Source organism: Chenopodium album, chromosome 3, assembly GCF_948465745.1.
Source record: "Chenopodium album chromosome 3, dcCheAlbu1.1, whole genome shotgun sequence".
In the NCBI taxonomy this organism is placed as follows: domain Eukaryota; kingdom Viridiplantae; phylum Streptophyta; class Magnoliopsida; order Caryophyllales; family Amaranthaceae; genus Chenopodium; species Chenopodium album.
The window spans coordinates 82,973,670-83,044,323 of NC_137836.1; the positions used below are offsets into that span (position 1 = coordinate 82,973,670).

At 37.4% G+C, this 70,654-nt stretch overlaps 7 protein-coding genes across 10 annotated transcripts; 3 read left to right on the forward strand and 4 right to left on the reverse strand.

Moving 5' to 3' along the window:
- Positions 1-10,271: 10,271 nt before the first annotated feature.
- Positions 10,272-14,990, reverse strand: LOC145620300 (serine/threonine-protein kinase PCRK1-like). Its single transcript, XM_081674945.1, has 4 exons — positions 14,136-14,990; positions 13,129-13,389; positions 12,017-12,139; positions 10,272-11,198 (listed from the first exon to the last, which is right to left on the reverse strand). Exons 1-4 carry the CDS (start codon positions 14,577-14,579, stop codon positions 10,635-10,637), a joined length of 1,392 nt encoding a protein of 463 aa, XP_081531071.1. The 5' UTR covers positions 14,580-14,990; the 3' UTR covers positions 10,272-10,634.
- Positions 14,991-17,664: 2,674 nt separating this feature from the next.
- Positions 17,665-20,904, forward strand: LOC145620309 (protein INVOLVED IN DE NOVO 2-like). The gene is made up of 7 exons (XM_081674956.1): positions 17,665-17,940; positions 18,121-18,757; positions 18,910-19,091; positions 19,316-19,384; positions 19,464-19,745; positions 19,831-20,043; positions 20,577-20,904. The coding sequence occupies exons 1-7, from the start codon at positions 17,665-17,667 to the stop codon at positions 20,802-20,804; spliced, it is 1,887 nt and encodes a 628-aa protein (XP_081531082.1). The 3' UTR covers positions 20,805-20,904.
- Positions 20,905-22,915: 2,011 nt separating this feature from the next.
- On the reverse strand, positions 22,916-26,275 carry LOC145624559 (expansin-A6-like). The gene is made up of 3 exons (XM_081677611.1): positions 25,992-26,275; positions 25,466-25,784; positions 22,916-23,813 (listed from the first exon to the last, which is right to left on the reverse strand). Exons 1-3 carry the CDS (start codon positions 26,149-26,151, stop codon positions 23,504-23,506), a joined length of 789 nt encoding a protein of 262 aa, XP_081533737.1. The 5' UTR covers positions 26,152-26,275; the 3' UTR covers positions 22,916-23,503.
- Positions 26,276-39,772: 13,497 nt separating this feature from the next.
- LOC145624560 (uncharacterized) lies at positions 39,773-46,548 on the reverse strand. Of its 3 annotated transcripts, none has more exons than XM_081677613.1 (4): positions 46,446-46,548; positions 42,108-43,931; positions 40,972-41,088; positions 39,773-40,847 (listed from the first exon to the last, which is right to left on the reverse strand). In XM_081677613.1, the coding sequence occupies exons 2-4, from the start codon at positions 43,923-43,925 to the stop codon at positions 40,059-40,061; spliced, it is 2,724 nt and encodes a 907-aa protein (XP_081533739.1). In that variant the 5' UTR covers positions 43,926-43,931; positions 46,446-46,548; the 3' UTR covers positions 39,773-40,058. The 3 variants fall into 3 exon arrangements, with proteins under 3 accessions (XP_081533739.1, XP_081533740.1, XP_081533738.1); XM_081677614.1 differs by lacking the exon at positions 46,446-46,548 and adding an exon at positions 46,077-46,418; XM_081677612.1 differs by lacking the exon at positions 46,446-46,548 and having other exon boundaries at positions 42,108-46,418.
- An 832-nt stretch (positions 46,549-47,380) lies between these two features.
- Positions 47,381-50,556, reverse strand: LOC145620320 (RHOMBOID-like protein 1). 2 transcript variants are annotated; one of them, XM_081674977.1, is made up of 7 exons: positions 50,141-50,556; positions 49,967-50,032; positions 49,157-49,320; positions 48,643-48,806; positions 48,297-48,556; positions 47,961-48,087; positions 47,381-47,625 (listed from the first exon to the last, which is right to left on the reverse strand). In XM_081674977.1, exons 1-7 carry the CDS (start codon positions 50,179-50,181, stop codon positions 47,503-47,505), a joined length of 945 nt encoding a protein of 314 aa, XP_081531103.1. In that variant the 5' UTR covers positions 50,182-50,556; the 3' UTR covers positions 47,381-47,502. The 2 variants fall into 2 exon arrangements, with proteins under 2 accessions (XP_081531103.1, XP_081531094.1); XM_081674968.1 differs by having other exon boundaries at positions 49,967-50,555.
- Positions 50,557-65,314: 14,758 nt separating this feature from the next.
- Positions 65,315-66,862, forward strand: LOC145625529 (putative xyloglucan galactosyltransferase GT11). The gene has a single exon (XM_081678545.1). The coding sequence runs from the start codon at positions 65,315-65,317 to the stop codon at positions 66,860-66,862; it is 1,548 nt and encodes a 515-aa protein (XP_081534671.1).
- A 928-nt stretch (positions 66,863-67,790) lies between these two features.
- Positions 67,791-70,012, forward strand: LOC145620332 (xyloglucan galactosyltransferase KATAMARI1 homolog). The gene has a single exon (XM_081674990.1). It carries the CDS (start codon positions 67,862-67,864, stop codon positions 70,010-70,012), a length of 2,151 nt encoding a protein of 716 aa, XP_081531116.1. The 5' UTR covers positions 67,791-67,861.
- Positions 70,013-70,654: the final 642 nt, after the last annotated feature.

Sequence of the window (70,654 nt, forward strand, 5' to 3'; positions counted from 1 at the left end):
CCGACCTATTGTTCACCCGACCCGAATGTAACCCGACTTGTTATTAACCCAATCCAAACCCGATAAGACTAAAGCGTGACCAAACCCAAACCCGACCCGCACAGGTTATGGAATTAATCCGAATTACCCCAACCCACTCTTATCGACCCAAACCCAACCCATTTACCCGAATTGACAGCTCTACCTGAAACCTCCAAAATTTCTCAAAAAGTGTGGATATTAGTCTTCAATTTTGGAATTTTTTTGACTTTTTTCGCCCGAATTTAAAAATTGACGAAATGTTTACCATGGCCCCTAATACCCTCCGAGAGTCCAATTGGGTGGGTGGAACTATCCAATTTGCCTTTAAACGACCAATTTACCAGTTTACAACTTGCACTGATTCTATTAACTTAAGCATACCACGAACATTTATATCGACAAATAATGATCATGTATCGTTCCAAACGGCATTATATAGCCCCGATATATATCCTCTAGAATTTCAAGACTTTTTGACACCAGACCCTTAAACCTACAAAATTTCTCAAAAAGCGTGGATATTAACCTTCAATTTTTGATTTTTTAGAATTTTTTCCGCCCGAAAATAAAAATGGCTGAAATGTTTACCGTTGTCCCTAATGTCCTCCATGAGTCCAATTGGGTGGGTGGAACCATCCTATTTGCCTTTAAACGGCCAATTGACCGATTTACAACTTGCACCGATTTCATTAATTCAAACTTACCACGAACATTTATGATAACATATAATGATTATATATGGTTTCAAACGACATTATATGACCCCGAGATGTATCTTCTAAAATCTCAAGTCTTTAAGTCAACGAGCCCTGAAACCTCCAAAATTTTTCAAAAAACGTGGATATTAAACTTCAATTTTGGAATTTTTTGACTTTTTTTCACCCGGAAATAAAATTGACGAAATGTTTACCACGGTCCCTAATATCCTCTGGGAGTCCAATTAGGTGGATAGAACCATCCAATTTGCCTTTAAACGGCCAATTAACCGATATACAACTTGCACCGATTTTATTGACTCAAGCCTACCACGAACATTTATGACAACATGTAATGATTATATATGAATCCAAACGGCATTATATGACCCCGAGATGTATCCCTTAAATTTTCGAGGCTTTTCGACACCGGGCCTCGAAATCTCCCAAATTTCTCAAAAAGCATGGATATTAGTCTTCAATTTTGGAATTTTTCGACTTTTTTTCGCCCGGAAATAAAAATAGCCGAAATGTTTACCATGGTCACTAATACCCTCCGGAAGTCAAATTGGGAGGGTGGAACCATCCAATTTGCCTTTAAACAACCAATTTACCGATTTAACACTTGCACCGGTTACATTAACTCAAGTTTATCACGAACATTTATGACAACATATAATGATCATATATCGTTCTAAATGTCATTATATGACCCCGAAATGTATTCCCTAAAATCTCAAGTTTTTTCGACACCGTGACCAAAAAACCTCTGAAATTTCTCAAAAAGCGTGGATATAAGCTTTCAATTTTTGAATTTTTTGACTTTTTTCCATCTGCAAATAAAAATTGCCGAAATTTTTAACATGGTTCCTAATAACCTCTAGGAGTCCAATTGGGTGGGTTGAACTATTCAATTTGTCTTTAAACGGCCAATTTACCGGTTTACAACTTGCACCAATTTGATTAAATCTTGCCTACCATGAACATTTATGACAACACATAATGATCATAAATGGTTCCAAACGACATTATATGACCCCCGAGATGTATACTCTAAAATTTAAAGTCTTTTCGACATCGAGCCTTGAAACCTGCAAAATTTCTCAATTTCGCGGTAGCCTTCAATTTTGGAATTTTTTGACTTTTTTTCGCCCGAAAAGAAAAATTCCCGAAATGTTTACCATGATCTCTAATAGCGTCCGGGAGTCCCATTGGGTTGGTGGAAACATTCAATTTGCCTTTAAACGACCAATTTATCGGTTTACAACTTGCACCGATTTCATTAACTAAAGCCTACCGCGAACATTTATGACAACTATTGATTATCATATATGGTTCCAAACGACATTATATGACCCCGAGATGTATCCCCTAAATTTTCAAGACTTTTCTACACCAGGCCCTGAAACCTCCAAAATTTCTCAAAAAACGTGGATATTAGTCTTCGATTTTGGAATTTCTTGACTTTTTTCGTCCGGAAATAAAAATTGCCGAAATGTTTACCCTGGTTCTTAATACTCTCCGAGAGTCCATTTGGGTTGGTGGAACCATCCAATTTGCCTTTAAACGACCAACTTACCGGTTTACAACTTGCACGGATTTCATTAATTCAAGCATACTACGAACATTTATGATAACATATAATGATCATATATGCTTCCAAACGACATTATATGACCCCGAGATGTATCCCCTAATATATCAAGACTTTTCTACACTGGGCCCCGAAACCTCCAATTTTTTTCGAAAAACGTGGATATTAGCCTTCAATTTTGGAATTTTTTTACTTTTTTTTCGCCCGAAAATAAAAATTGCCGAAATGTATAACATGGTCCCTAATACATTCTGGGAGTCCTATTGGGTGTATGGAACCATCCAATTTGCTGTTAAACGGCTAATTTACCGGTTTACAACTTGCACCAATTTCAATAATTCAAGCCTACCACGAACAATTATGACAACAAATCATGATCATATATGGTTTCAAACAGCATTATATGACCCTGAGATGTATTCCGTAGAATTTCAAGACTTTTCAACACCGGGCCCCGAAAAAGCGTGGATATTAGCCTATAATTTTGGATTTTTTTTTTTTGCCCGGAAATAAAAACTGCCGAAATACCATGGTCCTTAATAACCTACGGGAATCCAATTGGGTGTTTGAAACCATCCAATTTGCTGTTAAACGACCAATTTATCGGTTTATAACTTGCACCGATATGCTGGTTTACAACGCCCACTTTAATTAACTTGCACCGAACCTGACTTGAACAGATATTGACCTTAATCTGTTTTAACCTGTCCAAACCTGAATTTAATCCGACTTGTTAATAACATGACCTGAATTCAGCCTGACCCGTTCCTAACCTGACCCGAATTTAACCCAACTTGTTACAAACCCGGCCTGAAATCAACCCGACTTGTTATTAACCTGACCCAAATTCAACTAAACTTGTTATTGACCTGACCCGAATTTACTAGACGTATTACTTATCCGTCCCAAAAATTCAACCCGATTTATTACTAACCTGACTCGAAATTAACACGACTTGTTATTGACCCGACCTAAATTCAAATCAAATTGTTCTTAACCCGATTTCAAATCACCTTAAATGCTATTTTGACCACCTTATTATTGTTAATCAAAGCATTTTGTCTAGGGAGATCAAGTCAGTCCAAGCCAGCAAAAGAAAAGAGCATCATCTTCAAATTTAAGAGTTAAATATAGTATATATTTGTTGTATGGTCAAAGGAGATAATTATCTTCCTAAATTATAGACTATAATTCCCTAGTATATTGTCATATATATTATAGTCAAAGGAAATAATTAGCTTGATAAAAATGATAATTATCTATTTATAGTTAGTTCAACCCGAAAATGACATGACTTGGAAATGACCAGACCTGATTGTAACCTGCAAATTATTGACTTGAACATAACCCGACTTGAACCCGAGAATGACCCAACTTGGAAATGACCCAACCTGATTATAACCCGCAATTTATTGACTTGAACCGACCCGACTTGAACCCGAAAATGACCCGACCTGATTATAATCCGCAAATTATTGACTTGAATCGAACCCGACTCAAACCCGAGAATGACCCGACCCGATTCTAACCCGTAAATTATTGACTTGAACCGAACTCAACTTGAACCCGAGAATTACCCTAGCCCGTTTTAACTCGTGAAAACCCGAATTAAACTCGACCTATTGTTCACCCGACCCGAATATAACCCGACCTAAACCCGATAAGAAGTATGACCCGACGTGACCCGACTCAAGCATGACTCAACCCAAACCCGACCTGCATAGGTTATGGAATTAATTCTAATTGACCCGACCCGAGTTGACTCGACCCACTCTTACCCGATCCAAACTCGATCCGTTTACCCAAATTGACAGCTCTAGTTCATACTGCATAAAGATTTTAAACCAATTAAGACCAATTTCTCTTATATGTTTATAGTTGAAAATAAGAATCATTAGACTCTCTCTAATGATGAGACTCAAATGAGTTTCTTTAAGAGAGAGAGAGAGAGTATTTTTTGCAATGTATACCAATAAGTTGGTATCTAAACTTAGCAACTCCAAAAGAAAGTTGCTAATTTTAGATACTCAACTTTGAGTCTCATTTGACAAAAAGTGTGGGCCCCATATCAATATTCTAATTATTTTGTAATTTATTTAAGTTTTACCTTTTTTTTAATCTTACAATATTTGATATTAAAAATAAATGGATTTGGTGAGCCAAATTGAAAGTGACATTTGTATATTTTGGAGGGTCTCACCATTGGGAAATTAGGCTTCATATGAGTTGCTAAATTGAGAAGTGAGTATGGTATCACAATTGAAGGTAAAAAAACAACTCATTTTGTATTTCAATACTCAAATTTGAGTCTCACCATTGAAGATGATCTTATACCTATATTGGGTATTAAAAAATTAAAATTAGATACTCTACTTTGTATGTTTTAAATCAATTAAAAAAATATTTTAATATTTACACATTTGAGTCAAATGCAGTGGATACATGGTACGGAGTACAACGTACAATTGTAGAAATGTATGATGCTATTGAGGCAAGTTTTTTTTGTTGGAACTTGAATTTCACTTATTTCAATGCAATTAGCTTTTGATCACCCAAGATCCTCATAAATTGATTATATTTCCCTTTTCTTCCTCTTTATTTAACCAAATTAAGGGTCTGTTCTCATTGATTGTACTCAGCTGAACTGAACTGAATTGAGTTGAACTGAATTGAACTGAACTGAACTGAGCTGAATAGAATTTATACGAGAAGGAAATTAGGAGCTGAGCTGAACTGAACTAAACTGAACTGAGCTGAGCTGAGCTGAACTGAACTGAATTTCAACGTAAGAGAACAGACCCTAAGTATTCCTTAGTTCTAATGTTCCATATGATAGTACTCCGTACCTTTTTCAGTTTTTGTACACTATACAACATTCTATATCAGGGTAAGTTTTAATCAATTTTAGAGTTTACTGTAATTTTACTATGTAGTATCCAATGTCTTTAACGGGGATGAAAAGAAGGTAAATATCTAAGTTGATCCATACTTGTATTATAGAGACCCCAAGGCTCTTTGACTGCTCCATTACAGATTTATGCAGAATCATCACAAAACAAACTGACCAGAAGGCCCAGGCCCATGCATGCCCCTTTATTTTTATCCAACTCTCCATAAAATTAATGATACTTTTGCTGTGAAAACAAATGACATTACACTTAAAACATTTTACCAAGAATAGTGTTAGGAAAGATAGACTAGTATCTTTTATCATATCTTTGTGATTTACTTTGATATATTTTCCTAGATATATTTCCTATCTTATCTTAGGAAATAATACTTAGTTTCCTAGTTTTGATAGAATTAGGAAAAGATATTCCTTGTGCCTCAAGGAGTACAGCTTGTATAAATATACATTGTGGTGGAATAATAAAGGGCAAGCAATTGAGTTATCATATTATCATGGTATCGGAGCCTTTACTGCTTTCATAAATTTTTCTTTTCCACCATGCCTGGCGATGACAGCCCACCGCCACCACCTCCACCACCTAAAATCGAATCAAATTCCCCTTTCTACCTTGGACCTCAAGACCGTCCTGGTGATTTCATAACCTCGCAACGCCTAAAATTAAATAACTTTAATGATTGGTCTCATGCGATCTTCATAGCATTGTCATCTAGGAGGAAATTCGGATTCCTTGATGGCACTATTACTAGCTATTCTTCCCCTTGCACGAAGGATGATTGGGTGACAATCCACTGTATGCTTGTGTCATGGCTTATGAACACAATCGAACCGGAGGTACGATCTATGCTATCAAACTATGACAATGCAAAGAAGCTCTGGGATGATTTACATGAACGGTTTGGACTTGTTAATGGCCCACGCATACAACAAATCAAGTCTGAAATTAGTCGTTGCGAGCAAACAAAATCCATGCCTGTCGCGGTGTACTTTAGTAAACTCTCGGTGCTTTGGGATGAGCTTGATAAACACGAGCCATTGATTGGATGCAAGTGTGGTAAGTGCACTTGTGATGTTGGGAAACAACACGCAAATAGACGAGAAGGGGATCGTCTTCAACAATTTCTCCTTGGGCTATACTCGGATTATTATGCGGCTCTTCGTTCTACGCTCTTGTCTCAAGACCCTCTCCCAATCTTGAATAGAGCTTTCCAAACAATAGCACAAGAAGAACGTGTACGGGGAATTGCAGCTATAAAAGAAGACCCACCCGAGGTAGCGGGGTTTGCTGTTAGGATGGAGACTAACCCCAAACCGCGCCTCTCACGTGCCGGAAGAGCTGCGTTGGTTTGCACATACTGTAACAAAAAGGGCCATGATGCAACTACATGCTTTGATAAACACGGTGTTCCTCTATGGTACATCGAAAAGTACGGCTCAAAGGAAGAAAATAAGGGGGCTGGCCGTGGGAAAAATGCCCCTGTCAAAGCCAATGCCACCCCCGCAAATCAGCCACCTCCTTCGACTTCTGCTGCCGCAACCACTGCTCACCAATTTCCGCACCTTACTACCGAACAATGGCAAGCGGTAATGGCTGTGACGGGTAATGCTACGCCTCCTTCACACCGTATCAATGGTAAGTGGATAATAGACACCGGTTGCTCGCATCATGTAACCGGCGATCTATCACACTTATTAGAATTGCGTGATGTTCCTTCTTGCAAAGTAGGACTCCCGGATGGCCAAAACGTAGTCGCCATGAAAGAAGGGGTCGTTAAATTAACGGACAAAATTACTCTTTACAATGTTCTTTTTGTTCCAAAATTAAATTGTAACTTAATTTCGGTTTCGCAATTGTGTTCAAAAAATAATTGTTAAGTCATAACTAACTCTACAATATGTACTATACAGGACCAACGCACGAGGGAGGTGATTGGCACGGGTGATCTCAAGGATGGACTATACTACCTCCGGGAAGAAGCTTCTCTTGCAACAATATCGGTTGAAGACACCTTGAGACTTTGGCATAAAAGATTGGGTCATCCCTCCGAGAAAGTTGTAAAACTACTCCCTTTTCTTAGTAATTCTAGTGGTCATTTAAATAAAGATTGTGAAGTGTGTCATCGTTCTAAGCACACTAGAGACAAATTTTCTTTAAGTGAAAATAAAGCTTCCCGTATTTTTGAGATTGTGCATTGTGATTTGTGGGGTCCCTATGATAAACCATCGTCTTGTGGTGCTCATTATTTTTTTACCTTAGTTGATGATTACTCCCGTGCAGTTTGGATATATTTATTGATTGATAAAACGGAAGTGTTTAAAATATTTATGTCCTTTATTGCCATGATTGATAGGCAATTTTCTCAGAAAATAAAAATTGTACGGAGTGATAATGGCACTGAATTTTTTTGTTTGAAGAATTATTTTCTTGCCCAAGGAATTTTGTTTCAAACCTCTTGTGTACGGACCCCTCAACAAAATGGTAGGGTTGAGAGAAAACACCAACACATTCTTAATGTTGCTCGTGCCCTTCGATTTCAGGGGGGGTTACCAATTTATTTTTGGGGGGAGTGTGCTCTAGCGGCAGCCCATATAATTAATCGTACCCCATCTGTTCTTTTAGGCAACAAAACTCCCTATGAAATGTTGTTTGGCTCTCCCCCTTTATTTAGTGAATTACGTGTGTTTGGTTCCTTGTGTTTTGCTCATAACCAAAAGGCCAAAGGTGATAAGTTTGCAAGTCGTAGCAGAAAATGTGTCTTTGTTGGCTATCCCTTTGGGAAGAAGGGGTGGTATTTGTTTGACTTAGACAAAAAGGTTTTTTTTGTGTCTCGAGATGTCCGTTTTTTTGAGGATATATATCCATATTTAGATGTCGAAACCACTGATGATATACATGCCACAATCAATTTGGGGGACAATATGGATAATTATCCTATTTTTGAGGACAATGATGATGGGCAGCAGCCTGGGTTTGTCGAATGTCCACCCCCGACACCTGCTGCCCCTAATCCCACAGCCACGGCAGCAGCTCGGGAAGGAGAGGAGGAGGGGGCTACGACACCTACTTTGTTAGGGCGTGGTCACCGCACAAAAATACCCTCTAGCAAATACAAAGATGACTATGTCACTCATACCCACGTTGCTCGTAATAGTCCATCCGGAGCATCACTCAATCCAATTACTCCACCTTCCTCAGGTATGCCGTATCCTATAGCACATTATGTTAGTTGTGATAAATTTTCTGCGAAACATCGAAATTTTGTTGCAGCTATAACAGGAGGCAAAGAACCACGATCATTCAAAGAGGCAATGCAAGATGATGGGTGGAAATTGGCCATGAAAGAAGAAATGCGTGCTCTAGAAAATAATGACACGTGGACCATGGAGAAACTCCCTCCTGGTAAAAAGGCCCTTGGAAGTCAGTGGTTGTACAAAATAAAATACAATTCTGATGGAAGTATTGAACGATTGAAGGCACGATTAGTCGTCTTTGGTAATCATCAAACCGAAGGCATTGATTACGATGAGACTTTTGCTCTAGTTGTCAAGATGACAACAGTTCGTGCTTTTCTTGCCATTGCCGCCTCTAAAAATTGGGAGCTTCATCAAATGGATGTCCATAACGCGTTTCTTCATGGTGACTTAAATGAGGAAGTGTACATGAAACTTCCCCCAGGCTTCACTACTGATGAACCAGATCTTGTTTGTCGTCTTCGAAAATCTTTATATGGCCTCAAACAAGCTCCTAGGTGTTGGTTTGCCAAGCTTACAACGGCATTGAAGGACTATGGCTTTGTTCAATCCTACCCGGATTACTCACTCTTTACTTTTACAAAGGGGTCGGTTCAACTTAATGTTCTTGTTTATGTGGACGATCTAATTGTTGCAGGAAACAATTCAGCGGCTTTGAAATTGTTCAAAAATTATTTGAGCACTTGTTTTCATATGAAGGACTTGGGTGTTCTAAAATACTTTCTTGGAATTGAAGTTGCAAGAAGTAGTACAGGTTTATTCTTATCTCAACGCAAATATGCGTTAGATATAATCTCAGAAGCGGGTCTCTTGGGATCGAAACCGGCCTTGACTCCGATGGAACAAAACCACCGATTGGCACGCAGTGATAGTCCCCTGCTGGCAGACCCGGAACCATACCGTAGGCTGGTTGGACGGTTGGTGTATTTGGCCGTCACTCGGCCTGACCTTACTTACTCCGTGCATGTACTATCACAATTTTTGAAAGCACCGCAGCAAGCTCATTGGGAGGCTGCAACCCGAGTGGTACGATACTTGAAGAGCACTCCGGGTCAGGGCATATTACTACGGTCTGACAGCGATCTAACTCTCAATGGTTGGTGCGACTCCGATTGGGCAGCTTGCCCCATTACACGTCGGTCATTATCTGGGTGGTTGGTTTTTTTGGGACACTCACCGATAGCTTGGAAGTCTAAGAAGCAACCCACGGTAGCAACTTCTTCCGGGGAAGCTGAGTATCGTTCAATGTCGGCTCTAACGATGGAAATGAAGTGGTTAAAGGGCCTACTCTTGAGTTTGGGTGTGCAACATCCTCAAGCTATCCCGATTTTCTGTGATAGTCAAGCAGCGATACACATAGCTCAAAATCCGGTGTTTCACGAGCGTACAAAACATATCGAGGTTTATTGTCACTTTGTACGGGATGCCATTCAAGAAGGTCTAATTATTCCACATCATGTTCGCACAAATGAGCAATTAGCTGACATTTTTACGAAGGCCTTAGGAAAGCCATAATTTGATTACCTCCTTAGCAAGTTGGGCATCTTTGATCCGAGTGCTCCAACTTGAGGGGGGGTGTTAGGAAAGATAGACTAGTATCTTTTATCATATCTTTGTGATTTACTTTGATATATTTTCCTAGATATATTTCCTATCTTATCTTAGGAAATAATACTTAGTTTCCTAGTTTTGATAGAATTAGGAAAAGATATTCCTTGTGCCTCAAGGAGTACAGCTTGTATAAATATACATTGTGGTGGAATAATAAAGGGCAAGCAATTGAGTTATCATATTATCAAATAGAGAATGGTGAACCGAATGCAGGGAAAAAAAAAGGCCTTAAAATTACACATTCAACTGCAGTATTCATGCAGAAAAAAGAGACCAAATAACATCTTAGTCGTCAACTAAAATGCAAAGCAAGCCTCAACGTTGAAGCTTTCCTAGGCACCAAGTTACACCTAATATCTACATATACAGTCACCCTCACTTTCCCATCTAGGCAATCAAGGAAGGAGGATTTTGATACAAATTAAATAAATCATAAAAACAAAATTTGCATCTAACCTAGTAATGAAAATAATTTTGATACACTTTTTAACATCAGCTAGCACCCAAAACTCGAAAAGGGGGACTTTTCCTCTTCTCCAAGGGTGATTTCATATCACAAAGTTTTGACTAAACCAGGAGTCCAGTTTTTCCAATCTAGTTTCCCAATAGATTTGTTCTTCAAATTGACCTTTTCTTTTATTTCCCGCACCTTTCTCAGGTACTTTTTCCCTGGTTTGGTGGGTTCAGTATCTGCATCCTGTTCTTCACTCTCATCTTCAGCTGCTTGGACAACAGGCTTGGACTCAGTTTCTTCCTCTGAAGATGCTTCATCCATTATACTACCTAGTACCTCTACAACTTCGCTCATTTTAGGGCGGGTTTTGGGTTGCTTAGCAAGACACTTGTTTGCTAATGATGCTAATCTTTGAGCTGATTTTTTGCAGTACTGCCCCTCTAGCCGTGAATCAACAATCAAGTGGAACTTCTTTGAATCTGATATAAAGGGTCTAACCCACTCCAAGAGCTTCTGCTCTCCTCGTGGAAGGTTTTTCTCAACTGCCCGTCTTCCTGTTATAAGCTCATAGAGAACCACACCAAAACTCCATACATCACTCTTGATTGTTAATTTTCCAGTAAGGACATATTCAGGTGCTGCATAACCCACTGTTCCTACAACCTATATATGACACAGTTGATTGCGTTAGAAGGCTTTACAGTTGAAACATCCTAATCCCAATAAATTAAAGTTAGGTAACTCAAGCTCCATGACTTAGGTCTCTGAGCTGGATAGTTTATAATGATTAATTCCAGTTTCCAGGCCATCAAAATCATTACTACGTAAACTACTAGCAAACACCCCTTATAGTAAGACATTTCAGAAATAAACACCTATAGGTTTTCAACCATGCAACTACTAGAGAGGTAGATGGCTATATTGACAGTTTAAGCTCTTCTATTCATATATCTGAGTCTAAAAATCAACAGATTAAAAAAAATAGGCTCGGTCACTTACAGAACGAGACTAGGAAAAGGATTCAATGATATGTTCCACTAGTTCCAGAATCTCAATTTCATAAACAATGCATAATAAGCCCTTGAAACATGATATATTTCAGAAATAAGCAACGGAAGGCTTCCAAATAATGTAATATGTTCAGCTAAAGATGTAGAATTGGTCATTTGTTAAGTGGGAAGGGAATAAGTTAGTGCATTATTTAGCTCACTTTCAACCTTGGGAAGTGGGGCAATGTTTGTGGTTGGACGGTATCCCGTCTCATATCCTTGATTTAGCTTTTGCTGATTTATCTAATTAGTCCCCGTTGTGGGTTTCTTCAAAAAAAAAAAATGTAGAATTGGTGATGCCTTGAGCAAACTAGCATTTATATTTGACCAAGCATTAAAATATATCCTCTTAGCTAACATCCAATAATACAAAACTTGTCAAATTATGTAGGCCCCAGAGCATAGGCTTACAAAATTAGTTAATGGACTTACCGCAGTTGAAATATGACTATATCCCTCTGCCGGCCCCAGCCTAGCAAGTCCAAAATCTGAGAGCTTGGCATTAAAGTCTTCATCCAACAAAACATTTGATGTTTTAAAATCTCGAAATATTAGCTGCATGAAGCCGATTACCAAACATAATCAACATCAGATTCTTAACGAATAATTGTGATGAACGTGAAGGCATATATTAATTTTTTCTAAGAATATGAAGCTGCAAAGTACCAACCATGTCATACTCATCACCAAACATGAAGAAATAAAATATTCCATCAGTCACCATTGGTAACTTGGGTGAACAATTTTCTCAAACCAATGAAAGCAATATCTGTGATTGTAAAGAATTTTCCATATAATAACCCATCTAGTCAAGTAGATCTAAGATTTCTAGGATGGGAATATAAAAGAAAATTGCGACTTAAGAGCATACACTTCCACCATATTTATTTTTTATTTTTTTCTAATAAATGTTTTAATCTTGTCATAATTTGGAGGGATAAGGCCTTACCCCGACTCCCTGAGTACCAAGCTAGATCCCCAAATGTGCCACAACTCTAGTAATCTAGTTAGCCTATGTACCCTATCGTATCAATAACAACTGATTCTAGCTTTAAACTTCTTTTTCCCCACCATGATCATACCCTTAGGACTATAAAAAGTTGAAATCTCTCACATGTTCTTGAAGAGCAAAACATAGTTGTTAAAGAATATAAAATTAAAAGGCAAATTCAGTTTAGTTATGAGCATTTCTACACATCTAATAGATACAGGTCAGCAACATCTTCGTCAAGCACACGGAAGCAGAACAGTTAGAGAAGTATTCTAAACAGCTTTGTCAAGGAAATTGAACTTTTAAAAGTCAACCAACTCAGCCATATTAAACTCTATCAAGTATTACCATTAATCTGCAGGCAGCATCTAAACAAGAGCAGAGAGGAGAGCCTGCCTTTTGTCTATTACAGACATTACAGTTAATAATTGTGTGAGATTTTATAAGCCATCACTAACAGCCAAAAAGCATTAAGCCGCCTAGATGCTGGACTCTATTAAGATATTCCAATGATAAAAACAAAATTCATGGGTATAGAACTAAGATTTGGTACCTGAAAATCCATTTCCTCATGCAAATACGCCAATCCACGAGCTGCATCCTGCACAATTTTCAGTCTCGTCATCCATGGCAAGGGTGATGACACCCGACCCAACAGATGATCCTCCAGGCTTTTGTTCTTCATGAGTTCATACACCAAAAGCCTTTGCATTCCCCTTTCATCATCTTCAGCACAATATCCAACTAATTTGACAAGATTCGGGTGCTTAATTACGCCTAACCAATTCACTTCATTGATCCACTCTTTATGCCCCTGCTAACTAGAATGGTAAATCAAAAACCCCATAAAGGCACACCATGTTAGACATCACATATACAAAGGAATCAAATCTCAAGTCACAAGGAAAAATAATCGCAATTAAACACTGAAAATCGAAATGTGAACCAACATTCAGCTTACTCCTCCAACACACAATTATTCTATATGAAAGATACAAATTTTGGTGTAACAAGTTATTTTATCACAAATTAACCGGTCAATAATCCACCTAGAACAATACCCAAATAAACAAAAAAAACTACAAAAAACAATGAATAAGTCCAAGTCCCAAATTCATACATTTCCTCTTGGGCTTCCAACTGAGCCAACATCTGCATTTTCTTCTCCCTAGACAAACAAAATACCTTTATTCCCACTCCTAACCCCCATAAAACCAAATTAATCAAATGATTTCTCTTCTTGTTGAGTGTATTCTAAGTTAAGACAGAATAATAGCAATAATAATGTTCCCAAATCAACATAATCACTCAAAAATTTACACATTAATATAAAACCTACTCCGTAAACAAAAAAAAAAAAACGCTACAAGTGGACTCCGTAACATTAATTACACCGATGGACACATGATTTTACAAATTCAATAAACAACACCAAAGCACATTTTGCAATCAAACTTTCCAAAACACTAAGATAACATATGTACTGTATAAATTAACAATGCATTTCAAAATAAATTGAAATTAATAAATCAAAATAAGAAAGGAGATGAGATAACATGCCTGGGAACCATAACGATTAAGCTGCTTAACAGCAACATCAATCTTGCAATTCACAGAATCATCAAACTCAAAATCATCGCAATCAAAAACCCTAACATTATCAACAACACCTCTATAAACACACCCAAATCCTCCTTCACCAATCAACAAGCCTCGACTAAACCCACGAGTTGCCGATTTCAACTCAGCAAAAGTAAACGCTTTCAGATCGTTACAAACTCGGCGATTCTGAGCTAGGAGAGAGAAAAACCCAGCTGACTCGCCGGAAAACTCCGAGTCTCCGGCGAACTCCGACCGCCGTACTTCGGTGGTACTTGAGCTAGTAGTACTACTAGCTATACTCAAAGAACGAGCCCATGAAACTCTTGCTCTTACTGATGAAACGACATCGTCTTCTCCTTCTTCGGATCTTCTTTCACCATTTGTGAAATGGAAGCACTTCATTGTTAAAAGTTTTAATCTTTTTTAATTTATTTGATTAATTTTGTTGAACTGAAAAATGGGGAAGAAGAAGAAGGAAAAGAGGAGAGAGAAAAGGGAAGAGAGAGGGTGGTTGAAGAGTGGAGGTGAGGGGATCAACTAACATTGGATGTTTTAATGGAGAGATTAATAAAATAGTGATTCATAATTAATTGGAATAATAATAATTAACAAACCTTAATAATTAAGGAAATATGAGTAGTGTATTAATAATGTCAGATGATTTTTAGTTTAAAAGAATATAATGCAGAATTTGAGTAAAAAAAGATGGGATTTTTGAATTTATAAAAAAAGAAAAGAAAGAAAGGAATTGAAAAGATCACGAGGGTGCAGAGAGAAAGAGGAGGAGGGAAGAAGAAGGCAAACAATGTCAGATGTTACCGAACGGTTCCTTGTGGTAGGACCTATCTTGTGCCCCGGCAGTTATATTGGGTTTTGGGTATATTATCGATATTCTTTTTCGACTTGCTTTCTCCGTTCCTATTTGTTTGTCCTACGTAATTTTTATTTTTGAGCGGTTATTTAAAAACCGTCGAGTGATACTTTAATATAACTCTATTAGTAATAAGTTGATAACACATCTCCGGTCTCCATCGTTTATCTCATTAATGTACGTTCATAAAAGCTGAAAAGAACCGGATAATATCAATACATTTTGCCGGAGTAAATAAATAGAGATGGAGGGAGATTTTTTTTTTTTTAATACATGTAATCATTTTGAAATTTTCTACTTTGGTGTCTTTAGACATGGCAATTTGGCAAAATGATGTAGTACTTTGGTGACTCGGCCATAAAAACTAAAGAAATATACTTTTACTTATTAATTTGGTGAGTAGTGTTTGTCATTCATTAATATTAAGAACTTGAGATTACAATTATTAAATGCAACGTTAATGTAGCGTTGCTTACACATACGTTATAAGTTGATGATGATGTGACATGCCTTAAAATCAAACTTAACCTTTATTCAAATTTATTATCTTGTCACAACTTAATCCAGTATTGATTTGTGAGTCATGACGCCTTGAAACAATATCCATACAATTGTTCATAAGACAAACAATACAAGTACGATATTCAAGCTGTCCTAATAATTATCATATTATCCTTCAAATTGATGTGTCACAATGGATTTTTGCAATAAAAACATTTAACTTGTAAGATTATCATTCAAGTAAACCATTAAAGTTAAGCATTACCAAACGTACATAGAAAAGGCGAAGTCCATGGCACAAACATAACAAGTTGGCAATCCTGGCATGTCAAATTGGGAGAAGTTGAGCCATTGACATTGGGTTGCCCTTCAATTTAAAAGACTGGCAACATTGGTTTTGGGCTAGATTAATCATCAACACCAACTTCAATATTTAGCCCAAATTGACTTGACCAATTGACCATTTTACAATTTAAAGAGTTCATTGATTAGACTCCAATAACACGTGTCAAATGAACATTTGTTAAAAAACTTTCCATTTTCTGCAACAAAACACACACCTCCCGCTCAAAAACAGACTCTGTTCCGTTTCCACTTCTGATCACACTACACACCCCGCCTCGTCACCTTGCTCACACACTCTGTACTATATTCCTCCATTTTCTCTCTCCTCTCTCTACAAAATACACTACTCATTTTTCTTCTCTATTCATACAAAAAATCTGGGTTATTTTGATACCAAGTTCATAACTTTATCAACCTCCATTAAAATCACTAAAAACCTTTCTTCAAAAGTTTATTAGGGTTTTTCTCCGCTCTCCATTTATCCTAAAATCACATTGGTAAGTTTCAAAAAATCTGAACTTTTGCTCGTTTTCTTACATGGGTTTTGTTGGGGGTTTTTGTTTTTTCTATGATTTTACAATTTTTTCTCCATTTAATCGGTTTTTTTTTAATGTTTTTTTTTTCTTCTTAGTTTTCTGGTTTGAAGGCCGAAGCTCCGCCGCCGGAACCGTTGCAACTCCCCAGAAGCCGTCCAAAGCAGTGCAACCACAGTCAAAAGAGGTCGAACCCCTCTTATCAGTCATCACTATCTCTCCTCCCTCACATTTTATTTAATAAGTCCGCCAAATAAGGAAATTTTCTTTGTATTTTTAGTTATATTACATTTCATTGCTAGAAGTTTGTGGGTTTATGCAATTTAAGCTAGAAGTTTGTGTTTCTTGCAATTTGATTAATTATTTCAGATTATGTATGAATTTTGTTTATTTCTGTAAAATAAGATAAAAAATATGTCATGTTGGGCGAGATTAATTATGTTCCGCAGAAATGTTTGTGTGCGCTGAAATAAGTAAAAAGTACTGTATCTTTTTAACAAAAAAAATTAATTTTAGCATTTGTAAGTAAATTTTCATGTTTGATGAACTTCAAATTCTTATATCATTGTTTGTGGGTTGTTTTTGTGCTTCTAGTTCAAGCATTTACTGCGGATAGACCATCATTTGAATGCGAAAATGTCACGAAAGGTATCTTCTGTCTTACTATTCTGCAATTTTCATGCATTTGAATAAGTTAGACATTATATCCTTGTGGTTTTTGTATATGATGTTTAATGGTTTTTGTTCATGATAAAACTGATACTCGTAGCGGTGATTGTTTAGTACTCCTAGTTGGTATTACATGTCAACATACTTGTGTTTGAGTAAGTTTAACTGAGGGTGTAAATTATAAAGTTTGTGTGCTACAGTTGCTGGGAACTCTAGTGAACTTTTCTTTTACTGAATAATTATTGTTTAGTTTAAGGGGGTTTTCTCTTCTTGTTCTACCTTCACTTGGATATCAATGCTTTACTATCATGTATGTGCTGCATATTAGGCTGAATTTGTTGTTTTGCTCTACTGTTGTCATAACTTATAGTCTGTATAAAACTTGTGAACATCATGCATTTGAAATTTTGGTACTTGGAAAGTTCTTAACCTTGATTGCTTCAAGCAGCTCCTTGTACTATTTCTTCTTACCTAGAGTAAGGAGTAGATTTTGTGGTTCTATGGTGCTAACTGAATGTTTTTATTTTGTTTCTCCTGGTTTTTGGTATTGTAACATTTTCATCTGAAGATGAAGCACTCAAATTCTGATATAAGTGAATCAGAACTGGATGATTATATAGATGATGTCTATTATCGATTGAAGAAAGATAGATACAAAGTTAAGTTATCAAAGGATACATTCAGGTGTCCATTTTGTGATGAAAAGGAGAAAAAGGACTACTATTTTTATGATCTTTTGGATCATGCTAGAGCTTTAGGAAAAGGCCCTACTAGGGATGGTGTTAAGCTTAAGGGGAAGCATAAAGCCCTTGGTTACTACCTGGATAAGTATCATCGTCCTAGAGTATCATCTTCTGGTAAAGGCATTTCACAGGTGAAGCATGATGACAAGGACAGTCCAAGAGTATCATCAATGTCTTCTGGAAAAGGCACTTCACTGGTGAAGAATGATGACAAGTACAGTCCAAGAGTATCATCAATGTCTTCTGGAAAAGGCACTGCACTGGTGAAGCATGATGACAAGTACAGTCCTAGAGTATCATCAAGACCCTCTGAAAGAAGCATTTCACAGCTCAATGAACGTGATGACACTGAAAAATATGTCTGGCCATGGAAAGGCATTGTGGCTAATCTCCCTGTTGAACTCAAAAATGGAAGGTATGTTGGGGATAGTGGAAGCAAGTTACGAGATGAACTTGCTAAAAAAGGTTTTAACCCGTTGAAGGTGATACCCTTGTGGAGTGTTCAAGGCCATTCTGGATTTGCCATTGTGAATTTCAGCAAGGATTATCAGGGATTTGAAAATGCTATATTTTTTGACAAGGACTTTGAGGTAAATCACCAAGGCAGGCGAGAATGGTATTCAAGAAGGGCAGATGCTCGTGGGAATAAACTTTATGGATGGATAGCAAAGGAGAAAGACTATCTCTTGAATGATCTGGTTGGGAAGCATCTGCGTGACAATGGAGATGTCAAAACTTTGGCTGACCTTATCGCCGAAGAAAAAAGGAAGGGAAACTGCCTAGTTTCAAACCTCAGTCAGACCAAGGAAGTGAAGGATAAGCAGGAAAAAGAAATAAAGAAAAAGCTCAATGAGACATGTGCTGCTTTAGAGAAGGTAATTGAGGAAACAGATAAAATGACCCACGCTTACAATGAAGGTATGTATATGAACATCTATGCATAATCTGTTTCAATTGTAATTTTGATTTCTGTTCTTTTAGTTTTGCAATTGCAGTGTAATGTATTCTTTTCCATGTTTTTGTGTTGAAAGTTTAAAAGCAATCTCATGTTTCTTTCTTTTCCTGGGCAGAGATGGAGAGGATGAGAAACCGGACAGTTAAGGATAAGGAGAAGATACTGCATGACCATGAGAACTTTAAGCACAACCTAAAATTTCAGAAGGATAAGCTGGAGAAACATGAAATATTGTTGGAGAAACGTGAAGCTGATTATGACAACAAGATAATCAAGCTTCGACGCCAGAGGAAAATGGTACAGTCTAATCTTTTGAGCTTTAAGCTGGTTATTACATCAGTATAAGCTGGTTATTACATCAGTATTAGTTATAGCAATTAAATTCTGAACCTGTTTACTGAGCACTGAGCTCTAATATATAATTATTGAATATTTAAATGTGGTTTCATCCTGAATTACTACCTTTGAAGCATGTTTTTAACTTTCTGTTGCTGTAAGAGATTAGTTTTCCTTGGTTTCAGAATGATTTAGCAACACAGGAACAACATCGGTCAGAACAGAAAGTACTAAAGCTTGTTGAGGAACATGAGGTAAATTCAGAATAAATACATCAATCTTGTGATGAATACATACTGTGCTGATCTGCCTTATACATACACTGATTTCCAGAGGGAAAAGGAGGCGCTCCACAAGAAAATCATTGATCTGGAAAAACAGACTGATCAGAGGCAAGCATTAGAGTTGGAGATAGAACAATTGAAAGGAGCTGCTCAAGTTATGGAACATATGGGAAGGGATTCTGAAACCAAGAAAAAAATGGAAGAAATCAATGAAGACCTGAAAGACAAGGAAGAAGAACTGGAGTGTTTAGACGCTCTATATCAGACCCTGATAGTCAAGGAGAGGAACTGCAATGATGAGTTGCAGGATGCACGCAAGGAATTGATAACTGTAAGTGTATAATTCTTTTGACTATCATATAGTGAGTCTGTGCTTGTGTTAGTGCTTAAAGCTTGAAATTCTATATTTATTGTAGGGGTTGAAGGAGAGGAAAGCTGTCCGTGCTAACATTGGTGTGAAAGCAATGGGTTGTCTTGATAAAAAAGTTTTCGAAAGTGTGGCCAAAGAGAAGTACTCCAAAGAAGAAGCACCAGCCAAAGCCAACGAACTTTATGATTTGTGCCTAGAGTATATTGGAGATCATGACTGGCAGCCTTTCAAATCTATTACTGAGTGTGGACAACCCAAGGTATATCTGTTGTATACTTTTGTCTAATATTGGTCTTTTTGCATTAGTCCATGGATTATTTTTTAAGATTGGGGTGGAAATTTCACATGCTTCAATGGTTGGGTTTTTGCTACTGGTATAATATTTTGTGGTCGGAAGTAACTTACAACCATGAAGTGCAGTCTTGTGTCTACATCTTTTGTTGATGTGTCCTTAAAGAAACAGAAAGGGCAATGGAAGATCGAGATTGATTTCAGGTTCTGGAGTGACTGTCCTAAGCATTATTGAACATATATTACATTAGTTAGTATCAGCAAATCTATTAGTTCCTTGAAAAACTAGTAGCTCTCAATTTAGCAAAATTCAAGTTGTATGAATATATATAACTGAAGTCCGTCCCCTAATGGTAGCCATAACATATCAAAATGATAGTAATAATGGCTATTTGTATTATAATACAGTGGTTTATCTAAGCTTAATTACATGCTTTTCAATTTTTAATGCTTCCTGTTATTACCTTTTACTAAGTACATGTCCTTTGTCTGCCTACTTAGGAGGTTATAAATGAAGAAGATGAGAGATTAATTATGCTGAGGAATGAACACGGAGAGAAGGTTTGTCAGGCTGTTGCCACTGCAATGAGCGAGCTTAATGAATACAATGCTAGTGGTCGATATCAAGTACCTGAACTTTGGAACATGAAGGATAACAGAAAGGCAACTTTGGGAGAAGCTACAGAGTACGTGGTGAACCTTTGGAGATCACACAAGAAGAAAAAATAGCTGAATCTTCTGTATGTCAACTTGTCAAGGATAACTTTTTTTGCGCTAACTTAACCACATTACCAAAGCTGTGCATAAACTAAAACACATGAAACTCTAATCTAAGGTGGTAGTATCTGTTTAATAACATACATTTACTCTGAAAATCTGAAGTTGATATTATTGTGAAAAGGCGTTATGCTTATGTAATTAAGCCTTTACTCCTCTGTTTTGCAAATTCTAAATTTCTAATTAGCATTACAGATTTTTAGTTGTGATCTCTGGCAGGGGGCAATTTGCCTTGAGCCCAACCGGCCCATGGTTTTTGGCCCAATAACATCTTAACTCCTTCCTGGGCCGGAAGGACAAGCCTTGGTCTCATCTAGATAGGCCCAATGGGCCCAATCTTGCTTAGACAAAGACTAAGAGAGGTTTTGACATTAACTTTAACTTTAACTTTGGTGGTGAAATGAACAGCAAAAGAAGTTGATTATTGGTAAGATAAGAGGTAGAAGATTGTTGAGGGCATCCAATGTGTTCATAGCCTTTTCTTTTTATTTTCATCAATTTTATTGGTTTGTAGAATCCAAAGAATTGAAGCTACCTAAAGAGTGTGGGAAACAGCTTCTCATAACCAAACACCATGGTCACAAAATTATTGCTTTGAACCCCACCTCCCATGTGCTTGTTTTGGGTAACAGACATTTCTCCAATTCAATTTTCCTTTGGACTTGACATTACTTACCAACTCATCATGTTCATATAAAAATATTTCAAACCCTGGTCTAGTAAATCTCCGTTACTCTCTTCATTCGTTAATAGAGTTTTCCTTAATTGATTTCTATATTCTTTTAACTTTTACTTAAATAAGGCCTGTACAAACTTGTATATACGCGGTCTGACAAAATCGTGAATATGGGTGAAGAGAAAAATAGAAAGCATTTAGATACCGATCAATCTATATGGGAAAGAGGGAGTAACTTTTTTCACTAATGATATCGACTTTTTTGTTGCTTAAAACTCAAACAAGCTACTCCTATAATCCTACATTTTATCAACTCCTTTTCATGGCTTGCAAATGCATCAATTGCCATATTTGTTGAAGGAGAAAATATTATCTAACTACCAAATTGAGGAACGAGTCTTGTGCTATATAGTTTATATTTCTAAAAAGGTTAGATTGGAATATCTTTGTAACTGTTCAATCTTCCTTTGCAAATTGATGATAAGTTTCCCATTTTCTGAACAAAAGAAAGTGCAAGTGATTGAGCTTTCTCCGTCGGCCAAATAAGTGCTGCCTATCTATACTTTCTACATGTTTCATTTTCATCTTTTTGCTATTTGGAAATTTCATAACCGACTCTTTACTATTTATTAAGTGTTCACTTTCTTCATGTGAAATTAATGATCAATCAGAAAATGTCTTAAAAGGTTGTTATGATTTCTTTTATAAATACAAAGTAGTGGTTTAAAATTTATTTTCCATAATGTTAATAAGTTTACAACAATGTGGTCTTACAATGTCCATCTCACTAATATGAGATTACATATTTACACTTTTTTGTAAAATTAGTTAACACGACATAATTACATATCTTTATAAATAATTTTACACAAGTGGTCTTACACTATATATAAAATAACCGATGTAGTATAAAACATATTTCTAAACCTCAACCATCGGCTAAGAGTCTAAAACTTCTGATTGAGATGAACCTTTAACAATAATTTCTCTTATTTTAAGATAAATTTTAAATGTCTCTTACACGGTCTTTATAAATAAGTTTAATTGATCGAGTAAAATATGTAATGTGTAATTCATGCTCATGCTATTCTCATATTATTCTTACACCCAAATTATATTCTAATCTTATGTAATAAACACGAAGATTGTCCATTTTGACCATTTAGTATGATTCCAATTGCAACCAATATTCCCACGATTCTAACATAAATGACACACTCACGAAGTTAACTTCTCAATACTATAATTCGACGAAGTTTCTCAAAATTAATGTTGTCTTGTCAAATTATATTACCAACTAGAGCCAAAATTTGCTATTGGCCTTTCATCAACATAAAAAAATCTAGCATTTCATCAAAGTTAAAAGAAGGAATAAAGAAGAAGAATATAAAGGCAAACAAAGTTCATTCCATTGAACCAAAAGCCCAAGAGTTACAATAACATACGGTTTAGAAACCATATTACACTCCACTAAAACTATATATTATCATAAGTAATATTCATATACCATTTTTCTTCCATCTTAATAATATAATTAGAAACATCATTAAGCTGCGGGCTACACCTTTCTGCAGTCGCTTCAGCCTTTTTTCTTTCACCTTTCCCTCTATACCCTCTTCCCTTTTTTCAAAATTACACTTTCCCACACTTTTCATTTCCCTCCAAACCCAAAACTTTAAACCAAAAAAAAATAGAAAAAAAAAAAAAAAAAAAACTTCAAATTGACAAATTCACCCCCCTCCCTCCAAAACCTACATTGAGAAAAGTCTTTTTAAAAACCCAAATTTTCTCATTCTTCTCTTTTTACCCCCACTTACCCCGTTTCGAGGTCGGGATTAAAAAAAAGAAAAAAACCATTAAAATAAGGTTTTTTTAAAAACGAAAGGACAAAGTAAAATGAAATAAAATCTAAACTATGCCGAAAATTCGATTTTTTTTTTTTTTCTTCTTTAGTGGTTAAAAGGGGTAAATTTTTTTAAACCCTGAAATTTTTGCCGGTAAAAGTCTGTCCAAATTGCCAATGAGCGGGAGCAATGTTCCAAGAAGTGGAAGACCTCCTGTCACTGGCTACAACCCTAAAGGAGAGTGCTTGTCCAACCAAAACCGAGTTGGATTGCCAGTTTTGACCCCAGTTACGGCTCATTGGCATCCAGTTAGTCCTTGATCCTTTCACATAAGTCCTCACAATATCCCCTGCACCCGCAACATTGGTGATCAAAACCAAGTTGAAGTAACGGAACCCGTTGATTGTGAACCTGATTCCTCCACGCTTACGGCATGGCACCCTGCAATATTAAATAATACACAACAATCGTCGTTAGAAGGGTATATCAGATATTTTAGGTACGGGAAAACGGTGTGTGAATGTGATGAGATCATGGCCGTTGATTTGGTGGGAGTATTGAAGACTGTGCATGGGAACATGCGAGTGGAAGACCGCACCCTAATAAATTTCTCCTGGTATTGTGGACAAAATGGTGTGGGTATTTGGTTTTGTTTTCACATTGGATCCGGATTTTAATCTGGTTAAAGTTTTGGCCCATTAGTCTTGAATTTGGGTATAGTAGTACTAGTACTAACTTTAATTTGACTTTTTAGTCTTCTAGGAAATCATAAAGCTGCTAAATTGTCACATACTTTTCACATACTTATTCAACAATTCTAGCTCAGCAATTTGACACTAGTGAATTTCATCGAGATTCCACTCATGCAATTGTTGTAAACATTTCCAAGAACAAAATTATGCCAAATTTTTGAAAGCGGTTAGAATTCCACTTTTAATTAGACATTTCATTTGTTGTTGAAAGAATTTACGACACTAGTAGTGTAGAGATTATAATGAAAAATGCGGAAAAGACCAACGTTGCATATGCTCTTAGGTATAAATTATACTTGTACAAGTCATGTTTCATAATCATACAATCAAATGAAGGTAATTAAGAGTTAAGTGATTGAGTAATTTCTTAAGCTCCTAAAGGTTGACCAATCTTATTAGTACTAAAAGTTTGTTCTCTTCAGCTTAATTTCAATTCAGTGCATGTCTAATAAGTTCAGTTTACTTCATTTCCTAATTTCCTTCTCATAAATAATTCATTTTAGCAAATCATAAGAGGCTCTAAATCTACTAACCCACTCATCTGAACAATATACAGTACTGTAGTATACTCTGCTTCTGAAATTATAAAATGTTCCTTTGAAGATATTTTTCACGCACAAAACCTAACCCTTTTAAGTTTAAACTACAGTACAAATAATGAGACATTTCTAGTCCCACCTTTTTTTAATTTTCTTTATTTAAGAACTCTACTTAATAAGTCTAAACCAATGAACACTTGTTATAAATCATACTAGTCACTACCCACTATACTCAACTTTATACACTCTGTCAACCTTTTTAAAATTATCATATCTTCCTAATTAATTTTTAATCAAAGTAATTAGGACTAAAACAACTACGTTCCAAACCAAAAAGTCACAATTCCGTACTCTGTTGTTTACTTGACAACACAAGATAAAGTCATAAAACTAACACTCCACGAAGGTTAGACGTAGACCATTATTACTAGGATTAATTACGAAAATGACCCGTAACTGTCTAAGAGCATCCACGATGGTGGTATTTCCTCGCATTTATTTTCATTCCTCTTAAAAAATCTAACTCAACCGTCAAACTGTTCCTTAATTTCTTGTAAATCAACAACAAATTAGCCATTCAATATTTAAAGCCTTATTAATTCTTAAAAATAAAAACAAAATCACCCCCTCCAATGAATAAAAATAAGAGTACCAAGCATTAAATACATTCTCTAAAACTGAACAAGTTTAGAAATGCACGACAAAATCACACGTTAATACGGAGTAAGTAATATGAAGGACTACATTTATCATTTTCCGCAAATAAAAAAAGCAGGGGAAGAGAGAGAAAAAGAAGGCAAACCTGCGGTAAGAGACAGGAACAATGCCGGCGCGGTATTGAGCCAGCTTAAGGAACATGGGCATAGCAAGGTCAAAGTGAGGGCGAGGAGGGTTGCACCACCCACCATTGTCACTAGCTTGGGCGAAGTTAGGCGGGCAGAAATTAGTAGCCGTAACGAGTATAGACGGGCTTCCTGGGTGGCACCAGCTAGGGTCATCAGCGCACTTGATTTCAAAGCAAGCACCGCAACTAAGACCGTTGTTGAACAACGCTGTGCTTAGTGCTGCTGTGTTCACACCATAACCTTGACTGTACAAGTTCCCATAACCACATGCTCCACCTATTGAACATCGGAAACAAAATTGATCAGAAGAGGGCATTTTTGGTATTTTTAAAAATGACTGAAATGCCCTTGAGGGTACCCACATTTTGGATTAGAAAAAGTGAGTAATAATTAAGGAGGTACATTATGGTTAAGTTTGTTAGTAATCACATTGTTAATGTATAATTAGAAAGGGGAGAGGGGGAGAGGAAAAGACGAACATACCCATGGTGCCAGAAGCATCCGCACCACCGTAGAAAGTAGCATGGGCAGTTTGCCATGAACCACCTTGGTAATTTCCAGGAATTCTAGCATCAACCAATGTTAATGAAACCCATAATGTAATTAATGAAATTATGTTAATAATACTACTAAACATTGCCATTTTTCTTTCTTTCTTTCTCCCACTCTTTTTGTTTTTCTTTTTTAGAGAGAGAAAGTTGGAGAGAGGAGAGAGAAAGAGGTTTTGTGTTGTTTAGTGAGGAGTGAGGGAGTTGTGGAGAGGAAAGAGGGCAGGAAGGTCAGGTACTTATGGAGGGAAGGGGTTCAGGGTACCAGGGGTAGTTTCGACTTTTCAGGTGTATTAAAAAAAAAGGAAAATAGAGGTGAAATGAGTATAATGTGGAAGGGAGGTAGGGATTGTGTGCACTCGCATTGAATGCGCGTTTAAAAGAGAGTCGAATTAGGACAGATTGAAATTAATTACCCAATCTTGGTGGGGTTGTATTGTTTGATACTTCTCTTTCATTTTTTCATACGACATATTTCATGCTCTATCTTACTTCCATTGCGGTCCCATGTGATCGTATTATGTCATTTATTCACCACATAAATTGTGAAATAGGTTTAACTTAATTTACTGCACAAATCATCAAATGTACATTTGGATAATTGGATATTGTGGTACTAGCTACTAAACCAAGCTTTATTTAGAATATGTTCGTAAGCTGTAAAGATGGTATTGGGTTAGGTCGGTGGAAGATTATTATACTTTTAGGTTGTGTCTGTGCTTTATTAGCTACCTTATTTAAATTAAAAAAAACAAGTTACATGACATAAGAACATCGGCATGTAAAGAATGGAATGCAAAATGAGCGGAAATGGGACACGATGTACATCATGGACCCGCAAGTCGGTTTGGAGTATGCATGTTTAGGTTATATTTGTTTAAAAATGTGACACAACACATGAATCTAGTGAGTTTTGGATCAATCCTTAGAGACACGACACAACCCATAACCATACTGTAAATAAAATCCAATATACTTGAAAATAATTGAAAACACATGTTTAGGAAATTATTTAAGGTGATATTGCTTAAAATGAAATTTTCATCATTAGGTAAAATTTTGTTACTATTTGCGTGGACATTTACCTTGAAAAATCATATTTTTAGTTAAGAGGAAAAATTGGTTGCTTTGGAACAAGGTATTATACATGTGGTGGGGTGGGGGATCCATGACTCCATGAGTATGAGTAGGGAGCACCAAAAATAATCACTTGCACTCTTTGATGCATGCTACTTTTTGTCTTATGTTATGGACCTAGACTTTTTTCATACGTATTCAACCAACCCAAAAATATAAAGTGATTTAAGTATTTCATAGTCCAAATATATATATTTTTTTTTTTTAAAAAAAAGAAAATTCGTTATAAAAAAATAATAAAAAAAGGGCGGAAATTTCGTACAAAAAGGATAACAAAATATTGTACATTTTCCTAGGGTAGTTGGACATAAATGCCCTTGGAAGGTCCTTGAAATATGACAGAAAAGGAGGGGTATTTACGCACAAAAAGATAAAAAGGAGAGTTAAAAATAGCGTGAATCTGAAGTAGAGAATCAACCAACGGCTGAGATTGAAGGAGGTGGTTGCGGGCCAGTTGTAGTGGGCTGAAGTTTGGGCTTAAAGCGGCAACGAAGTGAAGTTTGATGAGCAATAGAATCCAACGACAAAGTAACACAATGTTTAAAAGGGACCCACTTAATCTCCGTAATTATCGGTTCATTATACTGCGACGAGACCATGCAAAAAGAAAACCACTATTGGCTCATTTTTTAGTTTTTTTTTTTTTTTTTTTTTTTTTTTTAAATTTAATTTTTGTTTTGGTAGACAGCTATTGGATTGGTTATTTCTTTTTATGTCTTTTACTAGTTTTCCCGCTCAATTTACTTGTCTCGAGCTACACACCCTTCTTTGACATGTAGTTTTACCTATTTACTAGTTTCCCGCTCAATAATCTTATTTGTTTGAAACTTTTATAACTAGTAAATGATTGCAAATTTGCAACAAAGAGTATGATTATATACTTCTTTAATAAAAACTACTACTTGTATTATTGTAGATGTGTATTTCGACTATACTAAGGGCATGTTCTCATTAACTGAACTCAGCTGAACTGAATTGAACTGAATTGAGTAGAACTGAACTGAACTGAAATGAATATTTTATAAGAGAGGGAAATTATGAGCTGAACAGAACTGAACTGAATTTCAACGTATGAGAACAAACCCTAAATGATAGTTAAATGCCTTCTAAGATTAATGGAATAATGGTATACAATTTGAAACACATTGAATGCCATATAAAAGAATGATCTGAACATTATCTACTACGTAAGTCGAATTCCACCTCTTTGTTGTGCTGTTGTTTGAGGTCTGCTATCGACATTACCTATGTGAATAATTGAATATGATGGTTGGTTACAAGTAAATGACTGCTACTAATTTATCATGTGACATCTAATTACCGATTACGTAATCATATAATGATATAATGTAAAATATTTATCATCGTGTTTTAGCGTGTTTAAATAGACTTTGTAAAGGTGCCTAATTTTCAAGTTTTTAGGAAATTGTATTAATTGTATCAAGTAACCCAAATTTAGGGTTGTTTCCCAAATCAATCTAGAAATATTGAAAATTCTCATAACAACCCTAAGGTGATAGAAGCCCTTTCCAAACAAATTTAATATCACCAAATTGCAATATGGTTTAAGAATAATACTAATTGGTGTAAATGTGGTATTTTGTATGTCATAAATGTTGTAAGTGATGTTTTTGAATATATATATTCCATTAACATAAGTAAAATTGTGTAGAAAACTCGCCATCCCTTACAAAAACATTGATAAGACTTAACACAATCAAATTAAATTATAAGGTTGGCTTTAAGAAAATTCTCAATCAATCAACGCCATGTATACCCTCCACTCTAAGATAGATAACTTTAAGAATACATGTAACTATGTAGCTAATTTAACCTAATATGTAAATTTCGAGATATAGAGTAAATTACATGATCCAACAGGTAACATTATATTACAATTTTACCATGCATCTTGTTTAAAAATTAATAATTAATCACAAATTATTTGAAAGATTTCACCATTATTGTATTAGGTCATCCAATTTTTATTTTTTATTTTTTATTTTATTTCTTGTTAATTTTCAGGTTGTTGGGGGTGGAAGGATTATGTTTGATTATATGCGTGCTTCATGCTTCAATCTATTGTCTGGTTGTTTTAGAATAATGGTTATAATGATATTGTTGGGAGTTACCTTTACTCTTTGCGTCTAAAAGAGATTATGCATGCAATTTGCTATCTCTAACCACAAAAGTTGCTAAATTTGTGGAAGTTTAATTATACAGTTATACTATAATGATCCATGATTTATGATGAGTACTTTTTGAACGAGATTTTAATATTCACATCTCAAGTTACCTACTTAATTATACTATTCCGTACCTCTATATATTTTACTCTGTCCAAATACCTCAATAATTTTTACTAAGATCATGGATGATCATTGGCTCATTTAGGACTAGCTAGTAATGACTCATGCATGCTTCTTGTTGTTTTTTTTTTTAGTCCATGGTGGCATCTAACGTGTTTAGACTTTATTTGGACTTCGACTTTCTTCGGTTAAAGTGTAATAAGTCTGCTCGGTCATGGGTTATGGTTAATATTTTATTTGTGAATCTTGCTCTTGATACCATGTTAGAGGATTATTTCAACCAAAGGTTAAGCTGATGGTTGAGATCTATAAATATGTTTTATAACCTATCAGAAATTATATATTCGAGATTGAGGGATAGAGGGAGTTTATGCATTGCAAAAATTCATCACATATTCACATTGATATGACTTCTATTTATTAGAGCTCGTATGAATTTATAATTTCAGAAAAATCATTAATTTGATTTTTTTTTTTATTTATTTTTCTAAAGTAGCTCATTTGACCTTTCAACTCATCTTTCATGAACTAAACTTATTTGAATATTTTAAAACTAATCTTAATTAGTTGTCAATTGAATTTAGGTATCTCTCATATTTTATACAGAACATGCATTATTGTTATCTTATTTTACCGAATTTTTGAAAATAGATTAATAAATAATTCTCAATATACTCTTACACACCGACCTGATTTTATTTAATTAAGATCACGTTTACCATTACAAAACCTTCTCCATTTGAGTATTTGTGAAGATTGTAGTTTAATTTTCAAAAGAGGGTTTAGAGAAGGAAACTCACTACAATTAGTAAAATCAAAAGTAGCGGATATGGTAGATTTCAAGAGAGGTTGACGCAATGGTCGGGGGAGGGGACTAACAACAACCACAAGAGGTGGCGATGTTGATAGTTAAACTTTAAAAACCATGTAATAAAGTCAAAACGTAAACAACAAAAGAGGTTTATGGACTATTATCAATCAACTTATCAAAGAGCAAGGGATGACTCAAGTGGTTAGAGCTTCTCTTCTGATCTCTTTGGTAGATCAATTCATCCATATTGTTTTTCAAACTATCCGATTTGGATACGGTCATATTCATGTAGGTTATTCGGGTCGGGTAGAAGTACAAGTCCGAATGACAAAAGATTGGAAATGGGCGTGGAATTAGAATGGGCCGAGGTAGGGTAAAAAAGGTAAAGTAGTCCCATCCAAATTAAATTAATTGTAATTTTAGAAACCCCACCCATGTTTAAGTTATCCCTACCCATGTGACCTCCACCAGGTGAGTGGGTCCCACTAAACTTTGACCTAAACCAGTGGAATTCTTCCACGTGCACCCTCCATTCACGTCCTCACTCCAGCTTCCCATGTGCTCGCTTGCACCTAGTCCAACCCCCTCCTTCCTTATTTCACATTTTCATTCATCACTACTAAAATACTACCAGTAGCAAACTAAAATAAGGGCTTGTTTGACATCATTTTTTGTTTTTAATTTTCTGTTTTTTTTTAAAACTAAAAACCAAAAATAGGAAACAAGAAAAAGGTGTTTTAACTTTTTTGTTGTCAGTTTTCAAAATTATTATGATTTTAATCATTTTAAATAATTTTTTATTCATTATGTGACATATATCTTATATTTTTATACAACAAAAAAAAAAAAAAAAAAAAACAGAAAACCACAGCAATGCCAAACGAATCTTAAAATTTAAGTTTCTAATTTTTTCATGATGTTTCTTGTTTTAATTTTTGTGGTTTTACTTGTGTTGCGAAATTTGGAGATTAAATTCAAGAGTAAGAGAGGTATTGAACTATAGCTAGGAGTTAGGGCATGTTTACATTTACTGAACTGAGCTGAGCTGAACTGAACTGAACTGATTGGAGTTGAACTGAACTGAACTGAGCTGAAATGAATATTTTATGAGAGAGGGAAATTAGGAGCTGAAATGAACTGAACTGAATGAAGCTGAACTGAACTGATTGGAGCTGAACTGAACTGAATTGAAGTGAAATTAAGTAAATATGAACAGTCCGTTAATCATTTTACTTGTGAAATTGCAAGTATAAACCATTTTATCAAAATCATAGGATAACATATCATCAATCTTAAATCTATATAGCTTTAAGCAGAATGTTCTTTGTTACACTTTCTCCAACTTTATAGATACTTTTTTTTTATTTATTTATTTTTTATTTTGTTTTTTCTAAGACTGTCACAGTTCAAACAATAAAACATCTATAGAGGTTAAAGTTCTTAAATTATTTTAATTTTTTTAAATTTATCACAATGCATGAATAAATCAAAACTTACTTTAATTTTTTATTTTACAAGAAGGTACTCATAAAAGAATTTCTAGATTAATGTAGTTGTGAGTTGAAAATTTTGAACTTGTTCTTGTTTCAACTTATTTACCACAAATTCACAATTCCATAACTACAAACATTTGAGTGCTAATTTTCTTTCCTTTAATAAATGCGAAAACTTAAAGTCAAGTTCAGTTTGTTAAATAAAAACAAACTTTGTAATAGTTTAATCTAGTTCTGTTGCATATAACTCCATTTGTTGCAAACTTTTAATTACGAGTACATATTCTCAAGGTTGGGGGAAGGCAGGCAGTACGAGTGCACCTGTGCACGAAAATGCATTGGTTAATGGTTTTAATTTGATAATTTTACAGTCAAAGCTTTCTACTAACTTAAATAACACCATGATTTCATAAACAATAAAAAGTCAAAGTGAATTTTCTTGTAATAACCTAAATTTCTTACATTAAACTCAAAAACTTTGCTAATTGTATTTATCAAGAAAACTCATCGATTGCATTTTCTTCTTCTATTTTCATTTTTGTAAATAAAGGGAAAAAAAAGATATGGAGTAGCACTTTGAATTCATTCAATTATTATACTAATATAGCGTTGTTATTAGCACTTTCCCCCAAATTGGAATTACGTACTTGGCTCGCTAGTACTAAGGGCTTGTTCTCAATCTTCTCATTGACTGAACTCAGCTGAACTGAACTGAACTGAATATTTTATAAGAGAAGGAAATTAAGAGCTAAACTGAACTAAGTTGAACTGAATTTCAATGTATGAGAACAGACCCTAAACCAAATAAATCATGATAGTTAATGGCTGATCAAGGATCTTCTCCTTAACATTTTTGTTTTTTTTGTAAAATTATAAAAAAAGATCTAATGAGCTCTTGTAGTCCGATCCTCTACTAGTAAATGATTGTCAACTCAAATAAGCATTTCAAAAAATCGAAATGTCACATATTAAATTTGGGCTAAAATTCTAATAAATTAGGTCTTTTAAAGGTGTGATTATAGGGCAAATGACTGATATTCATCCCCAAACATCGTTAATGGGATTTTTTTTATATCGTAGCATTGACGATAGTAATAGTTCATACATTACAGATTTATATAGGCATAGACATAAGTTTGAAGAAATGGAAAAGTATCACAACTTCCACATGAAGTTGCCTGGACTAATCCATGCTTGCTCATGTGACTCCTCTACTCCAATGTTTCCAAATTTCACGTATTTTGTTACACTTTCATTTTCTCCAAAATTAATAATCTATGCTATTCATCTGTCTACATTTCGATCCATTTTCAAACAAAATTTATGTCACCATCACTTTCTTACCCTTAGCTTCTCTTAGTGGCTTTGTCTCTATAATTTGTCTCTTTATTGCTCTCCTGTTACATCACTTTTTGTTTTTTTCCACTTGGAGAGAATTATTAGATTTAGAACCTTAGCAAAAAAAAAAAAGTTTCTCTTTTTTAGGTATTACCCTCATTTTATAATTTTATCAATACCTCTTTATGATAAAATTTGACACTATTTGCAATTGTTAAGTCTTCTATAATGTAGACATAAGGTACATACATTGGTACTACACTATCATAGGCCTTGAGGCGTTGACATTCCATCATTTACTATAGCCTTTTCCTATTGGTGCTTTTATAGTAAGTAATAATCAATGCTTAATGCAAATCACTATAACAATTTGATTAAATTATACTTCTAATATTTTAATGGTTGTTGAAAGAATTAAGTGATCATATATTACAAATGTAGCATTTTTATTTTTTACGGTAGATAACATATCAAATTTTTACAATACTAAATCCTTAGGAGGCGTTTGCATAGTTTCACAAGAATTGACTTTGTTATTAATAATGAATTTCAAATGCGCTATGGTTGAAAAACTTAATTCTAAATACCATATGTTAAGTTTTGTTTCAAAACATTTTTGTATATGATACCTTAAAGCTAAGGTTTGGTATAAGATATATCCATTTCTATTCATTCGGAATTTTAAGCTCTATATATACATTGTGAGTTTGAATTAAGGTATAATTGATGAGTTCGTATTATCCATTTCAAACACATACCTTATACTTTATTTGATATTATATGTTAATTAGGCTCGCAATCGCTGATAAATCAGTAAATGGAACGCATACTAACACACTTTATGCTAAATTTAATCTATTCAAGGGGCGCGCACTCTGATTTGGTTCATTGCTGCAAGGTAGGTTAATGTATGATGAATAAATAATTTGAAAAAAGAATAATACGGTACGTACAAAATTGTTAATTAAGATATACTGCAAGTCTGCCACAACTAACATTAAAGGAATGTCAAAGTCTAAGATACCATGTGCAAGTTGAGAAGAAAATTAAATACTCCTATTATATCACATCATTTATTCTCCTTTGACTCCAAGTAATACCAACGATTTGATAATAATATCTCTCATACCGAATGCAATTATATGTTGACTGATCTGTATTAATCATATAGTATAAATGTTGAACATGTATAGATATCAATTATTTTAGTTGATTAATTAGTTGATTAAAGTCTTATTCTGATTAATAGTACTTGTAGATAATATCACATTATTATTATTATTATTATTATTTTTGGTGCTCACGAGGGGCAAAACCCCAAAAGAAAAAACGAGAAAATAAAACTACGGGGGAATAAACCGTGGCATTGCCACACCTACAAGATCATCATGTAAAATTCTCCCTAAAGCTAAAGGGGGGACTTGGATCAACTCCGTAGGGTTGTTCTGATTAACTCCTTGATTGGCTAGCCAATCTGCAGCTCTAGATAATATCACACAGAGTAATTACTAATATTAGATATATGATTGTGTGGTGATTTAACGTACATCGTCTTCTTGACTTCTTATAGTATTCAAAAACAATAACTAACGTATTATAATTTCAAACATTAGCTAGCACACATAAAGGACGAACAAAGTACAATTTTGGGATGAAATTTAAGCTAGCTAGCACTATTTGATGGATTATTTAAAATTTGAGGTCAAGAGGAAATTAATACGATGTACTTTGTACATCCGTATATGATACTCCATATAATACAAGTGGTTGCTGTTGAGCTTTAAAAAAGGAGTTTTTTTTTTTTAATTAATTATTTTTATTTAAGGCGAATTAGGAGGCGAAGAAATAGCTGAAAACAAGTTAAATTACACGTAAATTTATATAAACCTCCGTATAATGGCCGTACCAAATCCAAATAATGGTACTACCATACGTAGAAGTACATATCACTGCATGTGATCGAAAGACCTAGTTCACATGGAAAATTTGTTAATGTGGCATTAATTACGGAATATACATGAAAATATATGAATTGTAGTTTTATTTTTATTTTTTTATGAGCTAGAAAGCATATTATAAATTGTTAAAAGATAATTAAGCATGTTGTTTACGTTATCAATGATGTCGCAGGTGATTAATTTTTTTAATAAAGCTAATCATAAGTTGATTCCTAATTAAGTCTAAAGTATTCTTATACAAGTTGACAATTCTTTTTAGTTTGACTTTAGACTCTAATTAAAGTAATTATATTCTTTAAGTGACGGCTAATCAATAATTTAAAGTATATTATACGTAGATAATCTAAGCTTTGTCAGATTAGTCTTGTTAACAATGTCCTTTAGGATGTACTTTGTAGATTATTAGTTGGATTGGAAAATTTGGTGCTTAATTATATGCTTGATTAGCGGCAATCTTGTAATTAGGTTTTAATTGATTCACCACTACTGTATTCTTGTTGAAAGCATGCATGCAAGTTGTACATAATGTGCAACGATGCTTTTGACAAATTTTACATGATGCACCAACATATCTTTATTACAAGATCAATGTAAATTAAGTTATAGAGTTAGAGCTGTACAACCTGACTATTGTATGTATGGATTTACAAATTAGCAAGTAAGATTTACCGTAATTGTTTGAAATTTCATCTCCGACGATGAAACATGTATTGCTTACTATGAACATATTAATTATTATATCCAATTTCGTGCAATGGAATTAACAATTTCATTCATTGAAAAATAGTTCCCGTTATTCTCCACTTCTTCGCAAACAACTTAGTTATGAGTTATTATTCTTAAGGCACACTCGTCGTACGTACTCTTGAATTCTTGATCACTAATTAAGCATATGTTCATATGACAGATGAAACATAATTATTCAATAATTTTAGAGCAATATAATTGATTCACGTATGTGAATGCGTCATTATCAACATAATAATAGTGGAAAAATCATTTGGTACGCTCTTAAGGTGAAAGGTCCCCCTTCACATGACCAACGTCTCATTAGTCACATACACTTAAACGGTTTAGATGGCGAAAGAGATAGAGACGTGCGTAAGAGTTTTATTTAGGAATATTAATAAATGGAACTTGGAATATTTTTTTTTTAATTATTATTTGAAGAAATTTCCAAAACTTTTAGAAATGTGCTGACCTCAACTAGTAAAATCTTATCTCAACTCTTTGATCGATCTTCTCATAAAATACTTTGGTTGTTTTCTCGAATTTTTAATGACCTTTAACTAGTAATCTTATCTTTTGTTTCTCATCTCTTTTTCTAGATGTGCACTATAAAATGGTAATATTTTGTGACCATGAATTGTGGGAACAAATTCTGCTATAAGCTAGCCCATTACTTAATTGGACTAATCATCTCGGTATAATAATAATTAAAGTGAAATGCTGGTGACATTTGAGAAATGATTTTGGTACATCAAAATTAATTTTGGCACACCCTTATATGAGAGTAATATTATCTATGCTAATCTCATATAGGGGTTTGTCAAAATCAATTCATGGTGTGCCAAAATTACTTTCCCGATATTCAGTGAAAGTTTTGGGATTAGGCACAGAAAGTGTCGCAGAATATATACTTTCTAAAATGGCAAAAGATAAGCCTAAACATCACACACAAACAATTTTAAAACTCAAATATCGCCAATTTTTTTTTTATTATAAATGGTTATAGTGCGAAAAGTCAAAATATTCGTCGGTGGAGGAAGAAGCAAGGAAATAATTAGATGAATAGAAACATGAAGGCATTATATTGAATGTGTAAATCAGGAGTACAAATACTGTCAGAGGAGAAAATCAATTAATAGGTTGCCATAATATTGCTGAGTGTCTAACTAAAAAGAGGGAACCAAATATGACATGATCTTTTGAATAGTCAGCCTGGGCTGGCAACAAGGTTCTTAAAGGGGGGAAATTTTGGTTCAAATGACCTAATATGGGTTTTGGGCCCTCTTAATTATTGTGTTTGTGTTTCTCTTTCTCCAACTTCATATAAATAATAATTGTACAAGCATGAATAATTTTTCTTAAACTGAAGAGTAATTCTTGACAATTGAAAATCAATTAGTTTAATCATTTTGTTAGACAGTATGTTAAATGAGATGGTCTTATATTGTCAACCATATATTTCAACTTTAATATAGAGATGAATGACATACAAAAATAGTATAATAAATCTGGCTCAAAATATTGAATCTTGGAGACGGGTTCATGAGTTGAGGATAGACGTAATTTAATAAGCATACGCGAGATACTAAGCATTTGCTCGTTAGTCTCAATTAAGAGATGATCAAAATTATCACATATACAAGCATGAGTTTCTCGCTTTCTCTAAAGTTGATCCTTTAATTCTCAAAACAACCCACCTCCAAACTATGACTTGCAAAAGTATGAGAAGTTGAGAAATAAACACGATGACAAGATTTTGACCAATATGTATGCGATATTATGAAGCATCATCAAAGATTTCACAGTACCAATTGCTAAGTCATTGTCAAACGCATTCATTCACTTAGATAGATAATGTTAAGGTAAGGGGACCATTTCAACTTATAAAACATGCAAATTCTAATTCTTGCTTTGTCCATAAAACATAATTAAAATGAAAAGTAATTTTGCATGCTTACAAACGTACATTAAAGAAGAAAAAAAAAAATTATTGTGTCAACTTTACGCTACTTGATGAAAATAACTCTTCTACGAAGTAAATTTAGACACCCATTTTTTGTGTCTATATAGTTTTTTTTTTTTTTTTTTTTTTTTTTTTTTTTTTTTTTTTTTTTTTTTTGTGTTGTTGTTGTTTAGCTCTTGCGTAAAGTGCAAAGGCAAAGTACTATAGTACTTTGGAGCCTTTTCTTATCCAAAGATTCCAACCTCAAAAATTTAACGAGGGACTAAAGTTAGCATAACCATAGCCCAACTGCCACAACTACCAATTTAACTACCCCAAATTTAAATAAAAAGTATTGATTCTAAAGGAGAGCTAAATTTTTTCTTTTTTCTTTTTTCTTTTTAAGGACAAATTTGTGGAGAATAAAGAAGATGTAGCAATGATCTTATTGTTTTTGTCTATTATGATTACAAGAAAAAAAAGTGTGGGAATTTTATTTAAGTGTGATAATGATTACGAAGCAGTTATTTTGATGGTAATGTTCAAAATATATTAGGTTAAGATCTTAATCAACTCAACTTTATTATAAAAAAATGTAATCATATCAAATCAACAAACAATTAACGATTGGAAGTAATGGACCTATCCATGCTGAAGAAGGGTTAGTTTCGAGTTTTCGACCTTGAGCAAATTCTTCCAATCCACACATAATTTGCATATATACATATAAATTTGTGAATGTATAAATGAGTTATATATTTTCAAAGAGTGATTGTATTGATTAATGGTCACACAAGAAGACCACCACATGCAGAAGAATTAAAGAGTACATCCATCAATTATCACCATACACCTCACCCCTCTATTGAATGCTATCAAATTTGATGTCTTGAAGACTTGAAATAAATTTAAGAACCAAATTCGTTAGTTTGGCGTCCAAAATATGAAATTCGAAAACCCGATATTAATATCCATATAAGGTGCAACAAATTAGGTTTTAGGGTGCGAGGAATTTATTGAAAGGACTTTGTAGAGGTCACCAGCATCTAACTAGTTAGGGAGGTGATTTGAGAGTGACAATCAAATCGCATTTTCGTGTATAAGATTTTGTTCTTGCATCATTTATGAGGTTGCTATGTTGCATGGCCACACATTTTTATAATATATCTAGATTCTAAGATAATATAACAAACATAGGTAACAAATTGCATGGGCACTAAAGATTTATGTACCTAAATTATGTGGTTGTTGTGCCAAAATCGTCGGTTATATTCATCCAATAAATTATAGTATTATGAATGACTCGAAAAGTCGAAAGCTATAGGTTGTTTGATCAGGAAGTAGTTTTGGTTGAAGGAATGAACTTATCCATTTAGCAAAATAGTTCGTAGAATGTCAATCACTTTGGATTATTTTCATCGTTTATTTTTATTTTTATTTTTATTTTATTTTTTTTTATTTTTTTTTAAGATTTTAACAATTCAGCTCATTCAAATTTAAATTTAAGAAATAGATAGTGCAAAAGTCAAACCGTTGCAATTTCAAGAAACCAAATTATGATCCACCCACTTATGTTAGATTCGAGTGCTAAGAAGTATTTAATCAATTAGACAATTATTTTCCTTTTTTTCCATTTGTTCTTTCTTGAACATAACTTTGTGAGCTTAAAATCTAATTAGAATTTTGAGGAAAAAATTAAAAATAAATAACTATTACAAAATTCTTATGTGGGACAAGGATGTCATATACCTTCATACAAGTAATAGAACACATGTAAAGACTAAAGACCAAAACAAAGAATTTACCTGTTATAGTCTTATATACTTGCTTTTAGAACTTTGAAGACATAGCTAACCATGAGAATGACAATTCTTCCTCACGCACTTGTTGAGATAATTTTTTAGTCAGAATTTTAAATGCAATGAATATGATGCTTTGCTTTCTTCTTTGAATACTCCATACTTTTGGTCAAAACATACTAGTACAAAAGCAAAGGGAATTGCGCAAAACCAATTGAACCATTGTTAACGAGATTAGGCCCAAAACCAAGCCCAAGCCCACAACATTGCTCATTAGCACAAATACCCATTTAGTTAATCCTGGTAAATGAGATCCAATATCCTATCAAAAGGCAACTGATTAATTCTTGAAAGCAAAGACATAATTTAATACTTGGTACATAGAAGTTAAAAAAGCTTGAAAAACAACAAACAGTCGCCAAGTACAAATAAAATGGTGTCCATTTGAAGACGGTTAACTCATCTTTCAGTCTTCCCCAAAGTTGTTCAGTACCTACGATACAAAGGTGGGGGAGGACGATGTTCAGCAGGTGTATAATACTCGGCAGGTAGTCTATCAGAAGTATAATCATAATGTTCTCTCCTTGTATCAGTGCTATATAGAGGCGCACTATAGACATGGGGTTCTCTATAAGATAGGTTGATGTCATGGTGACTGCGCCCAATTAGAAGCCTTGATTCCTGAGAGCTCGAAAGGCCTAGATCTCGATGGCCTAGGACTGATTCCCTCCTGTAAGAATCAGTTCCCAAGGTTCTATCAAAGGAATACATTCTAGAGCGCGGAGGGCTAAGCGCTGGTAAAGGCTGATATGAAGTTGCTGGTGCCAAAGATGACAGATAGGTTTCCCTCTCATAAACAGGGTGTCTCTGATATCTGTCATCTAAAGCAACAGGAGCATGCCTTAATTCTTCCTGAGCCCTTCTCCCACTACGGTCATCTATGACTACAGGAGCATGCCTTACTTCTTCCCGAGCTCTTCTCCAGCTTCTGTCATCTATGACCACAGGAGCATGCCTTATTATTTCTTCATGAGCCCTTCGCCGGCTTCTGTCATCTATGACCACAGGAGCACGCCTTATTTCTTCCTGAACTCTTCGCCGGCTTCTGTTCCGCTCTACAGGAGCAGCTGCTCCTCTACGGCTATCCTCTACCCTTTTTCTCTTCTTGTCCCGCCTTGCAGATGAACTGGTGGCAACTGGTCTTCTGCTCGCACTAACTTTTTGGGATTCAGCTTTCTTCTTTGTCTCATGGAAAAGCTTACACAAGTCTTTCACCTGTTTTTTGAGGTAATGAGAGAGAAGAAATTTAGAATCAATCGCATAAGAGTGAGCAGCAATAGTCTTAATGACTGTTTAGAAATGCTTTTAGCATGAAAATGAAAAGACAATATTCAGAGACCTGTTTACTGTTCAGCTGGCAATTGAACTTGTTCTTCGTGTAGTAATTATCCTTGAGGACCTGTTTGAATCTCTCCTCTGCTAATGGCACACAATCTTCAAGGATGGAAAAACGAACCTACAAGAAGCAAAGTTCAGAAATCAGTCTCCCTTTTCTTCACCCCCCCCCCCCCCCCCCCCCCTCCTTCCTCAGATCCAACAACAGGGCAAAGCCAAGTAAGGAAATATATCAGACTGCCAGCCAACACACAAATAATTTTCGTAGTGGATTTTTTTTGTCAGGAGAATGACAACCAAAGTTCCATATATACGCAAAAAGTATGCCTAGGGGACCATGATACTCAATCCATCACTGCACAATCCTTCAACCATACCATAACTATTGTTATCCAAATCTAACAAGATCGATATCCAGCAAATCTTAAATGGCGGTCAATTCATATATCCTGCTGATTAAGATTTTCAGCAGTTTAAACCATGTACCTAATGAGAAGACAGTGTGCTGGCCAGTATTACAGAAGCATGTGAAAAGGGGATTTCTAATGCATACAATAATAACCAGATAGCTCTTCCTCACACTATAATAATGATTTGAAATTTCCTAGTTTGCCTTTGTCACCAACTGGTATCTCAAATTTTGTACAGAGGCAAATTCAAAATTCAGTCATAAAAACAAACGGATACAAATCACTAATTGAAGTTGACCAGATTCACACATATAACACAATTTAGGGCCTGTTCACATTTACTGATTGGAGCTGAAATGAATATTTTATGAGAGAAGGAAATTAGGAGCTGAACTATCTGATCTGATTGGAGCTGAGCTGAACTAAACAGAACTGAAATTAAATTGAAGTGAACAGGCCCTTAGAGGATAAATATAAGCCGCCAAAAATAACTACACGTGTAACAGATGAAGCATTCAGAAGTGATAATTATTCAATTTAGTTCAATACAGAAACATAGAATTGCTACCCAGAAACTCAAATAATACCACACTTCAAGATCTGCTTCTTTGCATGACACCTAAGCACCTAACACATCTCCAACTTCCAGTATACAAAAACTCCTTCAGGAATATTTTCCACAAAAAGTAAAGATGAAAGCAAAGTAAGAGAAGCTCGGAGTCAAACAAACCTGGGAAGGAAATTGGGACTTGAATGCCCTGGGTTCAATATTGTATCCCCCAGGATCCGCAGCCTTGTAGACTCCGTACATCATTCTAAGGTCAACATCAAACAGAAAAAGTCTCATGCCCTTGTAAATTTTCATAACCATATCTTTTTTGCCAGCAGGTAGCCCTAAAATTTTGTAGCGATAACAATCCTTTTTTGTTTCTGAACTGCACATGAATATCATCCCCATGCTATCCATTTTTTTTGATGATTTACCTTCCTTGGATGGTTTGGGCTTACTTGCATCATTGGAAACCCCATCCTGGAAGCCATTTTTAGCCACATTTTTCTTTTTACTCCTCTTTGATAGACTTACCCTATCCGCAGATTTTTCCATCTCGCCATTTTTCACATCTGGCTCATTAATTTCATTAGTCTTTTCAATCTTTTCTGACTGCAGTTTGTGAGCATCTTTCACAGTTGCTACACCTGAATTACCTAGTGGAGCCTTCTTCTTTCTAATATTGTTCCGTTTCCTATTGCTCTTTACAGCTGCTTTCACTTCAGTCTCCTCTGCATTGTTTACATGATCATTCGCGTCTGCTTTGCATGCTTCATCTGATGGGGCTTCAGTATTTACATGCTCTTTCATGTCTACTTTGCAAGCCTCACCAGAAGCATTGTTCTCATCCAAAGGTTGTGGCATTTCTTCATTTACAGCTGCAGCTTGCTTCCGCAACCTCTTCTTCTTAACCAACTTTTTCTTCACTACTTTCCTCTTTGGTCTATTGGCCTGGCCAGCGACTTCCTTGATATCATTAGTAATGCTTGCATTTTCTTCTATATTCTCTTCCTCTCCCTTATCTGAAAGAGTGCCTACAGGCTTCTCTGCATCAGGTTTAATTGGTTCTTCAAGATTCTCTAGATTATCTATCATGGTTTCCTGTATTCCATGGTCAAAAGAAGACAGATCTTCAGTTTCAGTCGGCACACCTTCTGTTACCTCTAAACTCTTCCTTTCATCTCCAGTATCAGTATCATTACTGTCAGGTCCAATTTTCACTGGTGCTTCATCTTCCTCTGGCTTCTCATCATTTTTCTGTGCCTCATCTGTCACTGGCCTCCGCACCATAACCTTCCTTCTAACAACCTTTTTCTTCCCTACTTTCTTATTGGGTCTAATGACCATCCCAGTGACTTCCTTGACCTCATTAGCAATGCTTGCATTTTCTTCCACATGGTCTTCCTCCCCCTTATCTAAAAGAGTGCCTATTGGCTTCACTGTGTCAAGTTTATTTGGTTCTTCTACATTATCTACCATGGATTCCTTTGTTCCATGGTCAAAAGAAGAAAGACCTTCAGCATCAGTAGGCAAACCTTCTCTGGTCACCTCCAAACTCTTACTTTCATCTTCCTCTGGCTTCTTATCACTATTCCCCGCTTCATCTTCTTCTGGATTTATTCTTTTCTCTTCATTGTCCTCAACATCATCAGCAGCTGCATCACTTCCATCAACCACCTCATCCACATCCTTTATTGTTCCTTCCTGTGTACAGACATCTTCAGTTCTGTTAACACTTATCTCAGTCGCAAAATTGACTTCAAGTACATTTTGATCCTTTTCTTCAAGCCAATCACTAAAAACAGATCCAGAGATCATCTCATCTATCTGTTGCTCCTCTAACGGCATTTCTATTAAAGTATCAATCCTTTCATCCTCTCCACCTAAAGGACCATCAAAAGTTTCATCAAGACTGATCTTCAAAGGCTCGGGCTCAACAGGTCCAGGTGCAAGACCCTTAGTTTTTGATCTTGATCCCTTTCCCCTGCTACCAACCATGTTAACCTGCATGGCATCAGCAAAAACCCTAGGATAAATTTTGAAACATTGATAAACCACAAAAGAAGGGACTTCTATATGGGTATTGTTCTCTTGTAGATAATCATTCCTAAAAAATGGGATACCCTCAACACAACTTCATAGAAAGCTTACAAAAATTGTGTCATTTTAACACAATAAAAGGGGTTAGGCAAAGAGCTTATAACCTATTTGGAGGGTAAGCTGTTTCACCAGCCCAAAATATTGTAAGAGATTATTGGGTTCGATAGTCACCTCTGCAATAAGCTTGAAAATGGAATATGTTGAAAGGGGTTTCTCGTAGCTAACTAAAAGGGCAATCTTATATCATAGTGTTGCATCACCAAAAATTAATGAGCTATTACTTACCAGATAATTTTACAATCACCTAACAATCAATCAAAAATATAGTCAACCAGTTAGCCAATGTAACTAGCTGGACAAATAAGCTCTCACAAATAATCCCTTTGTCCTTGATAGATTTCCCCATGGTCCCCATATACTAAAAATGGACGTCCTTAGAAGATGGGTCCATACCTTAATCGGTAAACTTTCCTAAGGTCCCCATATACTAAAAATGGACGTCCTTAGAAGATTGCTACATACCTTAATCGGTAAACTTTCCTAATTGCAACCCAAAATGCTCTCTTTCTCTCTCTTGGATGTCCTTAGAAGATTGCTCCATACCTTAATTGGTAAACTTTCCTAATTGCAACCCAACTTGCTCTCTCTCTCTCTTGGACGTCCTTAGAAGATTGCTCCATACCTTAATCGGTAAACTTTCCTAATTGCAACCCAACTTGCTCTCTCTCTCTCTCTCTCTCTCTCTCTCTTAAAAAGTGAAGTTGAGGTTTGGGGCAGTCTTGGGGGGATACAAAAAAAAAACAATCGTCAAATGAGATTGTTAGAGGCGGTCTCTCTCTCTCTCTCCCTCTCCCTCTCTCTTTCTCTCTTAATAAAGCGAAGTTGAGGTTTGGGGCAATCTTGGGGGGTAAAAAAAAAAAACAATCGTGCAAATGAGATTGTTTGAGGCGGAAAATAAAATAGTATCATATTAAGGAATGGCTCCACAAGGAACCAGGTTTGTATTAAAATATCACATGTTGAACTTTTAAAGGTTATCTAACAAATGAATTTCAACAAGATTTAACAAACCAAATTACTCGACTTTTCTAGTGTGTCAAAAAAAGTTTTGTAAATAGGACAAAGCTAATAAGCCACCTCTCACAATCTTTTTGATGTTCAACTTTCCCTAGTTTGGAATTTCAAATCCACAAATCAAGACCAAAAGGCTAAGGCAATAGTAGCTGGGATTAAACGGTTACACTCTCTAGCACAATAACATACACCGCCAATTAGCCAACCGTCTCTACTCTTAATATGGAGTAATGGTACCCGGACATTACAAAATCTAAACTTAATGCTTCCTTATTTCAAAAGGCAGTAACTGACTAAATGGTCAGATTTTAGAGAGTGCATGAATAATTATCAATGTACTAAATGGCATTCTCATCTTCAGTAATACATACGAAGACACAAAAAAATAAACTTTTTATCGCGATATTGATAAATTGAAGCATCAAGCATCCATAAACCCCACAACATCTAAGGGCGTGTTCGGCAAAATATAGCTGTGAAGGTAGCTGTAGAGGTAGCTGTTAGCTGTGTAGGTAACTGCTAAGTGTCAACAAGATGTTAGTTGTGAAAATAAATAATTTAGATACGAGTGTTCAGTAAAATAGCGGTTGACTAGCTGTTACATATAAAAATCAATATTTTATTTTTAAAACTATAGATTAAATTTTCAACAACTACCTCAAAAGCTACCTCTAATTTCAAAAGCTAATTTATCTAACTTTTCATAAAAGCTACCTCCACCACTAAAAGCTATCCTAACCACTACTTTGTCAAACACTCACATTTTTTGTTAAGTAATGGTTTGACTTGGTCAAACCACTAAAAGCTACCTAAAAACTACTCAAAAGCTAGCGCCGAACACGCCCTAAGTAATTAATTCAACCACAATGGTAATTATACAGTAATATTCACAGAAGAATCAGCAATCAACTCAGATTTAACAATTAGAGCAAATTTCAGCACAAATCAAAAAGGAAGCAGATCATAGTTTCATACCTGAATGTAAAAACATCAAATTACACCCAAAAAAGTTATCAATTCAACAACAGAAATAATCCAACCCAAACCCAAAATTATTCTAAGAAAATCGTAAGGAAAACAAATAACCCCAATCAAAAGCCATAGATTCGTCCAATTGACAGCTCAAATTAACCATGATTATGCAAATCAAAATCGAGAAAAACTAAAATCGAGAAACGAAAGTATTAAAAAAAAATTAAATTGGGGAAATTGAAGATAGTAGAAAGCAAAATCGAAGAAAATAGGGATAAAAAATTGGGGAAATTGAAGAAAATAGAAAGCAAAATCGAAGAAAAAAGGGATAAAAATTGTAGAAAGATCTGAAGGAATGAGACGTGAGCGTACCTGTAAAAATCGAGCGATTTAGAGTGGGGAGAAGTTGTTAGGAGAGAGATTGGAAAACCTAATATAACCTCAGGATTGGGTTTCTGTTGTTAGTGTTACTCCGTACTTTTTTTTTTTTTTTTTTTTTGGAGGTTCTTAATTTTAATTTAACTAGATTGTACCCGTGTAATGCGGGATATATAAGAAAAAATATATTTAAAATATAAAAAGTTGATTTTAATGTTGTAATTTAGATTTGAGTTGTAATAGACGACATTAAACATCTAACATGTTAAATAAGTAGTGCAGTATTTTATAAGAAGTTTTAAATGGTGGAATTGCATAAGAAAATTCCTTGGAGGAGGAGTTTTTAATGTTTTTTTTTTAAAAAAAATTTATATGTAGTTGTACATATAAAATTGGGCCTCACATGGTTTAATACGCTTAATATGAGGGTGAGAGATCGTTACGAGTATAATTTAATACTCCATAGTACGTAGGTTATATAAGCAAGAGTATTAATAAAACATTCAAGTTTTTTTTTTTTTTTTCAATCATAGGGTGTTGCAAGTCTTGCAACTTGCAAGTAGAGTGATATTTCCATTCTAGAAAGTATCAAATCTTAGTTATATATAAACCTTATCTCATTGTCTATCGACTAGTAGTTGCCATAACATGATGTACACTAATTTTATTGTAAACTAGATGTACGCAAAAGATTTTGAAAGTTTAAACCAATCGAGAAGCCATTTGCGAGATGAAAAGTTACGTCACTTGGACTCAGCTACCCATGTCTGACACAAGTGTCTAAGCGTTCGACTCGGCTATTTTGTGAAAAAATTCCATGATTTTGATTTTAAACTAAAAGTGAAGTGTGGGAATGTCATATCCATGTTCGAATGTCGAGGGTCCGACGTGGATAATGAAGAGTCCAAGTAACATAAGTTATAAGACCAATGGAGAGACATGATAGCATGATTTCCTATATTAAAGATTTGATAACAATGTACAAAGGCCTTCTCTTGCCAAGGCAGCTATAAGTACAACCAAGTCCTTAGAATAAGAGCCTAAAGAAGGGTCAACTGCAAAGCTGAGAGCAAAGTCGTTGAACCCGGGAAGACTTATCATCTACCAATGGATATATGTGGCTTCGTCCATTGCTGAGGCACGTCACGTTCACTTTATCTCCGAGCTCCATCGACTGCAATCAATGAAATGCACACAAGCAGCAAGTGTTAATTGCAACATCCAGTAAAGAGCAGCCTAACCTAAATTAGCACTTAGGCTATGTTCCTTTTACTTTGACAAGGTTTCCCAAGTTCAATTCACCAACTACAATAACACTTCTCAGATAAGGGCCAATAAGGGTTTATAAGTTAATATGCCAAGAATTAAGGTGAAAAAAAACTGAGCCTAGAATTGTATGAAATCATAGATTATGAGAGAATAGCCTACATATATTGTTGAAATTAACCCCAAAACATTTTATAGTTCTTTTGCATGAAATTGAGACAAAATGTAGGTCATGTGAATTACCTCACAAAGCAGTTGTTGCGAATTGCAGCTCCATTTAGAAGAAGGAATACAGCTCAAATAATGGCACCATGAACAATAGTCGTTTCCATTTGCTCCTCTAAAAAGCATCACAAGTCCACCCGTAAATCTGAAAAAATCATTCCTGGTGGTTAGCTAATATGTAGCCGTAACAATTACAGGGAACAAAAGTGTAAATAACAGCAGTGATGTTGCCCTCTCACGATGCAATAAAATCAGTAAGAAAATCACAAGGCCAAAATTGTCAGTTGGCAATAGTTACAAATGAAAGTTAGGACAGTATAAAAGTTGGAGCGCACAACCAAGATTCAAGCTCACCCGCCAATCAAGACTACAGCAGCGACGATCCAAAGTACGTACTGATATGGCTTGTGCTTAGATTTACGAGGTCCAGCAGAAGAGCCTACATAAGTATGCTTTTGGCTCACCCATCCAAATTGCGGGCGAATCAAAAGCATAAATCCAAGAAGAAACCCTGTGATAAATCCACCAATATGAGCAAAATTGTCCACATGAGGGAGAACTCCAACAGCCAGATTCAAAATGATGATCAATATTAGGGTCAACAAAGCTGCCAACTGGTTGTCAAAAACATAGTGTCATATGAGATATGACAAACAAGCAAAGTAAAGAACAGCAATGAGCGATACAAAACTTCAAGTACCTTGTTTGCATAAATTGTCCAATTTGTAAGCAGCTCAGAGAGCATAGCCCCTAGAAGACCAAATAATGCACCAGAAGCACCAACAGAGATTGCAGATTGGAGAAACAAAGATGACAATATGTTTGCACCGAAACCAGAGATTACATACAACAAACCTATCTTTACTGTAGAAAAGATGAGGCTAGAGTTAGAATAGTGTAAGAAAATGAACTAATGAAAAATGTAGTATAAACTTGTCTACTGCCAATAATTTCAACAGGAAAGACGAACACAATGACTATCCAAGCAACATGAAAAGTGGAGCACAACAAAACCAAACTCTAATACAAATTCATAATTCAAAAAATGAAATGCTGACATTTTTAATAACCACACTACCACAGTGCAGAAGAACTCAACATGCAAAGACATTCTAAAACATATAGTGTATTAAAAAAGCAATAAGACTGCTATTTGTGCAAAAACATAACAGAAACTTAAAAGGCCAAATGTAGAAAGAACTAAGGAAGCATACCAAAACCAAACTCTTGCTCAAGTCGTATGCCAATAAATACAAGGCTCAACATATTTGCAAGGATATGTACTACCCCAGCATGAAGCCATATGCTGGTAATCAACCGCCAAGCTTGATGTTGTATCACAACCTTATTCACCTCCAAAGCTCCCATCTTCTCCAACCTGAACATACAAGTTCATAACTGTAGTTTAGATATCTCTTATGAACCATGTTAAGAATGACCCCACAATAAGTGTGAAGATTGCATTCTTACAAGTTACAAACAGCTCTTTTCTGAAAGTTTATTCCAAATCGTCTTAAGTATTAGCATCAAACCATCAAACTGTGAACCACCTAATGAACCTAGAATGTCTCAGCATCTCTGGCTCAAGAAGAGCCTATCTAATCTTAAATCAACAGCAAACTATGGAGTAAATCGAATCGCCACATAGTTGCACTACCATGATTCCACACATTAGAAATTAGCACTAACATGCTTTCACCTTTCAGGCAGACTAAAATCCCTACATCCCAAGTACCATCTCAAATGAATCACACTCTAATAAATAGAAAATACTACTGTATATTCAAACAATCAAATCATAACTTCAAACTTATTAAAAGAAAACCCCCATAAAAATGCACTTCTTCTCATCCTCATTTCACAATCATACAACACCAACAAGTTCAACAGAACACTAGTTCGCAGCCCAAAAAACTAATTTTAGCTACTTCTACAATAATTTTCAGAAACCCACCAAAAATACATGATCAAACATACATAATAAAAAATATTTAAATCAATAGAATACAAAAAAAGTAACTTACGCAGCAGAAGAAGGACCAAGAAGAGGATTTTCCTTGAGAGGTTGGAAAGAGAACCTTCCCAAAAACCTAGCAAAGCAAGAGAAAGAATACTTGGGGCAATCATTCACATACATTGTTATAAAAAACAACACCACATTCACCACCACAAACGACGGCACCACCCATGAAACCCACCTATTAAACGGCCGGAATTCCATTTCCGGCGGATGGGCCATTCTAGAATCTTCTTCAACAAAAACCCAGAAATTTTTTCCCGTGAATTTGCATGAAGATGAAGAGAATCATGGGTTTGTGATGATTGATTATAATGTGGTGAATGAATTATGAATGCAACCGTTTTGAAAAGGGAAAAGAACGGTTCACCAATTTAAATAAGGAATAATGAATAAAGAAAGAAAGATTAAAAAACGGGCAGTTTCCTGGATTTTTGGGTCTCTAAAGTAGTCGTGATTCGGATTCCTTGGCTTTGCCGGCTAACAGTTCACCCAAAATGATGTTGATTGTAATTTGTACCCTGTAATAGTGATTTCATGATAAAGAATATGGGCCCTCTTGATAATTGTCCGTTGCTGCTTTGTGTTGTGTTGGCCCATTCTTTGTATTCCGTTTCGAGGTTCTCCTCTATCATTATCGATGATCGCTTAGGCCTCGTGTTTTTCACCTTATTATGGTTGTTGCCTTGTGAAATGTTGCTTAATTCGTCTTAATAAATATAGTCACTAGATGATCATATAAGGAACCACGGTAGTGGTTGTCTTATTGGTGCAGTTGTAATTGAGGTTGTACTTGTTAGGGGTGGGCTGTGAGTTCGATCCTTTGTAATACCAATTGAGTGAAGATTGGAATATGACCACTCAAAATCGAGCCTTGAATTCGAATTATTCTAAAAGGTTAATCAGGTGGGAACACCTAAAAAAAACAAAAAAAAAAGAACTATGGTGGTTTTGAGTAAATAATAGGAGACATGTTTATAATAACAAAATTGATAATGGAGGGTTTCAACGACGCAAATGGTCTTTCATGAACTTGTGGGATCCATGAATTACTTTTTTTCTTTATCTTATCCAAGCATGAAATAGTTGAAAATTCTCCAAAACCAAAGACTATAATGTATATTTTTGGACCAATTTTGATTTTCGTAAAAAATTTGAAAGTAGATATAGGAGGCATCACTTGTTGGGGATTTTGTGTTTAACAAGGGTCACAAAGAAAGCAAATAAAATAAACTGGTAAAATCTTCGAGGTGTGAACGGGATCACTTTCCCAAAAGTATAATTCCGACTCTATACTACAACCGGGTTTCACGGAAATTTACTTAGGATGATTACAATTGCAATCACAAGTAGGATGATTACAATTCAATGTATAAAAGCTTTTGTATTTATGATGATGATAAATATAGAGTTTGCAAAATATTTCAAAGAAAATAACGTGCATATTTTCTTCAAGTTCTTTTCATCATGTCTTAAAGACATATATATAGTAGTAATAATTGTCCACCCAATAGTCACGAAGTAACTGACTAAATTCTCAAAGAAGTTTGAAATAAACTGATAGTCTGATACTTATCCTTGAATCACTTTTATCATATGTTTTTATAAACATATATAATAGCAGCCAATGTTCACCAAAAGCCACGAAGAGAAAACTGCCAAAACCGGCAAATAACTGACGGAATCCGCCAGCTTCAAAACTGAACACCCTGCGCCCGATCGGGCTAGCCACCGCCCGACCGGGCGGTTATGGATGTCAATTTCTGTCACCTCTCGCGCCCGGTCGGGCGAGCCCCACCCTGACCGGGCGGCAGAGAGGTTGTTCGCTTCATTCTCTTTACCGTGCTTTCTCCCTTTAAACCAAGGTTTTCTACTTTAATTTCTTATTTAATTAAATACAACACCTTATCCTAAGTATATAATTAAATAATCATGAAATTAGTCTACATTCTCTAAATTATTCAACATCACTTAGGATCAATAGCTATTTGGAAGTATAACATATTAAACATGCATACCTTCCAACAAACAACATGGATTCTTGAATTTTGTGATATAGGTAATCAAGAGGTAAATGGGTTATATTGGATGGTAGTTTCAATTATAACTAGGCATTTCACGGTCCTATCAAAATGTCAAGCACCATTTGACACAAGATACGTAAGGCATAACTATGTGGGCTATACATCACATACTTATGTTGAAATTAATTTTGAATAAGAGTTATGAGTGATAAACAATAATTAGTGATACCATTTTTGTTAAACTATCATAAATCACATCCCTAACAAAATTTATTGAAACAAAACCTTCCATGATCCAATAATTCGGAGTAAAATTTAACATTTGAGTGAATCATGTTAGCACTAAATATAAAAGTGTAACCATTTTTGTTATTTGAATGAAGTATCATAACACATTAGGTCGACATAAGCTAAGTTATGTGATCTGTGCCACCTGGTATGAGACTAGTTTGTCGTGGACCTCGTGGGTTGATACTGTGATACAATGAGCAAGCGGACTAACCATGAACACAAGCTACATCAGAAGAAAGCCAATGGTCAATGTTTTTTTTAAAGAGATCAATAGTCAATTTTGTGGAAGTACCATTTAATATTACAATTTACAAGTCAAGACTTACAAACAAACTTACTTAAATAACTTCTGTTTGGGTCCAATTTATTCCAATTGGGCCTAGTCATTAAATGATCCAATTACAAGCCCAAGGTCAAGGTTCATCTCTCCAATTATGCTAAAGTCAAGGTCAGTCCACCAGACATGTCAATTGGGCCACGGCCCACATTCTCCATATGTGCTAAGGTATAAAAGCCTTCAATTCATTCATTTGTAAACACACACACAAAGCCTCAAGCAATTAATTCTCTTGCATAGCTTTCTCTCTCTACACATTGTACTGACTTTAGCATCGGAGGGGCCTTCCTCGGCAACCCCCCCGAGGCTAGTTTACGTGTGTTCGCTGTGCAGGAAACCTTCGGCCCAACATCACTTGGACCGAATCCAGTCTTCACCACTTCAACGGGCCTTCGGAAAGGCCCCATTGTTTTCACCCGAAACAATTTGGCGCCGTATGTGGGGAAGACTTTCAAAAATCTTTAAGCCAAATTTCTAATCAAAATCATCTTGCAATCATCTTAGTGGCAATGGCTAAGAACCGCAAGAGCAAAAGCATCCGTCAAGGAGCAGGCGAAAAGCCTAAAACTCCTACACCATCACCCTCACCGGACCAGAACTCTCCCAAGGGTGCCAGTTCGGGAGGAGGATCATACAGGGAGGATTCCCTTTCTCCCGTAATTCACAACTCTCATCATAGGCCGAGTCCCTCTCGGTCTAGTAGAGATCAGTCCGGTCATAGGACTCATTCCGTGCCCCAAAGCCAACCATTGACCGTCCGCTCTCATTCCCACACTCAGCCGAGGACCCCTTTGACGGGGCCCAGCTCGGAGGAGGTGGCGAGAGCACTGGCAGTGCTCATGGAGGCCATGAGGGCACAAAATATGCCTCCACCTCGCGATCGAACTCCTCCGCATACCCGGCATCAGCGGAGGAAGCTAGACCATGATGGTGGAAAACCTCCTTCCTTCCGGGAACTGGAAAAGTGGGAAGAGGATACCTGGAGAACCGAGAGAGAGAGGAAAAAGAACCCTCAATTTTTCTCGCGATCCTCAACCTCTCGACCAGAAACGCATAAGAGCAGCAGCTCAGCTTCTCGGCCAGAATCTGCTCGCCGAGAACAACCTGAGACTGTTCGCCGAAGCGTTCTCGACCGACTCGGCGGCAAGGAACTGAGCGTGCACAGTCGCCTCTCGTTCCCTGCAGCCGAAGCCCAAACTTCCCAGCCAGGGACGAAAACCACTCCTACCTCTCTAAGAGGGCGGAGCGCGGTCCCTTCGGCCAGGAACAAGGGCAAGGCCGTTATGCTACCCACCAGTTCGCCATTTGAGCAATGGATACTAGAAGAGCACGTGCCCACGGTTAAAATACCGTCGCACATCACATATGATGGGACTTCGGATCCGAAGGACCACATTGCCTCGTATGAGGCTCACATGCATCTTTGCCCCAGGTCCGAAGCGACTTGGTGCAAATATTTTCCAACCACTCTCAAGGGGGTCGCGCAAGCGTGGATCTCCAAGGGAGTGAAACAAGGCTCTATAACAGGGTGGGACGATCTGTCCTCCAAATTTAGGAGCAAGTTTTCCACGGCAAACCGCCGAGAGAAGACTACTGCAGAACTCATGGGTCTGCAACAGGGGGAGACCGAAAGCCTCCGAGACTACCTGACCCGTTTCAGCAACGAGTCATCCAGCGTCTCTCAGCTGGACCAGGGGCTAGCCGTTTTTGCAATGCAGAATGGCCTTCAGCCTGGGAAGTTCCTAGACTTCATGGTCATGCATACCCCGCAGACCTTGGAGGAAGCTCTGAATGCCTCGGATAAATTCATCCGAGCCGAAGAGTGGAACAAAACAAAAACCCAACCTCAATCTGGGGGAGGGAAGCAAAAACAAACACCCTTGTCTGAAGGCCAAGGCCAGAGGACAAAGGGAAAGGCCAAGGCCTCGGAACAATCTTCGGCCAACGAGCCGAAGAAGGAAAAATCTGCCTCATACACAGGTAGATACGAGTCCTACACTCCGCTCTCTCTTCCACGCGCCAAAATTTACAGCGTGACGAAAGAAGAGCAGAGTTACCGAAAGCCGAGACCACTCCCAGAGTGGTATCAGCGAAAAAATAAAAATCAGTGGTGCGAGTTCCACGAATCTCCGGGACATAACACTGAGGAGTGTATCCAGCTGAAGGACCAGATCGAAGACATGGTCCGGAAGGGATACTTGAAAAAATACATCGCGGATCACCGCGAGAAAAAGGAGGCCGAGAAGTCAGCAAAGGACTCTCGGCAAGACCTCGACTTCCCCCGGAAGAACAGTAAAAATGCGGAGGGAAAATTCTCTCCGATCAATGTTATCTCGGGAGGAATATGCTCTCGGAGGGAACACAAGCGACACCTTAGGGCTCTGACCCACCAGGTGAACAACGCCGACATTCATCCTCCCCAGTCGCCGGTGCCGAACATGACGTTCACAGCCGCCGACTGCCGGGGGGTGACGTTCCCTCACGAGGATCCGTTGGTGATCATCGCCACGGTGGCCAACCACGACGTCAGCAAAGTCCTTGTTGACGGTGGCAGCGGAGCAAACATTCTGTTCCGAAAGGCCTACAATCAAATCAAGCTGAAGCCCAAGCACCTTACGCCAGTACCCTACCCGGTATCCGGATTCAATGGGGCTTCAACTTACTCAGATGGGAAGGTGACACTTCCTGTCACCATCGGCTGCGATGAAGCAGCCAGGAATGTCATGACTGAATTTTTGGTCATTGACGCTCCTTCAGTGTACAACGTGATTTTGGGGAGACCCATAATTCACGAGATCCAAGGGGTCGTCTCAACTTATCATCAGCTGATGATTTACGTCTCAGACGCCGGCTTCCCCGAAAGGATCCAGGGCAGCCAAAAGGACGCCCGAAGGTGCAACTACCTCAAGCCATCCACTAGTCGCCCAGATGACGACGACAAGGATGAGGAGGAGAAAGAAAAAGAAAGAGAGCCAAGCACAAAAAAGCCGAAAGGCCTAAGCGCTTCGGCCCAAGGTTCTGTGCCTAGAGAAAAAGGGCCAGAAAGGGAAAAGGCTAGCTCTTCATCTGAGCCGAAAGACTCAGAGAGCCTGCCGAAGAACAAAAAGTCTGGGACGCCGGCTGACATAGACAGCAGGCCAGATTGTAAAGAGTCCAGTCCATCAGCAATGGACATGGACCAGCAGACTGAAACGGTTGAATTGACCGAAGGAGACGCTGAGAAATGTGTAACAATCGGGATGGACCTTGATCCGAACACCCGTTGTGAACTTATTCAGCTCCTTCGGGACAACAGAGATGTGTTTGCTTTCTCGGCAGCTGATATGCCCGGGATAAGTCCAAACCTCATCTCCCATAAGCTTAACGTTGACCCAACGTGTCGACCAATTAAGCAAAAGAAGCGGAGTTATTCTGCAAATAAGAACCGAGACATCGCAGCCGAGGTCAAAAAGTTGCTGGAGGCAGGCTTCATCGAGCCTTGTCAATATCCAGAATGGCTGGCAAATGTGGTGATGGTTCAGAAGGCCAATGGTACCTGGAGGATGTGCGTTGACTTCACGGACCTAAATAAGGCTTGTCCGAAGGATTTCTATCCCTTGCCGAGGATCGATCAGCTAGTCGACTCGACAAGTGGCCATGCCTTGCTTAGTTTCATGGACGCATTCTCGGGGTATCATCAGATCTTCATGCACCCCGACGATCGAGCAAAGACGGCATTCGTCACGAACGCCGGGGTGTACAATTATAAAATGATGCCCTTCGGATTGAAAAATGCGGGGGAAACCTATGCGGGGTTACCTTTCTTCAAAGCCCTGAAACTCCCGAAAACAAAGGAGCTCGTTTGGGAGGAAGAGCAAAAAGAAGCCTTTAAGCAGCTTCGGGAGCATCTGGCTCAACTCCCAACGCTGGCTAGCCCAGCAGAGGGAGAAACTTTGTATCTGTATGTGGCTGTTAGCCCAGCCACCATCAGTGCAGTGCTGCTGAAGGAAGAAAGCAAAATTCAGCAACCGATCTATTTCGTCAGTCACACCCTGACGGATGCCGAGACTCGCTACCCTCTACTCGAGAAAGTCGCTTTTGCGGTAGTGGTAGCTGCTCGGAAGCTGAGGCCCTATTTTGATTGCCATCAGATAGTGGTCTTAACTGATCAACCGCTGGAAAAAAGTTCTCGGCAAAGTTGAAAAATCTGGTAGGCTGGCCAAGTGGGCTTTCGAGCTCACCGAATTCAGCATCAGCTACCAGCCGAGGGCTGCCATAAAGGCTCAAGCTCTAGCGGATTTCTTGGCCGAATGCTCGTACCAATAAAAGCTAGATAATGAAAGGAAAGTCTGGACCGTGTTTACGGATGGATCCTCCACCGTAAATGGTTCGGGGGCAGGGGTAGTGATAACCTCTCCCGAAGGCAAATCCTTTGAGTATGCATTAAAATTTTCTTTTAAGGCTTCGAACAACGAAGCTAAATATGAGGCAGCAATCGCTGGCCTAGAGCTGTGCATCTCCCTGGAAGCCGAGCATGTCTGCCTGAAAACAGACTCTCAGCTAGTTGCATATCAGATCAGTGGCAGCTACGAGGCCAAAGAGCCCTCCATGATAGCCTATCTTGCCAAGATCAAATCAGTCATTGCAAAGCTGAGAACTTTCGAGGTTCAACTGATCCCAAGGGGTCAAAATACTCAGGCCGATGCACTCTCCAAACTTGCTAGTTCAACTCTCACTGAGCTGAACAGATCTGTATATGTGGAGGTGCGTCGAGAAAGAAGTGTCGACGAAGCACCTGAAGTGTGCTGCGCTGACCCAGAGCCTAGCTGGATGGACCCCACCCTAGCTTTCAAGCTTCGGGGAGAGATTCCCGAAGATAGAATTTTGGCCTCCAAGCTGAAGAGAACCAGCTCAAGGTTCATTGTCTTCAGGGGGGAACTTCTGAAAAAATCCTTCTCAGCCCCATTGCTGAAATGCGTGGGACCAACAGATGCAGATTATATCCTACGGGAGATTCACCTCGGCATCTGCGGGAACCACATCGGGGGAAGGACCTTAGCCCACAAGGCATTGAGGGCCGGATATTACTGGCCCACCATGATCTCAGATTCTAAGGAGCTGGTTCGGAAATGCGAAAAATGTCAAAAATTCGCACCAGTTATCCATCAGCCAGCTAGGGATCTTCAGCCGATTCTTAATCCACTCCCGTTTGCCCAATGGGGACTGGATATACTGGGACCATTTCCAGATGCTATGTACCAGAAAAAGTGGCTGATAGTCGGTGTTGACTACTTCAGTAAATGGATCGAAGCCGAAGCAGCCTCGAACATTACAGAGCAAACTGTCAGAAAATTTATCTGGCAGAATATCATCACTCGTTTCGGCATCCCGAGAGTATTTGTCTTCGATCATGGGAGGCAATTCGATAACTTACCGCTGAAGCGGTATACAGATCAGTTCGGCATCAAACTGGCATATTCAGCGGTATGCCACCCGCAAAGTAACGGACAAGCCGAAGCTGCAAATAAACAGATCCTAAATGCCCTCAAAAAGAGGGTGGAAGATCAAAAGTCCAAGTGGCTGGAGGAGCTCCCAGGAACCCTTTGGTCCCTTCGGACAACTGAAAAAGAGGCAACGGGCTATTCACCTTTTGAACTGGTGTATGGTGCCGAAGCCGTCCTTCCAGTGGAAATCGGCTCTAAGAGTTTACGAGTGCACCACTTCTCGGCTGAGAATGAGCAACTGATGAAGGAATCTCTCGATTTCCTCGACGAAGTAAGAGACTCAGCCCGAGACAGAATGGCTGCTTATAAGCAGAGAATCAGCAAATTTTACAACCGAAGGGTCCATGCAAGGCCCCTCAAAATTGGAGACCTTGTTCTTCGGAATGCCGCTGCAGTTCAGAAAGGCCGAGTCCATGGGAAACTCTCAGCTACATGGGAAGGGCCCTATGAAATCTGTGATGAGCTTCAGCCAGGGACATACCGACTTCGGCAGTTGGATGGAACTGAGTTGAAAAATCACTGGAACGCTGACGTACTGAAGAAATATCATGTGTAAACCCTTCGGGGCAGAACAATCTTTGTAAGTACATTTTGAATTAATGAAAGGCCTTGGAGCCACCATTTATATAAATATTTGCAACTTTTTATTCTTTCAAAGTTTTCTTTGTTCTATCTACTCTTTAAGGGTTTTTTATTCAGCCCCGTCTGAAACCTTCGCCTCCGGGTAACTGGGTTTCGGATTGCTGACAAACCCGTCTTTTTAAAGAACACTGGTCTTCCAGCTGAAGTCAAGCTTCAGTAAGACTTGTTCTCCAAAGACATGAGTCCATGGACAAGTCTGGGATATTGCCTTAACTGAGCCTCGTATCCTAGAAAGCCATTATCCGAAACATTGCCTTCAGTTGGCCCTGTGTTTCAGATATCCATTTTTAAAGATAGACAGAAAATCAAGGATACCAGCAACTGTTGGAAATTTTTTATTCAGCCCTGTCTGAAACCTTCGCCTCCGGGTAACTGGGTTTCGGATTGCTGACAAACTCGTCTTTTTAAAGAACTCCGGTCTTTCAGCTGAAGTCAAACTTCAGTAAGACTTGTTCTCCAAAGACTTGTTCTTCAGTCTGGGATATTGCCTTAACTGAGCCTTGTATCCCAGAAAGCCATTATCCGAAGCATTGCCTTCAGTTGGCCCTGTGTTTCGGATATCCATTTTTAAAAGATAGAAAAATAAAACCCAGCTCAGTAATCCAAAGACTTGAATCTTTAGATTTCTGGGGGGGGGGCAAGAGGCACTACCAGTGCAAGTTTATGTTCAGCAGAACTCTTTAAGCCGAAAGCTTTGTACTTCGCGAATTTTTGCGAAAATTTTTCGTGATCAGAAACAGTAAAGCATTCAAAATAAGACAAAGCAGTTGAAGAAAGGAACATCAGATTAATGATTCATGCTCAGAAAAGTGAGCTACAAGTTCAAATAAGTCAAAGACTATATCGGCAGCCGCCCACAAGCGGAAAATAACAGCTGCCGAAATACGTACAGAAACAAAAATAAACTGTTTGTACGACAAGGCAAGCTGAAGCAAAAAACAAGGCAAAAAATTCAGAAAGCGGCAAGTCTAAAGTTGAGCGCACGATGAACCGCAAGATTCTGAAGACGACTGCCCGAGTTCCTATGCTTCAGCCCGAGGATCAGACTGATCAGCGTTGTTGGGCCCCATGGTGGCCTCAGCCCCAGCAGCAGAAGAGGCGGGCTTTGCACCCTGCTGAGCCTCCCTTTCCCTCTGTTCAGCCTCCAACTCCTCCCTCTCAGCTTCTTCTTCGGCTTCCTCAGCCTTAAGGATTTCAGCTTCGATTGGAGTTGCATACTTCATGTGAGGGTCTTCGGGATCCTGGACCCATTCAGCACATTTGGACCAGTCGAGCTTCGGCTCAGCATGTAGGCAGACTCTTCGGCACACTCTGAACCCGTTTCTAAAACCCATTTCATACTCTTCTTGGGTATAGATGCGGACCTTGAGTAGAGCCTCAGCATCAGCCAGCTTCTTCTTCGTCTCCTCCAAGTCTTCCTTGGATTTCTTTAGCTCATCAGCAAGCTTGGAGGAAGACTCTTTTTGCTCGTTCAGTTCCTGCTGAACTTGGGAAGCCTTGGTCTGAGCTTGGGTCAACTTATCTTCCTTGACCTTCAGCTGATCCTCAGCCTCTTGGAGCTTAGCTAGTTGAGCTTCAGCGGCAGTAGCAGCTTCGGAGAGTTGGACATTCCGAGCCTGGAGCGCCTCTTCAGCAGCCATTGTGCTGGCTTCAAGAGCTTCCAACTTCTGCTGCACTTCAGCTTGTGCAGCAGTTCCTTCTTGGATTCGGCTCCCAATGGCAGCTTTGAATTTGGAAATATCCACTCCCATGTGCTCCTGAAGGAATTTTTCCCCTTCCATCAGCGGGGGGAAAACTTCCTTCTCCATGGCATCGCAGAAGGTCTGAAGGGCTTCAGCAGCTTTCTTCTCATACTCTTCACCCTTCTGCTGCTTCTCTTCAGCCGCTGCTTGCTTCAGCTTGGCAAGCTTTAGCTCCTCCTCGGCTACCTTCTTGTCATACTCAGCAGCGTCAACCCTATCTTGTAGGGTATCTATCAGCTCTACAGTGAGAGTCTGATTGTGCACAAACTGGAAACAGGGGCACAAGTCAGCAAAAAAAAAAAAAAAAAAACAAAACACAACTGAAGAGCTGAAGTGAAAAAGAGATAAAGGCAAAGAAGGAGAATCACCTGCATCATCAGCAGTTGGTTAGACCTGGCTGGGTCTGGAACTGATCTGCTGGATTCGCCCATCCCAGCAGTGGCTTCAGCGACCAGATCCTCGCCCTATCTACTTCGGACATGCCAGCAAAGTTGCCGAAGTAGGCTGCAGCACCTTCTCGATTCTGACCCCATATGAGGTCCCAGATGTGATCTGGGATTGGCATTCGGGGGGCCGAGAAACCCATTTCTCCAGACTGCAGCGTCTGGAAGGAAGGGAAGGATGACGATGGAGCTTCTTGAGTCTTAGATGGCTCGACATCCCCCTTCTTCTCAGCAGAGTCAATTACTATGACCTCCGCTTCTTCATCAGGTGTGAGGACGAAAGCCTCAACCTCTCTTGCAATATCGGCTGTGAAACCCTCAGCATTGGGCATCACAGCATCCTCATCTCTGTGCTCAGCAGCACTCTCTTGAGCTTCCTCTTGAACCCCTCCCTTAGGATCGGGAGTTTTCTGATCCACCTCCATCTCGGGAGGTGGCAGAGGGGTCCTCGGAGGTGATTGAGCCGGCGGCCGGGGAACCCTCGGCGATCCACCGCCTTCCTCAGGTTCCCTTATCTCGATGCCGATGGTCATCAGCCTCCTTTGAAAGTCATGAGGGCCGATGATGGCCATTCTTCGTCGCCTTTTTTGAAGCGGCTGCTCATCCATGTCTGAGTCTTCAGACTCTTCTTGTACCTGGTCTTCGGGACGAGCAGGGGCTTTACCCTCTCTCTGTCTATTACTCTCCTCGGACTGTAAAAGACAAGGGGGGACGAAGGGTATGAGTAACAGCAAAGAAAGCAACAGCAAAGCTGAAAAGCTAAGTCTAAAGAACTCACCGAAGTCTTCAGCAAAGCCTCGTCTTCTTCAGCTGCCCTAGCTGCAGCTTCTTCTTCAGCAGCCCTGGAAGACCCCACTCCTCCTTCGCAAGCTTCAATAACCCGTGCAACCTCTTCGGCTGTACGGGCAGCTTCAGCTTCTTCGTCTAACAGCTGAAACAAGGGATCCCTCTTCTTCCACCAAGGCTTCTGCTTCTGATATAGAGCAACAGCCTCAATTTGGAAATGGGTAGAGTCTAGATGGACTTCCCTATGCTTCGATTCAGTGATAGAAGGAGCCCGAGCAGTTACGACCCGTTCTCGGTTGACGCCGAGACGATCGTAGTTAATGCCGACGTTGGTCTCGTCCCGCTCTGAAAGAAGAAGAGGGAAAAGATTAGTTCAGCTAGGTCGGCACAGCAGAGAAGTACGAAGTAAAATCAGAGGAAAAGATATAATTAAAAGGCCTCGGCCCCAGCCGAAGAAACTTACCATCCCTAAACTTTCGGCTGAGGCCGACAGCTGCTAACATGTTCTCTTGGAAGACATAATGCGTATCGGGGAGCCAAGTCTCCGGGATATGCTGCATTCGACCGCTGCCCCCCGGGTTCGGCCGCTTGCCAAAGATGTTCTGTTGATTAAGGTTCGGATCCGAACCGTCACCTTCGGGGGGACCCAAGCTTCCCATCTCGGGATCAGGCTCGGCAAGATACCTGGGGGCACTGAAGACGCAAGGGTGGTCCGGATCTGTGGGCGCCCTAACCCAGATCCATTGACCTCTCCAGTCCTTGTCTGAAGAGTCATTCGGCCACATGGTTAGGTACTGGGGCCGAGACTCAATCCGGTACCACCCAGAGCCGTGATGTCCGTGCCCACTTTGAATATTTGGCACTAGCCGATGGAGCTTTTTGAAGCAGTGCAGGTTCGGCACATACCTGAAGAACTTGCAGACCCATAAGTATGTCATCACCCTTCGGATGCTGATGGGAGTTAGCTGACATAGAGAAATATTATAATGGATCAGCAAGTCTCGGACGAATACGTCCAAAGGGAACCTCAACCCATACTGAAGTTATCTTGTATATACCCCCACATACCCCGGGGGTGGACGATGGATTCTATCGGATGCCACGGGCATTCGGCACCAATACCCATCAGCTTCAAGGATGTCGTAATGCAACTCAATCTGCTCGGCAAACCGATACTGTTCAGCATTCTCTACCCACCATGAGTAGGGGCGGTTCTTTATCATGGCCGAAGCCACTTCAGCATCCTCCCACTCCGAAAACCCAGGAAGGATATCCCAAAGGATGGCGGGAACTTCATCATCTCGCCCAGAAACGCTCGGCCCCTCCGTCCCCTGAGGAGGAGCCGAAGAAATGGGAGTCGCCCTAATCCCTTCAGCAGGGTCAGACTCTGCTCTCTGTCCATTCCAGGTCCCCGTCCTGTTCCTAGGATCGGGAATCGGCCTTGCTCTTCTTGGAGCACGGGCCCTACCTCTAACTTCCCTCGCCATTGATGAGTTTCGAAGAAAAAAAAGTCGAAAAAAGGAAAAAGAGTTCGAATTTGAAGAAAAATAAAAACTAAAATCAAAGGGAATTACCTTAATCTGAAGCGAAAGTCGCCGATTGACGAATTGGTATTGACGAGTCTCAGTTTCTAAGCTCAATGCTCGGGGAATTTGCGAAGTTTTGAAGCGGGTTCTTGGGTTCTCTCGAAAATTCTGGGTTCTGTGAAAGAAATGAGAAGAGACGGTGCGCTCCTTGATTATATGTCCAGAAATGAGAATTCTGGGAGTCCGTGCCTTAATTTCTCTTAAATACCCCAGTGAGTAACCGTTAAACACACGATCTCGTGGCTAAACCGCCCATTATCCGTCCAACTTCCACAAATTATTTGCCCAACCGCCGTCATTTCCTTAATTGCGGTTTAAATTCAAATTTTTTGGATTAATTAAATCATTTACTTCCCTCCTTTTTCTGATTAATCAAACCCGACCCGTCATCCTTCCTGGCCGGGTCTGGGGGGCAAGTTGTTTGGGTCCAATTTATTCCAATTGGGCCTAGTCATTAAATGATCCAATTACAAGCCCAAGGTCAAGGTTCATCTCTCCAATTATGCTAAAGTCAAGGTCAGTCCACCAGACATGTCAATTGGGTCACGGCCCACATTCTCCATATGTGCTAAGGTATAAAAGCCTTCAATTCATTCATTTGTAAACACACACACAAAGCCTCAAGCAATTAATTCTCTTGCATAGCTTTCTCTCTCTACACATTGTACTGACTTTAGCATCGGAGGGGCCTTCCTCGGCAACCCCCCCGAGGCTAGTTTACGTGTGTTCGCTGTGCAGGAAACCTTTGGCCCAACATCACTTGGACCGAATCCAGTCTTCACCACTTCAACGGGCCTTCGGAAAGGCCCCATTGTTTTCACCCGAAACAACTTCTATTTATGTGGCCCGAAAATTTTAGGTACTACTATATTGTTAATTATTACTCCATATTATTAGTATTATACAAATACAACAGAATAATAAAAATATATGCAAAAACTTAACATGTATGGAATTTTTTAAAAAGTTAAATCTTCAACTACAATCAAGTATAGAGCAAATTAAGGATTTAATTGATGCTTAGCTAAGCAAAAATATATATTTAATGATATTTTTTCCCTTTCAACGAAATTATACTTAAGTAATTTAGGGAAATGATGTAAATCAAACATAGTTGATTAGTTTGATAAATCAAACTATCAATCAAGACCAGTAAACAAATAAAAATAAAAAATCAATTGTGTCATAATTTATTTGTTTGATTAGTCGACATTTATCTATTACTTGTATATTGTATAGGACTAATCTGAGTTCAATACCCTGAACACAAAAATTTGATACGTATTTTACATTGGATCTTTTTTAGTTTAGAGAGTCATAAGAAGGGGGGGGGGGGGTGAGAATTGATCCCATGATTACTTAAAACCGTGAGGAAAGTTCTAGCCACTTGAGCTATCCCTCCCTCTCTTTTACATTGGATATCTAATAGAATCACCAACACATTTTGATAACTAATTATACTATTGTAATACTACTATACTAGTATATGATTTATGATTAAATTTCTAACACAATATTACAAAATCAATATAAAAGCTACGTTATTGAAAATTTCATCAAATAAGAAAAGCTTTATAGTTTATACAACTAAATGACTAATACAAGTACTCTATAGAAGCAGAACCATGTGATGAACGGATGATTATGTCTCGACAAAGGAATTCTTTAAAATGCTAAAATTTGATAAACACGAGCTAAATACAAGAAAATATATTCGCATAACCTTTGCTAATTAACGATGATCATCAAATTAAGTCAAGAAATTATTTCTTTATCACATCATACTGTTTGATTAACGTGCAATTAATTATAAAAAAACGTTAATTATGGCTTTCTTACTCTCTATAAGAGACTAAAACCCTTATTCCACGCTATTCTTACATTAGAACTCAAGGGATTCTTCCTCACTTGCAACACCGACTTCCCACATTCTCATTTCTTGCTCTACACTTTCGCAACGATTCCCTTTTATGCACAAAACTATACTATATCGAAAATTCGATCAAATTAGGAAGCCAAATATGTCCTCAAACAAAGCATTTTACTCCCAACTAAAACACAACGAAACAACACTTGGTAGTAGTAAAACCACTAGCATCGTTACTTGGTTTGTTCTCTTTACTTTTCTAATTCTTACTTTTTTATTAGCCTATTTCAATTCTTCGCCGTTTCTTAATGGCACAAATCTCTCCTACTTGGCCAATATTAGTACCGTGTTTTCTATTAATAGCAGTACTTTCGATATTGATTATGTGAAAGATCAAGGAAGACTTGTAGAAAAATCCGATGAATGTGAAGGAAGATACATTTATATACAAGATCTTCCTAGGAAGTTTAACGAAGATTTGCTCGAAAATTGCAGTACTCTTAACAAATGGGTTAACATGTGTGAGTACCTTACAGACTTCGGTCTTGGACCGGGGTTAAACTATTCTAGTACTCGTAATTGGTTTGTTACAAACCAATTTTCTTTAGAGGTCATATTTCATAATAGAATGAAGCAATATCGATGCTTGACTAATATTTCTTCTAAGGCATCCGCGGTGTATGTGCCATTTTATGCAGGGCTAGATGTAGGGAGGTACTTATGGGATGATTACGAGACTAAGGTTAGAGATAACGCGTCTATGGAAGTAGTTGAGTACCTCAAGGGAAAACCCGAGTGGAAGAAAATGTGGGGACGCGACCATTTTTTAGTAGCCGGAAGGGTGTCATGGGATTTTAGAAGAGCAAGAGATAACAAGTTGGATTGGGGGAATAGTTTGTTCAACCTACCTGAGGTTAAGAACATGACTAATTTAGTGATCGAATCAAGCCCTTGGAGCAACACTGACTTCGCGATACCTTATCCTACGTATTTTCACCCTTCAAGTGATGATGAGGTATATCATTGGCAAGAAAAAATGATGCAAAAGCAAAGGCCTTATTTGTTTTCCTTTGCTGGTGCTCCTAGGCCAGAGCTTAAGGATTCTATAAGGAACGAAATTATCAACCAATGTTTAGGCTCGAAAGGTAAACATTGCAAGTTTGTAAGATGTGACGCGAACACTAAGAATTGTGATAAGCCAGAGACTGTTATGAGATTGTTTCAAAGCTCAATCTTTTGCTTACAACCTCCAGGGGACTCATACACTCGAAGATCAGCATTTGACTCGATTTTAGCAGGGTGCATTCCTGTTTTTTTCCACCCGGCTTCAGCTTACGTGCAATACTTGTGGCATTTTCCGAAGAATTATACAAGTTATTCAGTGTTTATACCAATGGAAGATATAACTAAAGGGGAGTTTGCCATTGAGAAAAGGTTACTAGAAATACCAAAAGAAAAGGCGGTAGCTATGAGAGAAGAGGTCATTAAGTTGATTCCAAATGTGATATATGCAAATCCTAATTCAAGATTAGAGAAATTTGAAGATGCATTTGATATTGCAGTGAAGGGAGTTTTGAGCCGAATTACAACAGAGAATAATTCTGTTTTATCTGATGATTTTCCTGAAGATCTTTCTTGGAAGTACAATTTTTTTGGAGGGGTAGAAAATCATGAGTGGGATCATTATTTTTCAAGGGGATAGTAAAATTAGTAAGAAAAAAAAAAATTAATAAAAGGGAAATTATAGGAGTAATTTATTTACATTTTGACATTTCTATTGTATGATATCAAATCATATATTTTGTGGCATTTTACATCTATGATCTATCTAATTAATGGGAGATTCTTTTTAGTACATTCTTTCCTTTGCTACACATGCCAAATATTCTATTGTTTGCATTTGACCACAAATAATGTACAAGTACTCGTAACTATTCTTGATTTCTTGGTGATCATGGTCTTCATGGATATATTTGTTTTAACCTCTTGATTCTTTCTCATATCATTGTTGATTTGTTTTCCTTGAAACCCATATAATTATAGTATTTGACCATGGTTAGTAGATTTTTTTTTTTTTTTTTTTTTTTTGAAACAACTGTGGTGAGTAGTTTAAATGAACGAAAAACGTAATAATTCTTGATTTCTTAGTTTAAATTACGTATATTTGTCCATTTCTCCCTTTGGGAAATATATTGGCTATTTATCATTCCTAGACAGTTGTTTTTGAGAAAAAATTAGATATGTTCCCTGCATATATATAATTGTTCTAGTTGTTTAAGAGCTACTTCATAAATTTCATCCTAAAAAAAGTCGAAATACTTACAACCATGCATTATATAACCCGTACACTACACAATTAAACCCATACTCGATCCTAGAATGGTGTTAGAATGAGAAAAGCAACTATAATTTCTGAAAATTACAACTTATGTGACAAGTGATAGCCTACAAAATAGGTTAATTCAGTCCAAATTCTTAAAAAACATTGAAAGTTTCAGCTTCCTCCTCTTTTGTTCCTCATTTTCAGCCAAAAATAAAAAAAATCACTCTCCTTACCAACATTGTATTCATGAAAATCTTCAATATTATGAATCAAACTTTATTTTTAATGTGATTTAATCTTAAGGTTATTTCATGTTACAACTATTCTTATTGAATCCTATGTCCTCCATATTCATCTTGATTCATCTTAAAGAGATTGATGATACACCGGAGAGCGAGAGCTCATCGCGGAAAGGTGCATAAAACAACCATGGCAATATGTAAGAATAGATTATGGTTGCTTATTATATCCTTATTCACAATATGGTCACTTTTGATTTGCCTAAATTATTCGTCTTTGATCGATAGTGTAGCTTCTTTAGCAAAATTTTACGTATATTCTGTAAATTACCAACATGAGATTCCAATTATTCCTAACCCTAGATATACCGAAAGTATTAGTTCCACTTTAGATGAAAGTAATGCCAACAACAATACTAGCATTAGGGAAGAAACAGAGCAAACTGAGGAAAAAACAGGGGAAATACAAGAAGAAACAGAGGAAAAAACAGGGGAAATACAAGAAGAAACAGAGGCAAAAACAGAGGAAACAGGGGATGATGAGATTGATAAGCTTTTAGATGTGAATATAAAGGATCTTGTTGAAGGCAGTGATCATAAGTCATCTATTAAAGTTATCGAGAAGAGCGATCAAGATGAAATCATCAAAGAAACGGCAGTAGCTAAGGAAACAATGATGGAGAAACAACAACAATTTCCAACTCTTAAGAAGAAGAGAAGGAAAGGGAGACCTAAAAGGAGGAAACCTCCTAAGAATTTGCCAAACACACAAGTAGTCAATACAAATTACAATCAAGAATCATCATGGAACAACAATGAAGGTGAAGAGAAATCCGATGTCTCGCCTCCTCCTCCACCACCACCACCATCACCATCACCACCACCGCCATCTCCACCACCGCCATCCCCACCTCTACCACCACCCCGGGTATGCAAAGCGGCACAAAATTCTAACCCAAAATCCTGCTCGGGGCGCTACATTTATGTACACACACTCCCTAGAAGGTTCAATGTAGACTTACTAAGGGATTGCAAGTCTCTTGACTTATGGATGGATATGTGCCAATATGTAAGGAACTCAGGTCTAGGCCCTGAGCTTCCAAACTCGGACCGTGTTTTCTCCGAACATGGATGGTTTGCAACTAACCAATTCTTACTAGAAGTGATCTTCCATAATAGAATGAAGCAATATGATTGCTTAACAAATGACTCTTCTATTGCATCAGCCATCTTTGTACCATTCTACACAGGACTCGACGTAGCACGACACTTGTGGAACACAGACTCCGATATAAGAGACTCGGGTGGGTTCGAGTTAGTAAGACTACTAAAGAGGAAGCCAGAGTGGAAGAGATGGTGGGGAAGAGATCATTTCTTTGCTGCAGGAAGAATAACATGGGATTTTAGGAGGTCAGCAAATAAGAATGATCCAGATTGGGGAACTAAATTCCTTTACTTACCTGAAGCTAGAAACATGACGGGTTTAGTGATCGAATCGTCGCCTTGGAATAGCAATGATTTTGGGATACCATATCCTACTTATTTTCACCCTTCAAATGATGCAGATGTTTTTCAATGGCAATATAGAATGAGTAAACAAAAGAGAAGAAATTTATTTTGTTTTGCCGGGGCTCCAAGACCCGATAGACCTGATTCGATCCGTAACCAATTGATCAACCAATGTGAGAGTTCCAAGAAATGTATGATGATTCACTGCAATAATTGGAAGAATAAGTGTCATAAACCAGCTGAATTAATGAAGATGTTTCAAAGCTCCCATTTCTGCTTGCAGCCTCCAGGAGACTCTTATACTAGAAGATCCACTTTCGATTCGATACTTGCGGGTTGTATACCCGTTTTCTTCCACCCGGGTTCGGCTTACATTCAATACTTGTGGCATCTCCCTAGGGAGTTTACTAAGTACTCAGTTTTTATCCCTATGTATGAGGTAAGAGATGGTAAAGTTAGCATACAAAAGGTGTTGGAGAAAATTTCTGCTCAAAGAGTTGAAAAAATGAGAGAAGTGATTATAAACCTTATTCCTAAGATAATATATGCTGATCCAAGGTGTAAGTTAGAGGGTTTGGAAGATGCATTCGACGTCACGGTGAAGGGGGTGTTGGAGAGAGTTAGAAGGATTAAGGAAGACATGAGAAATGGGAGGGATGATAGTTTTGGTTATGATGAAAGGCAAGCATGGAAATATAGGTGGCTTGGGAAGTTGGAGGAACATGAATGGGATCCTTATTTTTCTGGTTCTTTTGATTCTAGGAACTTCACAAATTTTTAGTTTAATCAGATTTTGTTTAGTAGATGAGTTTTTTCTTGCAATTTTTTGTATTTGGTAGTTTTTGTAGGAAAAATCTAAGGGGATTGATTTATTTTACTAAATGAATACAAGTACAATTCTTTGTTTCCTGCTCTTGTGTTGCTAATGTAGCATGATCAAACTTGTTACAGATCAAAACTCTTACTATGTATTATAAGTGCAATAAGAAAAGAAATCAATGGACCTTATGTTAAGCACTCATGTAAAATGCAAATTCTAATGTATGCTCGAGTAGAATTATCAATGAACATTATGCTAAGCACTCATGTAAAATGCAAAATCAACTTGTTACAAATCAAATCGATGGCATGGTTTATGTTCAAGCATGGGATGCCAACTTTTTAAGTGAAAGCAAGATTCATGCATGTTTGAGTATGTAGTAAGTAGCTAACCACATAATAGTATAAAATAAAATTGATAGCATAAGGAAATATAATGGTAAGTACTCGTAATAAATTTGAAAACTATCAACAATAATATTGAAAATGATGAATTCCCGACACCTTTTTTTTTTTTAAACACAAATTCCCGAAACCTTAATAAAACCCCATGCTGAAAATTTGGTGATATAAATTTGACAATCATCTATTGCTTCCCTTCAGT

Excerpts from the sequence above, each read along its gene's own strand:
- LOC145620300 (XM_081674945.1), bottom strand. The coding sequence starts at position 14,579 with ATGAAGTGCTTCCATTTCACAAATGGTGAAAGAAGATCCGAAGAAGGA. Across the intron at positions 13,390-14,135 it reads TTAATCGTTATGGTTCCCAG|GGGCATAAAGAGTGGATCAA; the intron begins GCATGTTATCTC and ends TCTAGTTAGCAG. Across the intron at positions 12,140-13,128 it reads ATGAGGAAATGGATTTTCAG|CTAATATTTCGAGATTTTAA; the intron begins GTACCAAATCTT and ends GGCTTCATGCAG.
- LOC145620309 (XM_081674956.1), top strand. The coding sequence starts at position 17,665 with ATGAAGCACTCAAATTCTGATATAAGTGAATCAGAACTGGATGATTAT. Across the intron at positions 19,746-19,830 it reads CACGCAAGGAATTGATAACT|GGGTTGAAGGAGAGGAAAGC; the intron begins GTAAGTGTATAA and ends TATTTATTGTAG. Across the intron at positions 20,044-20,576 it reads CTGAGTGTGGACAACCCAAG|GAGGTTATAAATGAAGAAGA; the intron begins GTATATCTGTTG and ends CTGCCTACTTAG.
- LOC145624559 (XM_081677611.1), bottom strand. The coding sequence starts at position 26,151 with ATGGCAATGTTTAGTAGTATTATTAACATAATTTCATTAATTACATTA. Across the intron at positions 25,785-25,991 it reads GGATGCTTCTGGCACCATGG|GTGGAGCATGTGGTTATGGG; the intron begins GTATGTTCGTCT and ends GATGTTCAATAG. Across the intron at positions 23,814-25,465 it reads GTTCCTGTCTCTTACCGCAG|GGTGCCATGCCGTAAGCGTG; the intron begins GTTTGCCTTCTT and ends TTAATATTGCAG.
- LOC145624560 (XM_081677612.1), bottom strand. The coding sequence starts at position 43,937 with ATGCAGGTTAACATGGTTGGTAGCAGGGGAAAGGGATCAAGATCAAAA. Across the intron at positions 41,089-42,107 it reads AGTCCCAATTTCCTTCCCAG|GTTCGTTTTTCCATCCTTGA; the intron begins GTTTGTTTGACT and ends TGCTTCTTGTAG. Across the intron at positions 40,848-40,971 it reads GCCAGCTGAACAGTAAACAG|GTGAAAGACTTGTGTAAGCT; the intron begins GTCTCTGAATAT and ends CTCAAAAAACAG.
- LOC145620320 (XM_081674968.1), bottom strand. The coding sequence starts at position 50,181 with ATGGCCCATCCGCCGGAAATGGAATTCCGGCCGTTTAATAGGTGGGTT. Across the intron at positions 48,807-49,156 it reads TGAGCAAGAGTTTGGTTTTG|TAAAGATAGGTTTGTTGTAT; the intron begins GTATGCTTCCTT and ends TCTTTTCTACAG. Across the intron at positions 48,557-48,642 it reads GGACAATTTATGCAAACAAG|TTGGCAGCTTTGTTGACCCT; the intron begins GTACTTGAAGTT and ends TTTGACAACCAG.
- LOC145625529 (XM_081678545.1), top strand. The coding sequence starts at position 65,315 with ATGTCCTCAAACAAAGCATTTTACTCCCAACTAAAACACAACGAAACA.
- LOC145620332 (XM_081674990.1), top strand. The coding sequence starts at position 67,862 with ATGATACACCGGAGAGCGAGAGCTCATCGCGGAAAGGTGCATAAAACA.